At 39.7% G+C, this 72,089-nt stretch overlaps 1 protein-coding gene across 2 annotated transcripts; it reads right to left on the minus strand.

Annotated features, from left to right (window-relative positions):
- Window positions 1-20,089: 20,089 nt before the first annotated feature.
- Ubxn2b (UBX domain protein 2B) lies at window positions 20,090-48,162 on the minus strand. 2 transcript variants are annotated; one of them, XM_076924244.1, is made up of 8 exons: window positions 48,038-48,162; window positions 43,560-43,663; window positions 37,553-37,703; window positions 36,186-36,269; window positions 35,372-35,481; window positions 30,905-31,042; window positions 26,773-26,934; window positions 20,090-25,629 (listed from the first exon to the last, which is right to left on the minus strand). In XM_076924244.1, exons 1-8 carry the CDS (start codon window positions 48,119-48,121, stop codon window positions 25,467-25,469), a joined length of 996 nt encoding a protein of 331 aa, XP_076780359.1. In that variant the 5' UTR covers window positions 48,122-48,162; the 3' UTR covers window positions 20,090-25,466. The 2 variants fall into 2 exon arrangements, with proteins under 2 accessions (XP_076780359.1, XP_076780360.1); XM_076924245.1 differs by having other exon boundaries at window positions 43,560-43,724; window positions 48,038-48,138.
- Between the last annotated feature and the right edge of the window lie 23,927 nt (window positions 48,163-72,089).

Here is a 72,089-nt window from a genome sequence, read left to right on the forward strand (position 1 = left end):
TTAATCCAACTTCTTCAGAATTCAAGCATAGACTGAGGAGCAGCAGATCTCCAAAAATCCTCTAGAACTTCAGCAGCAAGTCGGGACTGCTGAGACATCCAGCCTTGTGCACTGAACAACTATTAGATTTTCAGCCTTTCTTTATGTAACAGCCATTGCTGGAATATCTGGACCACATCCTGTCAGCCTATATGTTACATATAGTTTACCAGTTTGGTTCTTTTAGAGAACCCTGATTAATGCACCAATTTTTCCTCCTCTGCTGGTAGGATATGTTTAAGAGGTTGAGGTACAGGGTCCATAGGAATGGATTAGAATGTTAATCGGTGTCACAAATAGGCAGTGACTTCTTCATGAAGCCTTCGTTGTTAAGAGTATAAGGCTTAACAGCTACGCTCCACTGGGCTATAGTATGAGATCCTGTGTCAAAAATAAATACCAACAACAGAAGGGAGGCAAAAAGTTCAGACTTCTTCCAGAAAGTGATCCCTAGAAGAGAAAAAATACAGGGCTGCCTTAGAGGCTGTCCCACTCAAGGACTGAAGGCTGGGCTACAGACTGGAGAGCCGGAAGTCACTTCTTGGTTCCTCCACTTACTAGCCTCATGATTGCCATCTCTGTGTCTGTTTCCTCATTTAGAAAGGAATAATAGGCCACTGACCACAGAGGGTTGATAGGAGAAAGAAAAGCTTGAAACCAGGCAGAGGACTAGGTAGGCCCCACAGAAGTTGTCATTGAAAGGGTTTGTCTGATGCAGCACATTTTCAAGTGTTTCAAGAGAAGACATGGCGACTTTCTGTGCTAACTCATGTCCTGGGAAATCCATGTTAAACATGTCACCTGTATGAGGCAGCACTGAAAAAAAGAAGTAAATGGTTCAATGCCAGTAATGACAGGATTATAAATGTCTGTCCAGACAGAGTAGAACGTGTTCCTTAGTGGTACAGTCCTGCTTGGAAAGGGGATGCAGGATCAGGTAGATGAGCCACCTTGAGATGTGCAACCCTACAGCAGCAGCTTTGCTCTACTACTTTTCAGGTCGCCAGCCTATTTCTGAGGACAAAATAGGGTATAAAGAACCTCTTACCTTTGCCCTTTAGAAGGACTATATTTGAGAACTGTCCATTTTAGCCCAAGGTTACAGAATTCCAATAGAACTAAAGTCAAAGTAAACATGCCACCTCAAGTCATTATTGATTTTAGGGAACAGCTCTGCCTCCACACTAGAGCCAAAGGCCCATGCAACTGCCAGTAAAGAAAACTCATGACTCAGGGAAGAGCAACCTCCTAACATTGTGATGGCCGTCACTGCACCCAGGATGTGCATGATGTCCATTGTCGTTTACGACCTATAGACTATGTAATGTCACAGACAAGGAGACTATAGTTTAAAGTTACATGATGTGTGATCAAGTAAAGCTCTGGCTCCAGGTGGTCCAAGTCTGACTTCATGTCTCATGATCTTTACTCCAATGTTACTAGCTAAGAAAAGACGAGAGTTTTCAAATTATGAGACAGTGTTTGCATGTGTATGCATGTGATATTTCTTTTCAAATTCTTGCCTACTTTCTTGACAATAACAAGGCAATACCCCATCATTGCCCTACGCCCTGCTTTTCCTAGTATATCCCAGGGTATGGCCCCACAGACAAGAGGGGAAAGATAAAAGATAGTTAATTTCAGATTTTGGGACCAGTACCTTCCTAGAAACATTTTATCTTTCTGGAGAATATAATGTTTACTTCTGCTTGTTCAGAATGTCTGTAGGGTCAGATTACGAAGGACCAGTACTAATGTGCTGAAGATATTGGGAAACCAAAAGCTACATTTAAGCTTTCAGCCAATGGAAAGATGCTGCAAATACCCGATGTGAAGAATAGTCTATGGAATACTTGGCACACAGAGGTTAAGGGAAAGGAGAGTGGTACTTTTCTTCTTGTCATGAGTCTTCCTTGAACAGAGATGAGATAAAGGCATCAAACCCAAAAAGCTTTGGAGACTAGATCATGATGAGGCCACAAGGTGGTTCTGTGTGCAGTACTCCAGCTGAGAATATGGCGAGCCAATGGATGATCACTGCCAGAAGAGCTCCTTTCAACTGGCAGAAAAAGAAGAAAACAATCTCACTTAAAATCCTGTGTAAAACTGTAACATGTAAACGGTCAACTCAAAATGGACTAAAGCTTTAGTAAAGGCCTAAAACTGAAAAACTGCTGGAAGAATAGAAAAGACTCTTGTTGACACTGGCTTTGGTAACACACACACACACACACACACACACACACACACACACACGCACACACAATCTTGGTAACACACACACACACACACACACAATCTATTTTATATATTGATTATATATATTATATATATATATTATATATATTATATATAATATATAATATATTATATATATATATATATATATATATATATATATTTAGTAAGATGTATTTGGAAAGATTTGTTGGGGTGGTTGAGACAGTGCTGAATTAAAAAGCTGTACAACAAAAGACATAAAAAGAAAATCTAAAGAATGAGAGAGAATACTTGCAAACCATACTTCTGAGAAAGGAGTTAATATATCAGTAATATGAACAACTTAGTAGGAAAAAAATTTGAAAAATTGCTGGACATGGAGGAACATGAGTGCTCAGGAGGCATAGAATCGAAATTTGAGGCTAACCTAGGCTACCTAGTACCAGACAGCATGAGCTACATAATGAGACTTTGTTTCACTAACTAACTAACTAACTAACTAACTCTGACAACAGGAACCCAAGTAGAAAATGAATAAAGTTTCTGAAATACACATTTCTCAAAAGAAGACTTATAAAAGTCCCACTCTATGGAAAAGTGCTCAGTAGCAACCTTCACCAAGAAAACAGAGATCTCTGTGAGTTCTTGCACAGCAGGGGAGTGCCACAGAGAAACCCTGACTTGAAAAATCAAAAAGAGAAAGAAAGAGAGAAAGAAAGAAAGAAAGAAAGAAAGAAAGAAAGAAAGAAGAGAAAAGAAAGAAAAGATCACAAAACTACAAGGATCTATTCTCTCATCCATGTAAGAATGGCTCTCTCCAAAAGAGAATGATAACCTTGGTGAATGTGTTGAGAAAAGGGATGGTTGTACATTGCTGGGAGGATAAGGTAAACAAAAAGAGCTGTTACAGGAGACAGGATGGAGGGTGCTTAACAATCCAGACAGTTCTGTGGTCCAGCAACGTCCCTTCATGGTATATGTCCAAAGGAAACAAGAGCATTATGTCAAGGAGACATCTGCTCTCCTATATTCATTTTACCATTGTTTGTTTGCAGTAGCAAAGACATAACGATAACACAAATGCCCACAAACAGGTGAATAGCAAAGGCATGGTGGCCCATACACACAATGGAAGACTTGGTTGACTAAACCAGGGATAGAAAGATTAACATTGCATGATCTCATTCTAGGCTAGTCCTTAACTGGGGCCCTAGCTACTCTAGAACCAACATGCTTGCCAACTGCTGACTCTTTCTGTCCTGTAGTCACCTATTCTGGGCACAAACACCAGGAGATCGCACCCACAGGGTCTGTTCTCCTTATACTTAAGTTACCCGAGTTAAGTGGCTTGATTCCAATGCTGACTCATGTTCTTGTGGAACCTGCCATCATTATCTACAAAACTTTTGACTACCAAAAGCAAATGGGATCCTAAAATCAACGGACCAACCTCTAGTTGCTGGTTTCATATTAATTGACAGAAACTATACTGAAGATGAGAATAAATATTAGTTGTATATTAACATAGATAAAGCACAACTGCCAGAAGCTGGGAGATTATTTTTAGCATTAATATTTATCTTGGGTAACTGTAGATATTATTTCCCTCTGAGCTAATTTTTTCTTCTCATTCAAATGCACATAATCTGCCATAAAATAGCTCATGCTAAACCCAGGTAGTTTGTCTAGTTTCTCTTTCTTTGCTGTCTATTCCTAACTGGGGCTTACAGTCAGTTGGCTATGCCCATGTAGTTTTTTTTTTTTTATGTAGATTCTGTGAATCCAAACTCCAGTCCTTATGTATGCATGCAAGCACTTTACCTACCAAGTAATCTCCTCAGCCTCATGTTGTTTTTAAAGTCTTATAACAAGGGGAAGAGATCCATACCAAAGGGAAATAGCATTGTGCTGATATTTCAGTACACATGATTCCAAAATAAAACAGGACAATTTCCTGCTGTGCTAGCTACCACAGTGTTTGTACCTTAGATCCAGTGTGGTAAGTCACCCTTGGAATGCATCCTGGCTTTTAGAAATGTTCACTGAGAACTGTTTAAGAGTGATGCTTCTAGGAAACCAAGTTGTGGCAGACTAGCAATGATACTTTTATGGAGGCAGAGCGGTTGTTTCATCTCTCCTTGCATGAGTATGGCTGTGATTCATTTAAACACAACTTTATAAAGCTGAGGCATCTTTATAAAATTCTAGGTTAGGCTCACCCTCACAGTGATCCCATTTTCTGAGTACATGGTCAAGCTCGCTCATATACCCAGCTGTATCCTCAAACAGTACTTGTGAAAACTAAGAAATTTGTTTACAGCTCAAAACTAAAGGTGAGAGGACACGTTTCAGACTTTCTAGAATAGAAGCGCTATACATGAAGCTAACTTAAGCTAATCACAGACAAGTAATTTAATCAAAGAAGAGACAAATTTAATTTAATTAAAGACATATGAATAAGCCAGATATATTGTCTATAGTTGTTTTTATCTCTTGCCATAGTGTCATAACTCTAATGAAACCTCAAAGCATCTCAAAACATTACAATGTTGATCTTTAAGGGGACAAATCAACATCCTTTTTGTTTGCAGAGATGTATTTAAGCTTTCTAACTTGTATACAGTAATGACTGAATATTGAGGGAAGTATTGGGAGAGGACTCTGAGATCATGGCAATTGTCAGGTGACTTTATTATTTTTTTTAACAACATTCCAAATTATTTTAAAAGGTGGATCCTTTATGAAGTAAACAAATTAGACTCCTAGCAATGAGGGATATGGAACTTAAAACTGCCATTTCCAGTAACCAGAAAAAAGTTCCAATGGAAGGAATGGGACACTAACCCAGCCACAAAACCTGTGAGCCACAATTTATCCTGCATACAAGAGGTGTAGGGATAAAGATGAAGCAGAAATTGAGGGAAAGGCTAACCAAGGACTGGCCCAGATTGAGACTTATGCCATGAGAGGGGAGCCCACCCCTCGTTATTGATGATATTATGCTATACTTGAAGATAGGAATCTAGCCTAACTGTTATCTGAGAGGCTTCACCCAGCAGCTGATGGAAACAGATGTAGAGACCCATGGCCACACATGGGGTGGAGCTTGGGGAATCCTGTGGAAAAGGGGGAGGAAGAATTGAAGGAGACAAAGAGGTCATGGGCACTACAAGAAAACCTACAAAATCGACTATCCTGGGTTCACAGGGGCTCATAGAAATGACAAACAGAGAACATGCAATGGACCTAAGCCCTCTGCATATATGTAATATAGTTTTACATCTCGGTCTTCATGTAGTATTCTTAATTGTTGCCTGCTTTTGGATCCCTTTTCTCTAACTGGGTTGTCTTGCCTAGTCACAATAGGAGAAGATGTGTCTAGTCCCACTGTAACTTGATATGCCAAAGCCAGTTGATATCCTTGGGAGGCCTCCCCTTTTCAGAGGAGAAAGGGAGGAAGGAGGTGAGAAATAGGGATCTAAGAGGAGGGGATGGAGGGGATGCTGCAATCAGGATGTAAAGTAAATAAATAAAAAATAAAGAATTTTTTTTATAAAGGAGCAAGAAAAGAGAAGCAAACAAATTGAAAAAAGAAAAGGAGGTGAAGATGGGATGGCTTGGGAAGGAGGGGGATTCGTTCAGTAGGAGGGAAGGGGGATGAGACGATAAGGGGAGAGGAACTGTTAAAGATTAAGTAAATAAAAAACAAGAGAAATGTTTTCTATTTTGCAGATAGCAGTGAGTACAGCAAAGGACCAAGTACAGTCCACCACAGACACATAGACATCATTGCACTGTTCCGGATTTCACAGCAGAAAAGGGTTTAACTGAGGACTCACTGATAGTTAATGCATGGACTTGAGTTATGGTTATACTGTCTCCAACCCAGGCCATTTATGTATACTGCATTGTTTCTATGGCAGCGTGCATGGAATACAGGCATTAAGAGGTGAATGAGTTCAACTATGTAATCTGACGAGCTCAGTTTGGGATGCTGAGCTAGTGGAATTTAGTGAGGCACTATTTTAAGCATCTGGCCAGGGGACATGCTGTTCTTCTTGCTTGCTCTACTGATTCTAGCCACAAGGAAGTTCAAGGAAGGACAATAAGAACATTTTCACACACTGCCTCCATTTCGTGTTGGTACATATTTTGTTGGTAACAGGGTAAATTCTATAGAAGGTTTGAAAAATAAATCTCAAAGGAATCATTGGCTGTACGGAGAATACTATTTTTTTCCTTTGTTCTATTCAGTTCTCAGAAATTTAAAGTTCATACAATAGGCTCAAATGAAGGCGAATTAGTGATTCACATGTAGTAGAACAAAGAAATATTATAAATAAAGTATGCATGTGTGTACTAGATAGCTTAGGCATGCCAAGAGTTCGGTAACTAAAGAACTAGCTGTATGATTTCCAAAGTCAACATAGTCTTGTGTTACATAGAGACCCAGATCCAAGATCAAGGTTGTTTACTGTCAAGAGTAGACCTTGAACTGAACTTAACAAGGTCTTTGGGGGGAGGGGCCATTGGCACCAGACTAAACTTGCATGTACTTTGATCTTTTGGGTACTTATGCTTATATTAAGGTAATTTTATATTCTTAGGCTTACAAGTTCTAGTCAGATGATATGCCAAACCAAGCAACCCAGTAATGCTATAGATACATCTTAATAAGAAATCAAACCTCTATGAACTGGTAGGCAAATGCCATTTGCTACAACTTCTGAAAAAGGCAAATTGCTTTCTACAGAATTGCTCCTGCGTTGCAATTCCTGCTGGGGACATCAATTGATTTGGTTAGGGACTCAGTTTATTATTTATTATTTAGCAAAGGTAGCTATCAAGAAAAATAAGGCGTGTGCAGTTTCTTTCCAAGGCTTTGTTTTTTTTTCAGAGACAGAGTGCATGCGAAAAACACAGAACTTCCAAGTTCAATATCTGTGTTATTGTAGTATGAGTCTGAACCATATACAAAGGACAGCAAGATGGTGGTAAATAAATCAAATTGGCCAAGGAGGCTCATGAAAATGAAGTCAGCTGGCAATGCTGGAGAATGCTGGGAAAGGCTCGATATGAAATAAGAATTAGGATCTATCTTAGACAAGAATTAGAAGGAAGGGAACTGGAGCCATATCTGCCCACCATGTATTCTTTCCTCTCTCTCCTCCTCCCTCCCTATCACCCTACTAACATTGTATCCTCAGGGCTGGGTGTGGTTAACAAATATGTAACTATTTCTGTATCACTTATTATTTCCCTAAGTTTGGAACATACTATTAGCTGTTGTTTATCTTACAAGTGAAGACAGAGTTCTGCGTCACTTTTCCCGGGACACACAAGAATAAGTAGCAGAAATAGGAATCATAGATCTTTCTCAGTCTGGGTAATCTTTACTCCGTGAAGCTACTCAGAACTGAGACAGACATTTGCACTGGGAGTGAGGGGACCCCTGGCTACTTATCCTCTAGATAGCTGATAGACACGTGTTAGTGACTCTAAATATTGATCTCTACTTTCAGATCTCTAAAGAAGTAAGTAGGAATTACTTTTGATATAGCATTTTTCTCTTAAAATTGGTTCTTTATCAGAATTAATTTTCTTCGGTGAATTTGGATATTAGTTACTTTTCTATTGCTGCTGTAAAATATCATGACTAAAGGCCACTCAGGGAAGAAAAAAATATTTTGGATTACAGCTCCAGAAGCAGAGTCCATAATGGCCAGGGAGGGATAACAGCAGGTGGCTGGAGGAGGAGGCCGAGAGGTCACATCTCAACCACATACAGGAAGCAGAGTGAGGAGATGTGGGGTACAGTTATAAACCCTTAAACCCCATCCCCAGTACTGACACTTATTCTAATAAGGCTGCACGTCCTAACGGTTCCATAACTTCCAAACAGTGCTACACACGGAGGAACCAAGTGTTCACGGACATGATCCAATCGGATAGGAAGCACTTCTTACCTAAACCATAAACTTGTTAAACAAAACAGAATGATTTTCTATTTTCCAACAGAAATTAGAGGAATCTGAAATAAATTGTAATAAAAAAATATTAACAAGTGAGGGCTAAGGCAGAGAGAATGGCAATTATGCCAGTTGCAGAGTTGAATTATTTGAAAACAAAGCCAATTAGACATCAGTTAATACAGAAGACCAGATTTTTTATTTATTTATTTTTTAACAGAAGGCAGAGTTTATTTGGGCTTATGGTAACAGGGCTAAAAAAAAAAAAAAAAAACCATCAAGGCCAGGAGGTGTAGCAGCAAGGTGAGACAATCAGATCTTAACTACAGACTACTGAAATATTTGAAGACCAGAGAGCATAATGATTTCAGATTTAATAATGATATTTTGGGGGGTGCAGAAAATACAGTTTTATCTTAGGGGGCCTTGACAAGATCTGGAAATTACTTGCAATATGCTTTTTAAGATTCAGGAAGGAAGGTGTGCTTTACACTGTTGCTTGGCAGTGTTCTCTTTAAACGTCTCTCTGCTTGTTTCTTACCTTCCACTCCTGTGTCTGGATGGACTTCACTAGCATTGGTGTTACCTAGGCAACTGGATAGATGTTCACTGGCATTGGTGTTACCTAGGCAACTGGATGGATGTTCACTGGCATTGGTGTTACCCAGGCAAGCTTGCCTGAATGAGAGGCCTATGATTTAAAACCTAATCAGAATGTTATAGTGCCCACCCTCACTTAGGGCTACATAAATTGAGAGGGTTCAGATACTCCTCAATATGTTTTATGACTGGTGCTATTCTCTTCTCAGAAACACCTCTTCCTTGTTTTATTGACTTTAATGTAGAAAGGCTTTTTTAAAAAAAGGTTTATTTATTCACCTTACATCCCAGTATCAGCCCCTCCTCTCCTCCCAGCATCCTCTCACAAAGATTCTTCCCCCATTTTCCCACCCCTTCTCCTCTGAGAAGGGGAGCACCCCTCACCCCACCCCCACTCCTAGTCCTACAGTGACTTGTGGCACATCAAGCCACAAGTCACTGTAGGACTAGGTGCATCCTTTCCCTCTGAGACCAGACAAGGCAGCCTAGACAGGGAAATGGGATCCATAGGTAGGCACCAGATTCAGAGACAGCCTATTGAGGGACCTTCATGAAGACCAAGCTGCACATCTGCTACATATGTGTGTGTGTGTGTGTGTGTGGGGGGTTGGGGTTGGCTAGGTCCAACCTGTACTTGCTCTTTGGTAGTTCAGTCTCTGGGAGCTCCCCAGGGTCTAAGTTAGTTGACCCTGTTTGTCTTCCTGTAGAGTCCCCTATCTCTTCTGGGTACCTCAACCCTTCCCTAACTCTTCCATAAGATTACCCAAGCTTCATCTAATGTTTGGCTGTTGGTCTCTGCATATCTATCCATTGGTTCCTGGGTAAAGACTCTCAGAGGACACTTACGCTAGGTTTCTGTGTGCAAGCATAGCAGAGTATCATTAGTAGTGCCAGGGATGTGTGCTTGCCCATGGGATCAGTGTCAATTTGGGTCAGTCATTGGTTGGCCATTCCCTCCATTTTTGCTCTGTCTTTGTCTCTGCACGTCTGCTAGGCAGAACAGATTTTGGGTCGAAGGTTTTGTGGGTGGGTTGCTGTCCTTATCCCTCTACTGGGAGTCCTGCCTAGCTATGGGTGTGGCCACTTCATAATCCCCACTGCTAAAAGTCTCAACTAGAACACCCCCATAAGACACCCTGGGGCTTCCCCCCCCCAGTCCAGTCTCCGGCATGTCCCAGACACTGCTCCCTACCCCCCAATAATGATATTTATAAAAGATGTTACTATAGATGTTTCTAGAAATTGATGGTGACAGGGAATGGAACCCAAGTGGTTCCACTTGATAGCTGAAGCAATCCACACGTTTATACTAAACACCTTCAAAGGAAATTTTCGCCCAGAAGCAATATAAAGAAAACATAAAGCCATCTTTATGTGTTAAGTGTTAAGTCATCTTTATGACTTTAGTGTTAAGACGTCAAAAGCTAGGGAATTAGGAAGAATCAGTAAAGAAAAAAATATATTGTTTCAAAGTGAGAAAGTATTAGGGGTCATTGAATTGCTTAATGCATATGGGAAATGAACAATTATATAATAGGAATTTTGTAATAGGAATATTTAATACCACACAGACAACAAAGGATAATTTTGTAGTTTTACAGAGAGGGAGAGAGAATGAGTGAGAATGACCATAAGAACCAAAAGTGGAAATAAAAATGAAACTTAAAATAACCGGAGACGAGTTAGGAGAACTGAGAAAGAAGAGCAAACACAGGCAAATCCCCACGGTGGGAGAGGGAAAGGCCAGCATTGTTAAAACAACCCTCAGTTCTCAGAAGCCCCAGCTTACTGCAAGGTAAGGGAGGTGAGGCATCGAAGAGGACAGATAAGTCCTGACAGAAAGTCACCAGGTATAAGTGACTCAGCTGTCAAGTCCACACCTGTGTGCCTAGACTCAATTCAAACCATTTCACCATTTCTTGTGTTAGTAACAGTTTTTTTCTTTTCTTTTTTCTTTTCTTTCTTTTCTCTCCTTCCTTCCTTCCTTCCTTCCTTCCTTCCTTCCTTCCTTCCTTCCTTCCTTTCTTTCTTTCTTTCTTTTTTTGAGACAAGGTTTCTCTGTGTAGCCCTGGCTGTGCTGGAACTCACTCTGTAGACCAGGTTGATCTCCAACTTGAAGATTTACCTGCCCCCCACCTCCCAAGTGCTGGGATTAAAGGTGTGTGCCACCACTGTCTGACAACAGTTAATATTTTAAGAAGCAGTTTACTTGAAATTTTTGGTTACATTTATTTCTTTGTGTATGTTGAGATGGAGTGTGGCATACAGGTGGCAGTCTGAGGATAACTTGTAGAATCACCTCTCTCCTCACACCATGTGTCAGGCTTGGTGGCAGGAGCTTTTACCCACTGAGCCTTCTCTGAACTTTATACTGTGCAGTTAAAAGAAACACATCTTGGGGTGCTGGAGCTATGTCTCAGCAGTTAAGAGCACTTGGGTTTCAGTTCAGCCTCCACAGAAAATGGCTCAGAACTGCCTGTAACTCTAGCTCCAAGAATTCACCACCATTTTCTGGCTTTTGGGGCACTGCACACACACACACACACACACGAATGATATTTTTAAAAACTTTATGCATAGTCAAAATATCACTTTGCAAAATTACTTGTGGTTTTCAACATACCTTGTACATATATAAATTGCAGAAAAGTTTAAGCCAGAAGGTAAACAGCTCAAAATATCTTGAGAAAATCCCCGAAATTGACCATTTTACTAGGCTCCTCCCTCCCAAGAGTAAATGGTAAAAGCTGCAGAGAGTCACTCTGAGACAAGCCAACATGCAAAGATTCTGAGACCAGACCAGCTAGCAGCCTGGAAGAAGCAGAAACCAGATGGGTTGCATGGGTTTCTAACCTCAGATGGGTTAGACCAACTGAGGCACCAGGAAAGGACACTCTACTCTCCAACCTGTTGAGCTGCCTGCAGGCTGTGCAGTGTGTGTTAGGATTCCAGTGACTGGTAGCTGCCACCCATGCTGGGGTGGGCTTTGGTGAAGTAGCTGTCTTTGAGTCATTTCTGTTTCCAGAAGGAACCCCAATAAACTCATCAGTTCACCAAGTTGGACTTTGAGGATGTCTCGCTATAGATGTGTGAGTTGTGTTTCACGTAAGTGTACATATATAAGGTAGAGGAGGGAGATGTTCTCCTATTTGGAATAGGTCATATTCTAAAGTCCAAAAAGTAAAAATAAAAAGACGTTTTTAAAGATTTTTCTGGTGCAAAGGCATTTTGGTGGTCTGGAATTCTACAAAGTCACACCACATGACAAACCTCACCCAAAAGATTTATTGGGAAGAAGAAAAGGATGGTGCTGCATCTGAATAGAAAGAGACGTCAGAGGCCTGGAGGAGGAGATGCTTTTATAAGATCTTCAGGGACATGAGCTTAGTGGGAAAGTATCTTATGATAGGAAACATTGTTTGGTCCTTGACACTGAGTCAAAGGGTGGGATTTCCAAGTCTCTAAGCTTAGGGTCAAAACAGGGGTAGAGTGATTTTCCTTTGTTCGAAGTCTCAGGCTTGGGGTCAAGTTGGGGTCAGGGCGTTCTTTTCCTAGCCTCTTTACAATACAACTTTTGGTAGAAAGCATTTCAGACCAGTGCTATTCAGTCTGTATTTGAAAACTGAGGACTGAAGGAATAGACTGGTTCATACCGGAACTGCATGGCCGCTGGCCTCCTTGCATCTAGGTCGCTGCTGCAGGAATGTTTTAGCCGTGGTGAAGGGTAATGAATGAGCAGATAGCAACAAGCCTTGAGAGTCCTGATGTATAAGGTGCTGGGTACAGGCACTCCCTGATGGTTTCTGTTATTTCCAGATGAGGATGTTGATTCAAGGACGTTTAGTAACTTGGGTGTAGTCTAACAGGAGTCTCAATCTATGCTCTTTTTCACAAAGTTGTACTTTGTGCACTGAGTCTTACTGACGAGTGGGATAGAGTGGAATATAATATATATAACATATATAAATATTACATGTTTATATATATTATATTTATTAATATATTATAATTATTATATATTATGTATTATATATTATTAATGGAATCATTAATAATATATAAAATGTATATATGTAATATATATTAGGTTTACAAAAATAGTAGATTTTGTGACATTTTATATGTATATATGTGTGTAACTTACTCATCTCCATTCATATATATGACACATATGGACATATATGCTTATATAAATGTAGATTCCACATATGAGGAAGAACATGAGAACGTTTTCTTTTCCCTATGACCATTCTTGTTCCACTGTCCCTCTCCCCATCCCTTTGGCCACTTTTCCCTCACACAGTCTTTCTTCCATTTTCACATCTTATTTGTATATATTTTTACAATTTACATTCTGCATATGAAAGAGAACACATGACATTTGTCTTTCTGAATGTGTTAAATATTATTTTCTGGCAGATGATGTCATTTCATTCCTCTTTAAGGCTGGAAATTTTCAGGGAAGGCTTGCTAGATTTTAAGTTGAACTCAATAGTAGCAACGATGAGTTAAGTGTGGAGGCACAGAGCTGGGATCCCAGGGCTGCATAGCAAGATTTTACACAAAGCAAGCAAACAAGCAAGAAAAAAAAAACCCAGGAGATGTATACATACTACAGGTTGTATGTGCATATTCATACATAGAGTGCAGTAGGAGGTAGGTATCAATAGTCAGTCATCACCCCATTAGATTTGGTATCTCCATGTTCTCAACCGATGCCAAAGTAAGCTGTAGGGAGCGGATCGACCCGATGCTGTGCTCTTAAGATGTGACTCTGTTGGTCTTGGAAAGTCTCCATACTTCTGGTGACAAGATAATCTGAGCTTATATTGTGTTTCCTCTCTCAAGCCTGTAATCAATGGTTTATTCAAAATTCTATGCTCAGTTTTGGTGAGGAGTGATAACTAAGATCAAAATTTGGTTTAAAACAGTGAACACACAAACCCACCAAACTAAAATAAACTGTATTCCTAAGGGAAGTTTCTTTGTTTTTATCATGAATTCCTTATGTTCTATAAGACACTCTAAAATCACTGAACATCGTGCTTTAGGGAGATCATATTAGAGTTAAAAAAAACTGTAGTGGTCCTGAAATTTTTTCATTGACTATATTTGTGAATGTTATTCTTCACCAGATACCCCACCCATGTAACTAGACTCTGTGTGTGTGTGTGTGTGTGTGTGTTTCTTGCTACGATTGGACCCAGGACTTTGTATGCGCTAGACAGGCACTTGAACAGTAAGATACACTTCCCCTTAAAATGTTTCCAGTAAGACTTGTCAAAATTTCTTACCAGAAAACTAACAAGGAAGAGAATACAAGCAATATTTTCCTAAATTCACTTATTACTTCTTAACGACTTCCATCATTTGTCTATTTAAAATCCATCCGAGCATCTTCAGGCACATATTAAGTACCTACTTTGGTGAAATAGAAGCAGAACTGAAGGACTGTGTTTCCATCTTCCAGCTTTACTGAAAATTGTATGTGTTTGAGGTGCACAGTGTGACATATTGACAGACACACATGACTGTAGTGATTACCACAGCGAAAGAAATTCATGTATCATGTTACCCACACCTTATGGTGAACACTTGAGATCTGCTCAGAAATTTTCAAGCATACATTTAGTGTTCTATTGTTCTTCGGAGCTTATTCATCTTACAATTCAGCCTGTGGAGATGAGTCAGGATCCCACTCTGTAATGACATTTACATCCCAACGTGTAATAACAGTTGTTGTTACAATGAGCTCATGTTTTCCCTTCCCACACATATAACACCATGTAGGATTTGTCTTTGGCCTTAGGCTTATTTCCTTTAGCACAGCATCACCCAGACTTGACCATGTTATTACAAATGGCAAGGGTTCCATCTTTATAAAGGCTAAAAGTCGTATTAAACCCATGCATCAGTCTATCTGCTAATCTCTTGTAGGCACTTAGGTTGATACTATATCCTGTTTATTGTAAACGTGCTGCATTAAACACAGGGATGAACATACTTCAAGGCAGGGATGCTATTCCCTTTGGCTATAAACTGAGTAACAGTGGCTGCGGAGCTGGACTTTTTTCTATAGTGGCTGTACAAACTAAGTGTCTGATAGCTGCATTCTGCAGAGTAGAGAGCTGGCACTTCAACATTGATGGGAATGATTTATCTTGGTTATCGCCGTCACCAGGAAGAGATGTCCAGGGAACTGGTAAAGAACACTCCTGAGTATGTCTGTGAGTATGTAGAGACAACTGGTATGTGGGTCAATGAAGTGACCCACAGTAAGGATGAGGCAGCCTCCAATAAGCTAGAAGACTGGAATAAAAAGTTGCCTACTGCCTTCTGAGTAGGCATGTTCTCTCTACTGCTGTTGCCCATAGGCAGCCAAGTTCAGACTCATTCTTTGACTCCTCAGGAAGCATTGTACTATGGCTCAATCACTGATTTCTCCTGTTGTCAGAATTCCTGTCTCCATGAATGAGCAGTTACCTTGTTCACCAGCTTTCCAGGCTACAGAAAACCCCAGTAGTACTATTTAGCTTATGGGTTATTAGCTTTAGGGTTATTAGCCAGTTTAATAACCCCAAGTGAGTATGTGCACACATGTGCATTTCCTGTTAGTCCTCTTTCTCTGACAGACCCTAATACATTCATGGTATGAGGAATTTAGGATGTTCAACTCCTATGCTAATCCCCATTCAATTTGGAATTCTGCTCCTCAAGTCTCTGTTACTGGACATGGTAATTATACTTTTGCGTCATTAGTTTTGAAAGACACAGATCAAAGTAATTGGCTTTGGTATGAATTAATAATTGCAAAGGTATAAGAAAACCAAGAACTGAGATCCAAGAAACAGAATATAGGCAAATAGGAAGAGATGTGATGTGAATTTTTAAAAAGGAAATAATAGTCAATTTTATGCCAGTGCATTTAAATGGATAATGTATCTACTTAATGGATAAACACAGTGAGGCAAGCCACATGATTCACAGTGAGAAAGCTTTGTATGTAATTCACTCAAGTGGTGTTCCCACTGAAAAGAACCCAGGGCCTACTGAGGTGATAGCACAATGTGTTTATAAACTATTATTACATTATTGAAATGTTAATCACAATAGGCTATCATATCAGTAGGGAGAACAGACAATGCAGGTCACAAATGGCATTGATAAATGATTATTTGTGACTGGGTTAATCCTAGTAACTAACAAGTACTTTTGATCCCATTAGAGCAAATGCAATGATACTGATGAAATTCTTTCCTAGTGTCTACACACCCCCTGGTGGAGAAAATAAATAACCACATACTCACAATGCTTTACCGTCAGCAGTACCTGAACAAGGGCTGAGAATACCGGGATGTTTGGCCCTCAGGATTCATTTCCAGATGATGTTGAAAACCATGACCATTGGCTCACTAATTGTTACCTCATGTAGCCTCTCCCCTACACATATCAACAGTAGAGATGCAGGTTTTTTTGCCTATTGTCACATGTTGCTTTTTTGAAAGAGGTAAAATATTGTAAACAAACTTAAAAAAAATGTGCATGTATGTGCTGGCATGTTTGAATATGGAGACCAGAGGACAAGCCCAATGCTGGTCTCATCTTGCTTGAGACAGGGTCTCTTTGTTGTCTGCGGCTATGTAACCCAGGCTAGCTGTCCTATGAGCTTCAGGAATTCTCCATCTTAGCCCTCCAATTTCAGGAGAGAAGCTGCAAGATCAGACCCAAGAGACCTTGTCCAGCTTTAAGCAGGTGAGTTTTGGAGATTTGAGAGAAACAAATTACAGTGAATTGAGTGAGCACTTACCATATTTGCTCAAACAGAATATAAGCTACAAAATAAAAGTCTGGGCAACTTCAGCCACACAGTGAGCTCAAGCCTGGACTGGGCTATATTCACATACATGTACACATCTTTTGGCCCTAAAAATTCACTTTCAGATGATGTTGAAAACCATGACCATTGCTTCACTAATTGCTACCTCATGTAGCCCCTCCCCTACACATATAGACCGTAGAGACACAAAAGATGGGGGCTCCGAACATAAAACACAGCACTTTGGTATGTAAAGAACTTCAAAAGGAACTGTAAGGTCCAAGGAATGTCCTCAAGCTAAGTCTCTAGCTTCTCTAGATGTGACTACTAAAACCGGAAGTCCTCTTCCTCAAAATGATGAGACTTGAAGTCTCCAGAATGAAAGCAGCACTCAGTCTCTTCTTTGTCCTTCCAGCTCGGGTTCCAGACGCCCCTGGATTATGCAGGGAGAATCCCCTGAACTCTCAGGCCTTGTTGGATCTCCAGCTTCTGTTATGACCATTTGTCCAATTACAGCTGTCCATTCCTCAAGGGACCTAAGCATAAAGCTTTCCATGGGGGGGTTGGGTCTTCGTATCTATAGGCAACTGTTAACATAAAACGTGCAGTAAACTGGCTCGCATCTTTGTCTTTGGCCTTAGGCGACAGCTGTGTGCCTTGTGTGTGGGGTAATTCATTGTTCCATCTCCAACTACCCTAAATGATAGAGCAATGGAAGGCAAACCACGGCTACAATGAAGGGGATGCTGACATCACTACTTAGTGCTTCTAGAAAGAAGGTAGTTAGCATTTCTCCCATGAAAATCTTCTTTGTTCCTCTCACCTTTCAGTGATCTCAGAATGGCTATATGAAATAATGCATGGAGAGAGGATTTTAAGTTAGTATTATTTATAGAGACATCTCATTTAAAATTTCGATGTCCTTTGTGCTTTTAGCATGAACTGATCTGCATAATTGAGCCATTCAGAATATACTTAATGATAATGTCTAGAGATTCATCCAATTAACGTGTATTTGGCAGCTGAACTGGCTCCAGTGAGTCTAATTTTGTATGTGAAACGTTCTTGACAGAGGGCATGTTTGTACCACATATTTGTAACCCTCAGTGAGAGCTTATCACCAACTATGCCCTGCCTTGTCTCTGTTGTTGGCACAGATCTGACCACACCTGGCTCCTCTCCCTATACCCTTTAGAATGGAGATCTTACTGTTCCAAGCAAAATTCCCAGGAATCTAAAAGCCCAGGGAAGCCATATTTAGAAATATATGAAGGGCGCGTGATACAATCAGTCACAGAGCACATACCCAGCATGTACCACGCTCGAGTTTAATTCCCAGTTCTGAAAACAGTGGACAACACGGCACCCAAAATGCTTTAAATAGGCAGAACAATGAATGGAAGTGAAGGTTTCTAAGTTGGAGATGTGATCAAAACAAAACAGAACTTGTGCATGTTTGGTCATGTACAGAGTAAACGAAGGCATCAACTATGATTTACAGTAGAAAAAATGAATAAGCATGCTTTTCAATATATCTAAATGCCATTATTCAAGGAAAACAGCTTTCCATAATCAATCATAAAAATGAAATTGAGTTTTATTTGCACATATGAAATAAAAATGAATATACTTCTCATTTTAAAGAGAAATGTAAACATCATTATTTTCACTAATAGATAAAGATGGGTCCTCTTTATTAAAAAAAAAAACTACCATCTTAGGAGAAGTGAAAAATAATTTGTGACTTGTCTGATGGCCCTTTACAACTGGGTGCAAGTTAAATTTATCTCCTAGCAAACACCATCAAGGAATGGGCACAGCCCGGAATGGCATCAGTATGCTGCCGTCTTCCTTACGCCAAAACCAGATTAAACAAAAGTACAGACAGAAAGAGATCCAGATGCCTGTGAAAGAATACAGCTGTATTAAAAGTGATTGATTCCAAGTACTGTACAGAGACTGTTTCTTGCTATTAGGAGCTTTAGTGCTAGTTTTTTATCAAATATAATTAAAATGCATGTTTGTAAGTAAAAATGAATCAGTTGAGTTTATATGTATAACCGTGTTGGGATATCAAAATGGAGACTTTCACCACATCATCTTTCTCAAAAGAATTCCAAGAACACTGAAACACATGCATGTTTGCAGACTTTCTTATCTGGTTATAAAGGTTATTTGGAAATCCGTAACTACAGGTCATTTCTGCTGCCTCTGCTTGCGTGGGAGATTGCACAATGGTTAAGTCAGAGAACAAGAACAATATATAATGAAAGTCAGACATCTTTATAGGTGCAGCCAATTTAGAGTCGGGCCAAAGTCAACAGCTCCTCAAGCTGGATTATATAAGACGTCTGAGTGCCACGTGATTAAAGTCTGTTATCATTTGATTTTCTGCAGCTTTTTAATATGAAAGATTATTAAATATATTTTAGGGCACGCTCAATTTACTACAGTTATATTTTCTGAGCTGCTCTTTCACATTTTAGGGGCAGCAGTCGTCATGTGAAATTAAGGAAAAGTGAAGAGATATTTTAGCACCGAGGTCTGTATAAAGATAGGAATGTATATCAGACTACATGACTGTGACTAGTGACTGTATGGTTGCTTTTGAGTAAACAAGTAGAAACCATTAGGCAGGTGGAGGCCTTACCACTGGATCTGGCTGTAGAGAGCAGAGCTCAGTTCATCAGCAGAAGTTTTAATTAGCAGATCGCCAAGGAGAACAGACATAAGGTAGTACAGATGGAAAATTCTATGGGACATCACAGTTGCACATCATTCCTCTATCCTTGAAGGTGGATGTCTGTTGTACAGGCCATTTTCTTCCCCCTCTCAGTGTATCCTAGGTCAGAGTTACTCTTAGACACAGAATGTGTCTTTCAGACAAGGATGTTGGCAGGATCTCCCTTATCGCCACACTTCTGGAATCAGCACACACTGACTGGGACTCAGAAACACCCTGGCATCTTAATGCTGTTAGTTCCTGGGAAGGCGTTTCTTGGGTGTTTCCAGCCATTATCAAAGAGAGCCACTGGGCACTTTACTTTTACTATGCTACACATGCAACTAGTCCTGGAAATGAACCAAGATGGCATTTCCAGAATCTTTTCTCCTTTCCAAACCCAATATAATTACAAACATTTGCTATTACTTGTATCAGCTCTTGGTATCATTCTGAACCTCTGTTTAGAAACATAAATGCATACATTACCCAGCGTCCAGAGGCTACTATGACTACTATTTTCTCACTAACTACTTGGCCATTCAGAGAAACTCTGAATGGTACGGCCAAGCGATCTAGGCATCTAGTGGACCAGAGTCCTCACCCTTTCTGAGATGCTGGGGAATGAGAAGTGTTAGCAGGTGAGAAGCTAAGTTACTAGACTAGGAGCAGCTCCTAGGGTAAGGGGGGCTATGGAGACAGGGATGTTACACCGAGGCATGAAAGGAGGCTTCTCTGAGCAAAGTGTTTATTAAGCTAAGATCAGGACAAGCTATACAATACAGTGACATTAACTATAACATGGCTGTAGAGAATGCAGATCTCAGTAAGGCCTCAATAAGAAATAAACCCACACATCTCTAAGATATGTACACTTCATCAAAAAGGAATGGCAAAATCACTTAATAGTACAGAATAAAAAGAAAAATAGCTTGAATTGCTATAAAGTACTTATGTGCACAATATTTCAAACACTTCCATTATAAATATTTATATGTTTTAAAGGGGGCATTCCTAGACTCATTATTATGCATTTTTATAAACATAAAAAACATGGTATTTGCATACAACTTTATTACATGAATAAAAATAAATACTCATGCCTGGGAATAGTAAACTTAACACTATATCCATTTACAGAAAACAAGAACATTTAAGACATTACTTCGCTTACAGCTTTAAACCTCAGTACAAATTCCAGGCTACTGAAAGCAGGTTTGTCCATTTGCTCTCAACTATGCTCACAATATGATTTTCAAAGCTTCCATTTCCTAAAAGTATGTGTTATTTACATTTGCTACTTTTAAATGAACACAAATAGGCACATAACACTAAAAATGAGTTATCATTCTTGACCCTAAAGTAAAAGTGGCAAAGTTAGGAAGGAAATAAGACTTTGTCATATAGGTAAATAATCAAAATAAGATGGGGAAGACATTAAATATGAAAACCACATCAAAGAACCCTTTATAATTGTGTTCTGAAAGACAATATCCAAATGTACATGGCGTAGAGGAGAGCACAAAGTCAGAGGCACGAGGTAAAAAGGGCATTTAATAGTCTTTTTGAATGTTCCAGTACCCAGACACAGGACCAAGCTAATGCAGACTGCAGAGGGAAAGGCAGGGTGGCAAAGACTTTAACACAGGGGCAGTCACCACTCCCTCCTTGGCCTTTTTGTGTTGCAATTAGACAATACCCTAATTTGTCAACAGAAAAAGTATTGTGTTGCTAATTTTATACAAGGTCATTAAGTCCACCCTACTGTGTTACTAGTCATTTATTTGGTCCTGCAACAAAAGGGAGTGTTATGATCCAGCCAGTGTTGACTCATTAATGTTCTTTCTTGATGTCTTTCCTTTAAGGAGTTTTATCTGAAATCAACTGCAGCATTCAAGGGAACTCTTAAGGTAGCTGTAGATTCAAGTGATTCTGAATCTGCTTAACATAACATAAACATTCATCTAAAGGAAAAGGGGCCACCAAATCCAAACCTTCTAAAGAGCATCCCCATGGCCCCAGATCCTGGCCTTTAAGAGGCAAAACTGTTAAGTTACATGGTATTATCTGTAAGCTACAGAGGTTATTGTTCTGGACTACGTAAACACAAACACACATACACAAACACACACACACACACTCTTACATATGCATCAGGACTTCTTTTATAAACTCTTTAACTAAAATTAGATTTTCAGAGTATAAAAACGTCCTTAGCTTTTGGCAATATTGGCCAAATATGTATTGTGAACATGGATAAAAAATCTTAAGGGGAAGCTGAATGTACCTTATACTAATATACTTTATGCCAATGTTTTCGGAACTTCACAGGGGCAGACAGTCAAAAAGTAACTGAATCTATTTGTGTGGTAAAACAGAAATAGCAAAGGCAAACTCAGCCTAGGAGTTAATGAAGTCATACGAAAACACTCAAGTCAATCTACACATCATGGATAATTTGACAATCATATTCAATGAGTTTCAATGAAAACATTATTTGTAAGCAGATACTGCAAACTTTTTATTACATAAGGATTTAAAAAAAGTGTCCTCAGACACTTTTCTAACTGCTTATTGTGGCCACTGTGTCTTGTGAGAGTCATACATTTTAAAAGTGATGGTGGCTAGAACGTAAATGGATTCTCAAAGCCTACACTGTAGTCGCTGTGAAGGTACTCGTCATCTACGTGGGCATTCGAGTCTCTGTCCTAACACACACTTCTGTCTTTTGGAAGCCAATTATACACAGAAATGGCAGTCATTCTTTTTGTATATGCATTTGTAGGCATTTTCATCCACATAATGGATGAAAAGGCTACAAGAAAAATTCAAATTATTTTACAAGGTTTAAATATTTTTTTCCTGTTTTTAAAACAGGTAATGGCCATTTGTTTATACTGATTAAGGTATTCTTTCTTCTTTTTTTGCACATGTATGTATGTGTGTTGGGGAGGAGGCAGACCCATGAGTATGCAAGCCCATGTGTGTGTCCAGAGGTCTGAAGCTGACCATGTTTTCCTGATTGTTCTTTATTGAAGAAGGACCTCTTGTGGAATCTGGAACTATCCCATCTGTCTAGTCCGCAGCTGGCTTTGGTAATCTTTTGAACTACAACTGTTACCCACACTGTATTTAACACAGGGAAAGGTGCTGTACAGTTGAGGGAAACGATTCTCAAGTCTTTGTTTTCTATAAGATTGAGAAAGATTCTCCACAGAGATCTTGTTGTAACAAACCCAATTATTCAAAATCTTAGCTCTCAGATGACAAAGAACTTTAACCCTAGTAGTCAGGAGGTAGAGGCAAGCATCTGAGTTTGAGGTCAGCATGGTCTACCTAATGAATCCCAGAGAAGCTGGGGCTTATGCAGCAAGACCCTATATCAAAAAGACCACAAAACAAAATCCCAGCTCATTTCTAATCCCTAGGTCCTCTACAGCACATTCTGGCCAACCACGAGGGAGTGGGCTCTGCTGCTGGGACAATCCCAAAAGGTAAATGTTGCTTCGGATTCCATATAGTCTCAGTGTGCAGCTAGACAGATATGTGCAAAACAGAACCTGTATAGAATGTGTTTAAGACTAAGCTGAAATTTTCAAGTAAACTTTAACCTGTGTTCTCTTTGCTGGTTGTAATAGAGTTTGACAGTAAATAGAAACACTGTGTGGAGAGATGATTTATAAAAAGAAAGCAGGGCTTGGTGAAATACTTAAGTCTACCAAACAACTACTAACACTTATAAAAGGTATTTAAAAAAAATGACAGTACTGTCAGGAAAACCTGATGTATAGAAAGACATGAGAAGTGACTGTATAACCTTTAGAGAATGGGGGCGGGGGTGGCAAGCAGAGGAAATGGCTCAGTAGCTAAAGTGCTTGGCTTGCTGGGTAGGTAGGACGGTTGCCTACAATTCCAGCACTCAGAAGGTGGAGAAAGGGAATCCCCAGGGCAGGCTGGCCAGACTAGGTGCAACGGTGAGCTCGGGGTTTAACTGAGAGACCCTGCCTGAATAAGGTGGAAAGAGACTGAGGGAGATTTCCAACATCAACATCAGGCTTCTCCCAAACACACACATCTAATAAAAAGAAGACAGACACACATCTAATAAAAAGGTTTGTACATTCAGTCAGACAAAGGGCTCTCTGAGGAGATTATGTATATGACACAGTTCTGTTTTCTCTGAAAAAGTACAAATTAGAGATGGGATTATTTATGTTACATAGAAAGATTCTTGGAAGAGCATCCTATGTAACGGGCCTCATCTCCATGGCACACAGGAGATCTTCAAGTTTCTTGACAGACCTTTGCTATTTTAGCACTAAGGGTACACAATACAACAGAAGGAAGAACCCAGCTCTGTGGCTTTTGTGAAAGGAAGGTGACGGGGGCAGTCACAAGTTATTAACTGAGTTAAGGATACACACATTATCCTTGGGCCTTAGACGGTGAATGGTGTTTCTGGCTGACTCTGTGTTCCTTGGTACCAGTGACTCTGCTCTTCATTGCTTCCTGCCCCTTTACAGGCCAATGTTTATAGCATATATTATAACTGTCTGGCCATTTACTTGTGAGCAGATAATTCACTTTGACTGTCATAGGTAGAAAGGATACCCCCACTTAATTTAGATAATCTTAATGAGATTTGGGCCTTCTGAGTCAATAAAATCCAGATAAGGATTTTTGGACCCTATTTTGGACCCTGAATCAATGCAACAGGTTGGGGTATCTGAGCACCTGTGAATGGGATAACTTTATTTGGCAAGTGAATCTTTGAGATAATATAGACTGGGGTAAGAAAGCATGTCAGTCCCTCCAACCACATGGACATGTAACTGAAACAGAAAAGAGCAACTCTGAGGAATGGTTATAGTGACTATAAAGTCCACAGTGACTATAAACTTGGCAGTGACAATGGATTGCCCTGTGCTCCTCCTATCTCATCATTGTCAGGAGCATGAACCACAGGTCAGAGAGATGCAGCACTGGCTGTTAGATGAAGGAGAGCACCATGGGAAAGGGGCACAGTGGCCTCTGGAGGCTCAGCAGCCAGGGAGGGATTCTATAAGAGCCCCCAAGCATTCCCAGCAACACCTAGATTCTAGCACAGAGAAACCTATGTTCAATTTTCAACTTACATAGTACTAAAATAATAAATCTGTGCTATTTCAGTAACAAATTCTGTATTTTCTTATGTCAACAACAGGAACTGACACAGAAATGGTGACCAAGGATAGAATGGAGGCCAGGGGCAAACAAGCTTTTCTGTCATTCTTGGTATTACCCATGCTATCCAAGAAATGTCTGGATTAGGGAAACACAAATATCTTGCTGGTAATTTTTACTTCAGCCTCTCAGACTGAATTCATACACTGAGGAATATATTACATGTTGGGCACATACACACATCTGTGTTGGACACCTGCAACAGTGTTTCTATGTGTAATAGAGTCCCTATAAAAATGCTGATTGACTGTGATCCAGACAGGCTCTGGAAGGAACTATAATTTTCTGATTTTAAAGTGCTGTTTATCACGTGTCAAGAGCTGATGACTTTTCTATTAAAATTTAGTTTATGACAGTTGTAATTCTATAAAACACAAGGTTAAGATATATTTTGTGGTGCTAACATAGTTTAAACAGTATGCAAAAAGAATAGGCAAAATCTTAATTGTATGAACAAAGAACCTTGGACTCACAGGAGACACTATGGCATATGTTACAAAAAAGGATCCTTTCTGGCTACTGGTCACTGCTACATTAAGAAACTTGAGTTCAAATTTTATCAAATGCATTTACCAAAAAGGGGTTCTTTTCATTTCATCTGAAAATGTTATTACATTAGCACTGAACATGTAATAAGTTGATTGGTCTAAACATTTACAAGCTATCAATATAAGCCAGTCCTACAACTAAAAATTCAAACATCAAGATCTACTAAAGATCTAAAGTTATCTAGACAAAGACTGAAAGACAGAAGAGCAGCAAAACAAGAATTTATCTGAATAGAAAAAATAACTTGGTTGTTTGCTGCTGGAAGTATTTTTTGTAATATATACAACATTACCTACTCCTATTTGTGACTACACAGGTGGAAGCAATCCTATTTCAGCTGTTGAAGTATCACAGTGTTAAGAATATCCGCTTCTTGTAGTGTCACGCTTTCATCTGTTAGCTCTTTACTTGGAAATGAAGTCACAAGAATAAAGTCAGTAGTTGCAAACTCAGGACGTGACTGTACTATAAAGTCTCGTACATCCAGAATCCTGAAGGAATAAGTAAAAATGGTTTATTGTAAAAAAAAGGGCATTTTTAGTGAAAATTATTCTCACAACAAAAATTATATAATCCCAACTTTTGTTTAAAGGTGCTATAACTTTCTTTAATATACATTATTTTGATGGGAAAGTTCAGATTTAAAAAAAATAACTTTGGAGAATACATTTATAATGAAAAAAATAATCTTAAAGTGAATTATGTACAAAATAAAGTATTAACAATATTGCTATCTTAAAAGTATAAGTCTTACTGTTTTCAGAGTAAGAACTGTTAGTAGCCTAAGTGTCTAAGTCATCTGTGGACACTGGTCTGTCTAACATTACCAAAAGGATTTTACACGCACCCATCCATACATATAAAAGCTATGTGTGGTGGTACATGTCTGAGTTTGTGGCTTACCTAGGCTACACAGTCACACAGTGAAATCCTATCATTAAAAAATAGTAACAAAAAAGAATTTAAAAAATTATTCTCACATATACCCAGTAACTTAACTAAGACCATGAATGCACATTAGGGTCTTATAACCAGTGAGAAACAAAAGCACTCTTATGTTCGGAGAAATATTTATATTCAAGTGAGTATCAGAGACAATGAAACAGTCTATTAGAGATTCTGTACCAACAAAATAAACTACATGCACCACACATTTACATCATGAAGTTGCTATACAGAAAGGTCTGATTAGAACTTCACTAACCTTTTGAGATAATGTCTTGTCATGTACTTCAGACTTCCTTCAAACTTCTAATTGTTTTGAGTTTCCAAATGATGAGATGACAGGTGAGTACAACTGTGCCTAGCTTACAATGGCCACCATTTTAACTGAGAAAGTTCCGATAGAATCTTATTATCTTAAATCAGAGTCCATTTGATGCAGTTTTAGTCACAATGCAAAACTACTGCTTTTACCTTTGAGTTCTCTAAACTTGGATGGATTGGATAATTTACAAACATTATGGCCACCTATTTCATTTATGGGAGGTAGTGGCTATCCTATTAAGTATTCTTCTGTCAAAAGCATACTTTAAAAAATGTAATACCTTCATCTATTCAGTAAGCTTCATACAGTTTTCTGTGGATGAAACAGGATACGAACACAAAGACCCCCAGCTGGCAGAGCAGCTTACCGGTGAGTGCTGTTAAATCTCTGTATGAGACGACTTCCATCTGCCAACCTGATCTGAATTTTTGTGGTGGGCATTGAATCATCAATAAGAACAGCAGCATTCAGTATTGATTTGTCCTCTTCTTCTGGGGAGGAGGGAGTACTGACGATTTCAGGTGTAAGGCTAAGAAAGAAGAGTTTAGGAATCTGAGCACAGAGTACGTAAGGCCACTCAAGGTAGCAAAGCCTCAGCTCTCCAGTCAACTGTGCTGCGATCCCTCAGAGGACTTCCAAAAAAATAAGACTCAGCTTCCTTCCAGCTTCCTCTACTTTCTTAAATTTTTTTGTTTTAGATTTTATTTATTTATATATATGAGTGCTTTCTTTGCATGTATGACAGAAGTGGGCATCAGATAGAAGAGAGCATCAAATACCATTGTAGACAGTTGTGAGCCACTATGTGGTTGCTGGGATTAAACTCAGGACCTCTAGGAAGAGCAGCCAGTGCTCTTAACCACGGAGCCATCTCTCCAGCCCCACTTCCTCTACTTCTTTTGGCTTCTTTAATATATTAAAATTAGTCGGGAGCCTTGATTCCTACTTATTAATTCCAGATCTCTTAGAAGACTAGCTCTAGTTCTTCAACTTTATCTCTGAGTTTTCCTCACACTTTTACCTTACAGTTTACAGAGAAATCAGAAATCAGAGAGTTAATATCAGCATACCTAGGAGCATAAATAAAACAGATTTCGAATCCCAGCTACACTATAACTGGGTAGACTAGAGGAAGTCCATCAGCCTCATCCAATTCTCTAAGCTGTATTCTGTAGCGCATTATTATCCCAGAAAGTCCTTTGGGATAATGCCTAGAACACAGAGTTCAAAAAGCTACTTTTGCTTATAAAATCAGAATTGAACTGCTGCTTTAAACACTGTTAATACTACTTTATAACACTTGATTTAAATAGATACTGCTTTGCAAAAGAAAAATAACTCTAAGCTATTAGAGAGAAATTTTATTCATGATGACAAAGTCATATCGAAGCTTACTAGACAAAATACCTTACCACTTGATCTTGATTACTAGTGATGTTAATGGTTTAATAGCTTGTAATGATGATCAGACATAAACTAAAAGTTACTGTGAAATGAGAACTCTTTCAAGATTAAAACAAGTTTCATTAAAATTCTAACAACCCCTTAGCATCTTAATGGAGTTTTTACATCTCTGTTTATTCTCTCAAATACTAAGATTTCAGGGTCCCCCACGTATTTTACTTTATACAGCTCCTGCTATGAGCAGTAGGCACCGACTCTTACTCCTAGTTTCTCCCAAACTATTAACTGATAGTAAAGTTAACTGAACTTTACTGCCAACACCTGCCCGCCCCCCTCCAGATTTAAAACCAATCTGAGAAAACATGTGATAAAAATAAGCAACAGAAGAAAACAGCAAATTACTAAATACTTATGGAAATTCTTCAAGTTCCAAATTGAAGACTTAAGCAATTACGTTGTCATGCTACTGCCCAGGGGAGAGAGAGATGGAGGTCAGGAAAGAGGTACAAAATGGCCCAGGATGCCTTCCTCATCAATAACTATGATCAGCAGCATCGGCAGTGGCAGCGGCACTGCACAATCCTCTCCCTTACTCGTCCTGTGTGACCCTGACGCGTCAGCCGTTCACACTGGCTGAGTCTGTCTGGTAGAGACGACTGCTCTGCTGTCCAGACTATCTTCATCAGGAACAAGAACACTTCAAGGTAAGTCTTGACTCTGCCTAGAGGTGGGACCTACTGAGGAACAGAAAGCTGAAGCAGCTCTTTTCTACAACATAAAGCTACTTCGTAATGCTGTTTCCATCACCTAAAGGTTTTGCTTGGAGAAACATTTTAAGCAGGCAAGCTTTTTCTGAAACAAAAATGAAGTACAAAGCAGGAAAAAAAAAAATCTAGGTAGAGCTGGGCAGTGGTGGCGCACGCCTTTAATCCCAGCACTTGGGAGGCAGGCGGATTTCTGAGTTTGAGGCCAGCCTGATCTACAAAGTGAGTTCTAGGACAGCCAGGGCTACACAGAAACCCTGTCTCAAAAAACCAAAAAACCAAAAAACCAAAAAAAAAAAAAAAAAAAAAAAAAAAAAAAAAAAAAAAAAAAAATCTAGGTAGAAAGCATCTTGATGTGTCTCCTTGTAAAAAGCAGGTATGTGAAAATGGATTATTTACAAACTGAAATGGACTTTCAGAATAGGTAGGGTACCATGTCAGTGGAAAACTCAGAGTCAGAGGTAGACCAGAACTCTGTTCAATGCCAAGTTCAGTACTGGTAAGTAGGCATTCTGGTTATATCGTTAAATTCTTTGAATCCAAAGCAAAAAAATGTGCTTAAGCATGTGATGTGGGAATGGAACTGGGGCTGAGGGAAGGAAGCAGGGAGCATCTGGGAGCAGCCATGTGAGGTCCAGGAGGCAGCACTTCCTGCTCTGCAGGGCTCACACTGTAAGCAGTCCCAGCTGCATGAGGCAGAAGTTCTGATGACTGAAACCTTCAAAGGTTGTCCAAGCAGCGGGACTAGCAGGAAACAGAGGCAGGCCAGCTCTAGATAAGAGCGTCCCTGAGGACTAGGGACATGGGTAAGACTGAACCTCAGAGTCAGTGCCCGACGACTGTGTGGCAAGCAGGATCTTCTCACGAAGCATTCGGACGGACAGAGAGTGCCTTCAGACACAAATCACCCATCACTGCCCACCATGGTTACAAACCCAGGGAGAATGTCACCTCTAGCCTTCCTGCCAACGTAAGACTCCAGCTCAACTCAGGTTATCCTACCATTTGTCTCTCATGCCTTTCTTATTCCTATTATATAACTGGATAACATTTTTACTCTGTGATTACCCCATAATGTCTTGTGTATCACAAAACATGGCTAGTCTATTTACAAAGACAATACAGACAGAAGCTAGCCATGTTCAACATAAAATGTTATGTATAATTCTTCACTTTAAAAATGTAGTAATTGATTAAATATGAGCTTATGAGTACTGGGTAACATTACATTAATATTCTAGAGTTAATTTTCTGTATAATAAAACTGAACAAATTTCTTTTTCCATTTTGAGGCAAGGTCAGGCTCTGGCAGCCCAGGCCAGCAAGACTGGGTAAACAGAGGATACTGGACACAGCCTGGCAAGACACTGATGACGACCTTGAAATTCTGTTCTTCCTGCCTCTACATCCTTAGCGCTAGGATGTGGACCACCAGGGTAGGTTTGCAGTGCTGAAGACAGAGCTTAAGGGCTCCTTAATAAGTCACAGGAAACTACCAACTGAAGCACGATGTTCCTGCTGCAGCATCACAGTGTTTATTCATGGCAGATACAGCCACTTAAAAGTGGGAGGTAAAAATAGATCCACTGCATTCTCCAAGTAGCAATACTTTACAGTTTCTCTTCTGAAGCCATGTGATTGGAAACAGAAATGAAACTGGACACACACACACACACACACACACACAGAGAGACATACACAGAAAGTGGAGAGGGGGAGGGGGCAGTGTGTGCAGGGGGGCTGTGCTCAAAGCATTATGCATTATATACTTACAGGAAAATGACCTTATGCAACCCTACAAAACAAACAAACAAACTGAACCAGAGAACATGGTACAGCAGTGAAAAGCACATTTCCCCGGAGTGCTTGGTTGAACCTAGTTCTAAAAATTCTCTAGCTCCATCATATGTTGGGCAAATTACTGTTATTTCAAAATGGAGTAATAAGTATCCATACATTGAATTTACTTTTAATTATATGTATGTGTGCCCATGTGGCTATGTGTGCACATGTGTAGATGCCCATGGATGCCTGAACTGGAGTTACAGGTAGCTGTGAGCTGCATGGCATGAGTGTGTGGAAGCACAGTCAGGCCCTCTGTAAGAGCAGTGTGTGTTAAGGAGCTGCTTGTATCAAGAGAGTTTAATGCATGTAAGAAGTACTGATCCCTGGTACTTGTACTGGGATTATGGAAGCTGCACAACTACATACAGCAGGAAGATCTTCATAACTCAGACTGCACTTCTTACTTTACAAGTCATTTTGCTTTCTTATTCTCAAGGAAATGTCATTTTGAGCCGAGAAATGTTTTTAACACTAGAGGAATTTTACCTTCCAAGTTTTTGCCCTTCTCCACTGAAGGCCTTGAATCGCAATCTGGGTTTTATGTATTCTTGGTCTTGATGATCCTCCATATCCAGGTTCACTTGGCTGCCATGGACCAGACGCTGAAGCTCCAGGGGAATCTCTCTTAAAAGGAGGGAGAAAAGGTTTTAGTTAACCTTGTTAAAAAGTGTACTACTCCACTGAGATTACTGTAATTAAACCACGAGCTACATGCTAATATAAATTTTTTCATGGTGATTTTGGGGTTCACATAGATTACATCATACTTTTCTAACTTCGAGAATTTATTTGTATGAGTGTTTTCTCTGTTTGTCTATGCACCACATACATACGTGGTGCCACTGAGGGATAAAGCTCCCGGAACTGGAGTTAGAAGGCTATTAAGCATCATGTGAATGCTAGGAAGGAAATGGATTTCATGATGGCTCTGCATACACACGTCATGGTACGCCGTTCCTCCTGGTGTCCCTCCCCCACACCCCCAGTCCCCGCTCTGCTGCTCCATGACCTTCTGTTTTACTGCCATAGACGGCCTCCCTTCTTTCATCTCACATGTACTGATTAAACTCTCTCTTCCTACATTAATCGCTTTTCTTCCCTTATCACGGTCCCGTCTAGTTTCCTAATCTATGTAGTCATATATAAACACAAACATGTATATATCTACTCATATACAAAATCATAAATTTAGATGTGGAATGAGAGAAAACACATGGTATGTGAGCCTGGCTGACACTCTCTAACAGTTCATAGAGTTGAATTACGTATATTTACCACATTTTCTTAATGCATACATACATCTGTTAATGAACATCTAGGCTAGTCCAATCTGTGGGCTATTGTGAACAGCGTACCAACAAACATGGATGTACAAGCACTTCTATGGTATCTTGCCTTAGAGTTCTTTAAGAAAATATTCAGGAATCATATGTGTCATATATTATGTAGGTGTATTTTCAGTCTTTGGAAAAATCTTGTAAATTTTCCTTGGTAGCTACATAGATTTACATTCCCACCAAAAGTGAGTAAGAAAGGGTTCTTCATTTTTTACATCTTTGCACTACAGGACAGTGAAAAGATTCTGCACTGCCAAGACATCTTGTCTTATACAAGGACTTGTCATGGGGTCCATAGAATCACCATACCTAGCTGCAAATATTTATTTCTAACTGCATCCTGGAGGGAACTAGAAACTGATAAAGGTATGTTTGATTATCAGTAACAGGTAACACCACTATGCTTCAGAGTCAAGGGCAGAGGCCGGGAAGCTATGGAAGACTGATCTTATCCACTGAGGACAGTATCACAGCTACACCAGTCAGCATGTGCCGGAGAGTCACTTGGGGAACAACTCTCTTCTTTATAATGTCTGAGCCTAAGTCTGTTTCTGTCGGACAAATAAGCAGAAGGCACTAAGCACTTTTGGGGGTTTCATTTTACTTTTTAACATTGCAATTCAGAATATTTACCACCTAAACTACCAACTCCTAGAATGAGCACCACTAATAGTAATGAAGCTCCACACACTTCATTATGGTAATTTTCTGCTTGTTACATTACACAGAAAGTACTAGATTGATGAATCAGGCACATGTATGTTAGAATATGAATTTATATTAAAAAATAATGTAAATATCATTGACAGACAGTTATGTAAGGTAGAATATATCAATTTTTGGAGAAGTGATGTGTATATATTACCTAATTGTATATATGTGTGTGTGTGTGTGTGTGTATATATATATACACATACATACATATATATAATTGTATATATAGGTGTATAATATATACACCTATGTATATATTACCTAATTGCTCTTGAAGACCAGTAAAGACAGTATTCCAGAGAGAACCTCAAACTGATATTCTTCCCAGAAAGGAGACTTTGCTCACTGTTTGTACTTGATAATATTGTGTAAGCTCAATGAATGTCCTACTTGCCTGAAAATTAACTCTAGTAAATAATTAATATGTTCTTCTATCACCTTGAAGCTAGAGCATGAATTTAAACATCAACATTGGTTTTCATAGATTACTTGAATATCTATTACCTAGTTACTCTTAGTTTTCAACTGTATAGCACTGTCTAACTGCTACATCCAAGTACTTGCCACCAATGACTTCAGCACTCCACTGACAGCATTTCATGCTTGTGTTTGGTATCCTTATAGATGTATGCAAATTTAAGTTAAAAATTAAATTTATACACTAACTTGCTCTCTGCAATGTCTTTCTTTCAGAGCTCCTTTGTTTCAAAGAATTTTTATCCCCAGCCCATTTTAGCCACTGTCCTTGGTCAGGTTTCAAAAGCGGCTCTACCTTCAGTTTCTTTATGGAATGCTGGAGTCTTGGTTTGTGCTGAAAGAGATAAAGAGAAAAGGAAAAAAGGGAGTGGTGCCCTCAGGGTGACTCCATCCAGCTAATCCTGCAAGTGCTGGAAAGAAAAGGCCTAAGGAATGATCTGTGCCCAAAGAGCAACAATAAATCAAAGCTTATGCAAATGTAATTCCAGGAGGGGCCAAGGTTCTATTCCAAGCTGGCAGAATTTGAGAGCTCTGGCCACAGGGTTCTGAGTTTACAGTAAAAAGGATACAGGAGTAAAGATGTTAAGGGAAGCTGCTGAGGATAGGTGCTTGGCAGGGGATTCCCTGAATGGGGAGACCCAGAGAGGATACTATGTGAGACTGTGAAAGTGATGCTTGGATTATTTTGAAGACCCCCAAGATGTTGGAGATGGCAGAACCATGGAATATCTGTCAAAGAATATTATATATACAGGTAGGGGAACAAGGCAAGAGAGAGAAGTGTGCTGTAGTCAACAAAGCTGGAAGGCATTGGACTTCTAAAGAGCCAATCCAAGCCCGCTGATGTCAGACATAGGAGTACAGGATTTGCCCTGCTAGATTCTGGTCTTGTTTTGGTTCAGTATTTCCTCACTGTGTTCTGATTCCTCCTTTTTGAAATGGTCATTGGTATCCTATACCACTGTAGGTGAGAAGTATATAATTTGCCTTTTGCTTTTGATTTTACAGAGTTGCAATGAAGAGACTTTAGGCTTTGAAACAGTGCTGAGACTGCTAATGACTATGAGGACTTTTTTGTTTGTTTGTTTTATTTTTGTTTTGTTTTTTCGAGATAGGGTTTCTCTGTATAGCCCTGGCTGTCCTGGAGCTCACTCTGTAGACCAGGCTGGCCTCGAACTCAAAAATCCGCCTGCCTCTGCCTCCCAAGTGCTGGGATTAAAGGCATGCGCCACCACTGCCCGGCGACTATGAGGACTTTTAGTTGTACTAAATGCATTCTACATTACTATAAGGCTACAAGCCTATGACAGCCAGGGAGTAGAATTTGGTGGTTTTGAGTGAGAATAACTTCCACTGGCTCATATATATGAATACTTGGTCACTGTCCACAGTTGCTGGAACTACTTGTGAAGGATTAGAACGCCTGGCTTTGGAGGAGCTGTGTCACACACAGGGGCTGGGCTTTGAGGTTTTATAGCCCACACCACTTCTGCTTGGCTCTGTCTTTCTCTGCCTTATGTCTGTTGCTCAGATGTAAGTTCTCAGCTACTGCCTGTGTGCTATGCCTATCTGCCTACAGCCATAATGATCATGGCCTCACCCTCTGAAATTGTGTGCCCCCATTAAATACTATTTTTTACAAGTTACCTTAGTCATGCTGTGTTGTCATGGCGCCCTGTGAACAGGAAGCAGGGCAGAAGCTTAATAGCTAGCTAGGGAGGTAAGCATTCACTTTATTGATTTATTATATTAAGATATTTCTTGGAGGGGGCTCGAGAGGCAGCTCAGTGCTTAAGAGCACTAACTGCTCTTCCAGAGGTTCTGAGTTCAACTCCCAGCAACCACATCTTACAACCATCTGTAATGGAATCTGATGCCCTCTTCTGGTGTATCTAAAGAGAGCAACAGTGGACTCACATACATAAAATAAATATTTCTTTAAAAAATATTTTCTTACATATCACAAGTGTCATCATAGTTAAAAGTTCAATCACCTAATGTCCTTTTTCCACAAAGATCCATCTCCCTAAAATCACTTATGTAATATGTCGTAGTAATTAACTCTTGAAAGCTAGTAGTATATACATAACAGCTTAAAAAAAGAAATAGTGCCGGGAGATAAGTTATTTTGTCAAACAGCTGCTACACAAGCATGACAGCTTAAGCTCAACCTCCTGCACATAGATAAAAAGGCTGGATGTGGTGGTATGCACTTGTATCCCAGCACTGGGGTCACAGTACCTGGAACGCAGCGACCAACCAGCCTGGCCTATTTGGTGAACTCTCGGCAAGTGAGAAAACCACTGAGGTTGACCTATGATCTCCGAATGCACTTGCACACATATATAGGCACAGGAACATACGTACACATACTCAAAATAGTTCCACTCAGAATGACAAACAGATCACAAATAATTCATTTTACCCTCTCTTAACAGATTCCAAAAACTGAGCATTTGTTGGATCATTGTAAGGTCTCAATTCTCCATCATCTAAACTGAAACCATTGCTCCACAGCTTCAGTAAAATCTGAACCTTAGGAGATAAAGAACAAAAAGCGTTTACTTCCCAATAATTTTAAGTTTCAACATGGCATCTCCAAAATTACTATCTGGTTAATTTATCTTAAAATATTGAGATATTTGCTTTATTCAAAGCTAAACATGTGTGTTCATGTGTTTACTTAGCAGGTTTATTTTTAGCTTAAAACACTGATAATAGCTGCAAATATCAAAGTCCTACAAATGGAGCCTGGCTTCTGTGCAATCACTCATCGGTCACAGAGGAAGCACAGTGAGGAGACAGACTCACTCATGAGGCACCTGTGACTCATACCCCTCATCCACCCAAACTCTCCTTAGCTCCATAGCTTAAACATCAGACCACAGCGCAGGGCAGACCTTCTAAAAATCTAAAAAAAATATATTATTTTAACATTCCCAAGTCAACAGAAATAATGTTTCCATATGTTTTTAAAAATTGAATTCACTCTGTATTATGAAGGTCTACAATTTTAAGGAAAAATTACAAGAATTATATATTCCTTCCACAAACAGTTATACATCTCTAAATGTAAGACATAGCAGATAGAAACACTGGAGTTGGAAGCACACAGGTTCTTTAACCCATGCTTCAAAAATGAATAGGAGAGACTATATTTATAGTGTCAACTGTTAATTCAGAAGGAAAAAAGTGGCAACTAGAGGCAAATGCTTAAACATTTCAGTGACTGTACCTACATCTTGCAGCTGATTTTCTCCATAGATATACTCTGATCGCTTGTAGAAGGAATTGCCCAATCTGTATCCTCCACCTGTGAATGACTGAAACACACGATAAATGGGTATAAATAGGTTAAGAGTTCTCCATGGCTTACACTCAAAATGTTATTCTTATACTCGATATGCTAGACAAATAATAATTGGCCAGATTCATATTGACTAGGAAAATATATTGAAATGAAGACCCTGAGTTATAAAGAAGTATGAGAGGTGAGATGTCTTTTCATAAAAACTTTAGTAACTCAAAATATGAAATAACTTAAGTTTGATTGCCAGAAGTCACATGGTAGGAGAACTGACTCTTGCAAGTTGTCCTCTGTCTGCCACATGTGGGTTATGGATATGTGCACACATAAGCACATACATGCAAATAAATAATTGTTACAACAAAGAATTCTATATGTATTTAATAGGCTTTAAAAAAATTTTAAATTGTATTACTTCCCCCTCCAGCTTCTCCCACACACCCCATTCTCATATTAATAACACGTGTGTGTGTGTGTGTGTGTGTGTACACTGAATGTTTTTGTTGGTGGTATGTATATGGTTTAAAGGGTAATCACTGTATTGGACAACCGATGAAGGGTTCATCCCTGAGAGAGGTTAATTTCCTTCTCCAGCAGTCATTCGTTGCCTGTAGTTCTTAGGGCATATGAGTCAATGAATATCCCCTTTCCATATAAATGTGTCCATTGAAACTGCCATTGCTCCAGTCTTGGTGAAGCAACCATTTCTAGGAGAGACTTTGTCACAGCAGACTTCCTGGTCCTCTGGCTCTCACAATCTTTTGGTCCCCTCTTCCCTGATGTTCCCTGAGCCACGCGTGCTGTAGCTCTGATACAGATGCATTTTTTTGGGGTTTGGCTCACCACAACATATTGATCTCAGCATTTGTGCTCATTTGTTTTCTGTGATAGCTTCCATTTTAAGCCACTTTCTTAGCTACAGTAAGTTGGCTATGGTCACAATCTTAACTACGCAAACTGGCTATAATCACACTTAGGATAATCTGAGGAGAAATGGCTATTCTTTTAATTACCATTTACATCACAAATGCAATTTTAATTAAAATCTACATTTTACATACTAAATCAAACCCATACTTTTCTAATAGAATTGGAGAACTTAGAGATGTTAAAACAGTCTCAAGGCTTGATAGAAGGAAGTTTTCCAGCTGCTGCCCATTAAAGACTAAAACTCAAATCTCATGGAGAACAGCCAATCTCAACGGTGGGTACCAAAAAGGTCAGGAGGGCTGTGTTCAGACACACGTCCAGGTACCTCTTAACTTCCCAGAAACAGTGTAGGTTTAAGACAGCACTGACCTTAGTTTTGTCTTCGCTTGAAGATCTTGTGGCTTCGTTTAGAGGGACAGCCCCATGTTCCCTTGCCTCTTTGAAAAGTTCATTCACAATTTTCCCAGTTGGAGGTTGGACTATATGTAATCCACCATATTCCTGATCACCTGAATGAAGCCTTTAAACATCAGAGCTCATAAATAAAAACTCACAATAGATATAAACTATTTTAAAATAAGAAGCTACATAGTCTTATGAAATAGCTTTCATTTATAAAGACGTACACCTGAGTTCTTCACATGTAATCTTAAAATGAAACTCAGGCAAATGGAGAGTTTGTATCCCTTCTGAGTTTGTGGAGACTCTGACAACTTTAGCAACATGGTAATGGGGTCCTTGCCTCCTCCCTCCACCCTGGTGACTGCCTATAAAGTTCTGTTTTCACAGACCACGACCTTCTACTGCTGTGGGAAGCAGTCAACTGCGGGGGGCCAGTCACCAGCCACTTATGATTACACAGGAAGCTTTATTCTTTGGAGATTCTTAGATTAAAAAAGACCTTGAATTAAGATTCTTAAATTAAAACATTGCATGACAATTCCCAGTGTAAATACTTTCATATATTCTCTATGTAGTAACTAAGATCTGCCCTGACTCTAACTTAAGTGCTATGAAACATAAATTTATATTCACCAAAGATTAATATTCTTTCAAGACTACTTTTTCTGCCCAGGATACTGAGAAAATTTAATCAGTGAAGAAACACAGAGAGACTTCCAGTATCAGGTGCAGAGTTCCCTTTTTGTTTTTCCTCACCTTCTATCCAACTCCCAATTTACAGCAATAGTGGAAACTACAGCAGCCCTGCAGAAGGACCAGAGGTTCTTTTCCAAGATTTTCTCCTAAACTGGCAAATGAGATACAGAGGAACTGGCTGTTCTCATCTCCTGCAACTGAAAGAAAATCCACCTGGACACAAGTGTGTACACCAGCAGCATCTCACTCCTGCTGTGGGAGAGGCTGCCATCTTGTCAGTGTCATCGAATACAGCAGACCCCATAAGGCTTTCCTCCCAGGCTTATACTGCATACTTGGGAAGGAGAAGTGCAGCAAGCAGGGGAGAAACAGCCTGCCTGTCTGGGATAGGTAGTGTGAGAGAGGTGGCATTGGACAGCACATGGCCTCAGGCAATTGGGACAAACAGAAAAGCAGAGCAAGGGTTCCTGCTACGTTTGCGAGCGCGCGCACACACACACACACCAATTATAGCTTTCCCCTCTGACCTCTGTCTGCAACCTGGCAAAGTAACTGATCCTGCCCCCCTTTTTTTTTTTGGTGAGAAAGACCTGAGAAAACTGACCATAGGAAACCATTTACTAGTTTGTTATGGCCTCCCCTCCCCTGTGATCATGCAAATACTGTATTTTCTTCAAGCAGCTTCTTTATTTGAATTTCAATATTCAGATCCACAATCCACCTGGAATTGATGGCTGTATATAGCATAATATATACCAATTTCTTCCTTTTGTTGCATAGTTGCAACAAAATTCTCTTCTTGTTACTCTGCAGTGGCATCTCTGTCACAAGCCAAACAGCCATCTCCAAAGGTCTAAGACTCTGAGTTTGGGTCTTGACTCACTGGTCAGTCTCTGTCAGTCCTCTCAAGTTTTGGTATGCTTCACAGCCTGTATTTTAAGTCCTGAACTTGATGGGTTCCTCATGAATTCTGCAGCTGTTCTTGTGGAGACAGGCACCAACATTATTTACAATTGGTGCAGCAACAGCATTTCCCTGTTTCTTTCCCTCATTTCACATCTGAACTTGTCCTTCTCTGACTTTCCCAGGAGCAAAACTGTTTGTTTGTTCCTCTGTGCAGTGGATTCCAGCCATGATTTAACTATTACATTGCCTTTCTTCCCCTTTCCACAATAAGATGGCGATACCCTTGCCTTCTGTTCTCCTCTTATTTGATCAACAAAATATTTATCTTCTCAGATTGCAACTTCGCTAACATACCTTGAAGGTATGATTCCCCCAACCCCTTTTCTTCCATTTTCTCAGCACGCAGCCCAAGCACACTTCAAACTTTGGATTGTCTAGCCTTGGTCACGCAAGCACTGGCATTATAAACATACGGTATCATGCTATTATAATTAATAGTAATTATAATTAATAGTAAGCTATTTCTTACTTTGTTTGGCTGGGCGCTTGGGGCAGGCACGAGACAGCGTCTCATGTGCGTGAGTACTTGAGGCTGGTTTCGAACTTAGTGCATAGACGACCCTGACCTTCAGCTCCTGAAGCTTTCAGTTCCTGAACTTTCTTCATTTACCTTCCAAGTGTTAGCAGTAGAGACATGTGCCACCATGCCTGGTTTCCTCCTTTTAACTTAGTGACATTTAAAAGTTTATAAAGATCTTAAAACCAAACCAAAACCAAAACAAAGCACCTGCTCAATAATTCTGCATGAATGAAGCCCATTAACTCCAAGGTGACCATGCTGCATGCTTAATCTCTCTCATCAGCAAGCACAGCTCTTCTACCACAGATCCCAAAGCTGTGTCTTTCCCACTCTTGCCGTGCACTGCTTGTCAAAGTTTCTATAATTAATTTTTAAGAATTACTAGAGCAATTCCATCCTCTCTCCTTCATTCCAGTGTAATCACATCTAAGATTTTACCATCCTTTGTAGTCTAAGATTACAAACTGTCATCTTCTTGAGTTGCCTCTTTCATTTCTCCTACTGCTGTAATTTTACACTTATTTTTCCAAAATGATTTACCTTTTGTACTTCCTAAAAGGGTTAATAGTTAATATGACCAAAGGGCAAATATATGTTTATTTAATTCTTATAACTAAACTATCCTCATTTTTCAGATGAGAAAACAGAAGCTATGGGAGGTTACTGAAAAAGATACACCAACACACACGCACGCACGCATACACATACACACACACGCATGCACGCACGCACGCACACAACACATACACATGGGGGCCGAGAGGCATCTATTTTTAGAGCCAAGTCTTGTCCCTATAGCTCTGTATCACTGAATGAACTTTATTGCACACAAGTATTTCCAAACTAATGCAACATAGTAATGGGAGCCAACTGCAAAATAAACATGTAAATACCCTCACTCAAAATTCACTAAGGAGTCAAGTGTTAAATCACAGGCCCTCAGAAGTACAGACCTGTGTGACAGCACAGGTGACATTGCATTGAGGCTCTACCTGTCTGCACCTCCACTTAACCAACACGGCGTATTTGCCAGAGTCTGCAACATTCTGCAGCTCCTCTTTCTGTCCTCTCCTATCCTTTCGTCACATTTTCTTCTATGACTGTGTCCCTGATTTTTGGTGCTTAGATTGTAGTAATTGTTTAAGCCCCATGTTCAGCATATTACACAGTCCGTCTCATTTAATTCTCAAAACAATGCTACATAAATAATGACCTGTCGAGGTCATGTCCAACATTTTTCTGTGGTCTACTGCCTCTCATGAGTGAACTGGCTAAAGAAGTTGTCAGATTGTCCTGCAACTTCTACAGATTACATACCTCTTCTTGTAGGCTAAACACACAGACCACATTATGTCTAGTATTTTAGATAATGGAACTATGCTGGGCCTTTTATTTAGCTTTTATCAGCATATAAAACACCGACCAAAAGCAAACTGGAGGAGAAAAGGGTTTATTACATTATACAGGTTACCTACTACTGAGGGAGTAATGGCAGGAACCTGGAAGGAGCTGAAGCGCAGACATGGGAAATGCTGCTTGCCTGCTTGCTTGCTAAGGTTTGCTCAACATACTTTCTTGTACATGCTAGAACCACCTGCCCAGCGATGGCACTTCCCAGGAGCTGGGTCATCCCACATAATTCATTAATCAAGAAAATGCCCTACAGACATGCCCACAGGCCAGTCAGATGGAAGTCATGTCTCAAATCCGAGTCTTCTTCCCACAGGACACTGGCTTGTGTCAAGTTGACAGAAACATGACTGGTTTAGAGGTACAGTTCAGCAGCAGAAGTATGTGGCTAATATGTGTGGGATACTAAACTATCCCAGCCCCAAACAAAGCATTGTGAAACTAAAGCTACCAACAACAACAACTTTCAGGCTGCATAAGTATGTTCATCTGAAGAAAGAGCTCTAGGGGTTGAACCCAGGGCCTTGCATATGCTAGGCAAAACTCTACAGACACCAAGCCATATTCACAGACCTTAGTATTATGTGGCAGTTCAAACTGGCTTGAACTTGCTTGGCAGCTTAGGGAGACCCTGAACTCAGGATCATAGAGTTAACATGTGAAGAGCAAGGAAAATATTTACACATCAATCTTACAAGAATTCAAATATTGGATGTACTGCACTAAAAGCAATATTAAGTCACTCTGCATGTGCTCAAACCCGGAGGCCAGAAGTTAAACATGGCGATACCGGATGAGTAAACATAGGTGTAGTAACACATTAAATACTAAAAAATATGGCGGAATATACACATTAAGGAGTCAGTTAACATATTATACATATCTAGATATGCCCAGTTATCTAACAAGTAAGAAGTAAATCAAAGGATAGTATATTCAAACCATGCCGAGATACCAACCTGCTGATTACAAAGACAAACTGTACCTGACAATGGAGTGATGTGGTGGTCAGCACCTTAATCAAGTGAGCATGTCACCAATAGTGGAAAAACTTGGAATTATATGGCTCCTGATGTGATATAATAAAAAGCAGACAGTATCACTTATCTAGTACTCTTGACAAAAATGTTTAACAAGAATCTAATTATGAGGAAACAGTGATCTAGAATGTGGGACATTTTGAGACACCTGGTGCATACTTTTAAAAAGTGAATGTAATACATATTAGATTATTTAGGTGAGCTAAAAACAGAAAAAAGGAAAGGATGCCCTGCATTAAAACTCAACACAGGGAAAATCAGATGCAATGAGTAGTCTCTAACTGGGGCCCAAAATCCCCAAAGGTAGCTGGGAGAAATGGCTGACTACAGGCTATATGTTAAATGACATCACGGCACCGCTGTTAGCTGTTAACCTATACTTTCACATTTTAGGTTATACACTTTATTCTTAGGGATGCACACTTCTAGGAGGGATCCTCATAGTGGCTAGAACGTGCTTTCAGTTGACTAAAACAGAAAGTGAGCATGTGAGAGTACACGTTATGCTGACATGTTAACAACTGAGGAAGAAGGAAATGGTTAGTGTTTACTCATTTTACTAGTCTTTAAGTTTTCTATGGGCTTTAAAAACTGTAAAAGAAAATGTGTGAGAGAAATTAGAAAGATTTTTATTTTCCTTCAAGTACAGAAAAAAATGTGTCATTTTTGTCTCCCCTACCAAAAAAAAATGTGAAGTGGCTAAAACCTAATGTTCAGTGAACTTTTCTACTTCTGATAACATAGTATTTTTTCAGAATGATAATCAGAAAATTCAAGTTTGCATTCTTAATACTAGAAAAATCAATAAAAATACTCACAATACAATATTCATGATTCTTCTAACTCTCTAGTCTGTTCTTTTTATAGTTTAGAGGTTTTAATGACAACAAACACATCCCAGGAAATCTGTTAGACTAGGCATCACCCAACAGGATCACACAGAGAAACTTGAGACCCTTTAATGGGGGACCAAAGACTTATCATGGTCCCAAGAAGAGTGGTGAGGAACCTGCTGGCCTTCAACTGTAAGACTGACTGTGAATGCAGCTTTGTAAGGAGAGGCCTGAACATTCCATGAGAGCTCAATGGGGCTATGACAAAACTGTTAAAGAGCCACTGGGCCTGAGAAAACAGGATTCAAAACAGAATTTCATATGGTGCCTATGAGAATATTATATACTAAGGTAATTGTTCTGAAATTTCTTTTAGCTGATTATAAAAAATTTAAGAATAGTACTTCCATATCTATTTTAAAAACTTTAATTTAAAAAGTCCCAAGGTCACTTAAAATAGTTTATGCTTAGTGAGCTAAGCAGGGTAGATGTCGGGAGGAAACACTCACCGATGTGGCGGTGTTCGTGGGCTCTTAAGGACTGTAGCTGCAGATCTGTCAGGCTTGGAAGATTTGCATTTCATTTCATCTTCACATAATTCTGCCAAGGCCAACTACACAGAACAACAGGCTTGTTACACAGTTGACACTGGAATCAGACTTCTAGACAAATATCTGAGGAACAGATATTGGTTTGAAATTGAGCAATAGCGATTTCCTATGAGAAAATGAAGGTTGTTGCCCCAAAAGATGTCTTCCCAAGGCTAACTCACCAGGTCTCAGACTATTCAACTAATTAAACTGCCTATGTCAGAAAAAAATGTTATAATAATTCTTTTAATTAACTATTCAACAGTTTCAAAAACTAAGCTTGGCAATGTACTACTGTTGCTCTGGACCTGTGTAACTTTCTTCCAGGTTTTAAAGAATTTTTGAAGACAGTTCAAGCTATTGCCAATTTCTTTAGTTCAATCTCACAATATAATTTCACTTAGTTGTTTTCAAAACCTAAAACAAGTTCAAAAGTATTGCTTAAAGGTCTATATACAACACAAATTTCATCAAGTTTTGGGAGAGGAGATTCTAAAAAAATAAGACAATGAATTAAATATAGGTTTTAGACATTTATAAAGTAATACTGCAAAATTATGTATTGTAGGTATATAGCTGGATACCTTCTAAATAAAGTCAAAATACATTTGTCCTTGAAATATAATTTTAAATAATAATTATCAATTATTATAGGTTTTTTTCCTCCTTCTTTTGCTATTTTTGGCAATAATTTAAAATTTTTCAGCCAGGCACAGTAGTAAATGCCTTCGGAAAGTAGTAAATACTTGGGAAGGAGAAGCAGGAGGATCTCTGTAAATTTGAGGCCAGACTAGTCTACAAAGTGAGTTCTTGGACAATCAAACCTGTGTAAGAGACACCCTGTCTCGAAAAACAAACAACAAAACAACGTTCCTTAATGCTGCTAGTCGGTATTCAGTTGGTATGACTGTAATCTTTGGGCTCCCACTCCAAGGTCAGACACTGAACCTAGGCAGGCAGTCCTCATCCATGGTAGACAAGCACTCTAACACCCAACTATATCCTGGGCCTTTGAAGATTCCATGGCCTTTAGATAAACACATTTAAAGTATATCCCCAAGATACATAGAAGACAATTTTCCCCTCCCCTAATTGTTTTTATTCCTATTCCTCCCTCCCTCTCACAGATGCATCAACTTGTGAATTTCTAAAGAAGCTATTTCCCTAGATGCAAATCAATTGCTCTGACCTCTTAAGAACTGAACTCAAAAATTCTACAGGGCTGTAAGTTTTTGAAATTAAAATATAATCCTATCATTTTTCTCTCTTCATTTTCCTCCCTCCAGTCCCCTCTCCCCCATGTTCACACATGTTGTTCTCTCTCAACTAGATCCAAATCTTGACTCAGGCACACACTGTGTAACAGTTGGTGGCTTACTGAACATCCTTGAGCACTGATACGTCTTTAAATGCCTATCCAAATTCTTCTGACAATCAGCTGAAAGATAACTGTATGCAGAGCACAAGCCCCGTCTGTCCCATCAATACAAGGTCTTATTTTAAACTGTGATACTGCTGTGTCTGTGTCCCTGTTTTCACTTTCTATGTCTCTCACTGTCATGCTTTGCAACTCCTATCCTCCAAAATCCCAAACAAAACCAAAGGCAGGCTAGGGGAGGGGCCGTGACTACAGCAAGCATCCATCTTACCCTCCAGAAGGCTCTTTAAAAGGCTCCTTTGATGGCTTTCCTCCTGAGCCAATTGTATTACTTCAGATCTATGAATGACTTATATGCTCGATGTATCTCATACAATGTTATCTGTATTCTAAACCCTGTTTTAGGTGACCTATGTAAATATGGCTTCGAATTTTCTTAAATATCCTTTTCTAAATCCATATACCATACGTTATCCTCCTAATGACATTTTACTTTAGGTACCAATTGTGATGGGTAGTTGTCAGTGACAACTGGACAAGGAGCCTCCTTGGAGATCCACCCTTGGGTGTGTTTTGGGCATTATTTCTAAAGAGAAAAGCCCTACCCTGAGCATTCTGGGCTAGGGTCTTGGGCTGAGTAAAAAGGCAAAAGCAGCTACATTTCAGCTTTCCCCACTCTGCTTTCTTGATCCACAAAGATATGAGAAACCCAGCTGTATATGTGGAGAACACAGTGAAGTTAACTGTACAGACTAGCCACACCTGGGAACTTTGGGGAACACAGAATGCTCAAGCCCCACTCTATACCTAGTGGATTAAATGCTGGTGTGAGGGCTAGTGTCTGCTTTAACAAGCCTTTCCAGGGACATTATTTCACTGAGAACAAGTGTCCTGGGGAATGATAGTCAACAGGACCAGGTATAATGGCAACTATTTAGAGACAATGCTATTAGGTACAGTGGCTTCAGACAAGTTTATTCCCCCCCAAATGCTGATCTGGATGGAAGCACAGAACTAAGAATAGCAATCCTGTTGATATTATTCTGGAGGAACATTGGGAAGCATACAATTAAATACCTTAAACAACTTAAAACCCTATGGTGGATTGCCTGAAGGACACTAAACAACAGCCTTAGAAATAGTCCAGAAGTCACAACATAGGATACTTTAGGAGCTAACTCTGTAGCCCTCTTCTGGTGGCTCCTAAAACACTCCTCCCTGATTCAGAAGCTCACAGACTGTTCTGCATGGCAGCAGAGATGTTCTGCTCAGCTGGTACTTCACTATCGGGTGTTTATCTCCCACCTGATGCTGATCTCTGCATTCTCCAAGTTCATCTTCTGAACTGCCATTTTTGGCATTCAGTGATGCTTCAGCTTGAAACTGTGCTTAGTTCTCCAAAAAGTTATGAAGGTGTCAAAAAGTTAATACGTGGTTAAAATAGAGACTGTTTAGGTCAATTAAACCGAGATTACTCATAAACAACAACAACAACAAAAAAATAGAATTCCAGAATGGGGTGGCCCCCAGGACCAGAGCAGGTTGGGAAAACTCAAACAGGCAATGACATGTGACTTTATGGAAACTAGCAAGCCAGACACAGAAAATACTTTATCAACAGTTTGGTCAACCAGTCAAATGGGTACTGCCTCCCTAGTGTGCTGGCTAGTTTTACATCAACTTGACAAAAGGGGTAGGGGGCTCAACTGAAAAAAAAAAAAAAATGCCTTCATAAGGCTGTAGGCAAGCCTTTGGGACATTTTTTTTTTAATTAGTAATAGATGCTGTTGGGCCACGCCCATTATGGGTGGTGCCATACCTGAGCTCTGAATCCTGGGTTCTATAAGAAAGCAGGCTTTAGAAGCCATGGGAGAACAAACCAGTAAGTAGCACCCCCCCCACCCCCACCCCATGGCTTCTGCATCACCTCCTGCCTCCAGGTTCCTGCCCTGACTTCCTGTTTGATGATGAGAGTGATGTGGAAGCATGAGTCTTTCTTCCCCAAGTTGCTTTGGTCATGGTGTTTCATCACAGTGATAGCAACACTAAGACAACTAGCTAACTGGCTTCAGGGTCACTTGGAACCAACCAGTGCTCAATTAACATCATTATAACTTTACATTGGTTTGGTCTGTAAGGCTACTTTACAAGTGTTTCAAATCTGTGACCTTTCAAAAAATTTAATAGCATACAACAGTATCCACTACTACTTTGATGTCCTATTTAAATCCAAATTCCCCAAAGCTTCAGCACAAAGTTATAAAGGCAAGTGGTCAGTACATCTGGTTAAAGAATGAAGACCAGCTATTAAAAATGCTGTCAAGGTTTGTGAATTCAGTCTCATTTATTCTGAATTATAACCCCTAATATGCATATAATTGTTGAATTTTATCAATGATTTCATGGGGAGATAGAAAAAGGGCTAAGATGAGTAAATAGTATTAGCATCTCATAAAACAGCATTCGGTGGACAGTGTTCAGCTGACTAACGTCATCATCATAACATTGTTGAGTTTTATTTCTGTTGTTTTGTGGACTATACCTCTTACGAGTGGACTGTTACCAAAGCCTGAACTGTTTTAAGCTCTCTGCTGCAAAAACGCAAGCTTTTTTTGATAGGTAAGTTCTTTTAATGTATAAAGTCATCAAATGTGAAAGTGCATCCCAGAGAACAAACCAGCATTCGTTATTTTAAAGTTACTTTTTAAGTGATGGATGATTTCTCACCGGCCACAGTAACTCTCCAGATGCAGGCAAGCAACAACTGGGAGCCACCCAGATGGCTCCGCAAAATGACAGTTTGCTTTGTGCATCCTGCGCGAAGGGAAACCCTGTATCGCTGCCTGAGGCTTGGGCACTGGTTCCTACACGCACCACCCCGCAATGCGCCTCCGGGAGAGACCCTCTAGTTCTCTGGAGACAGGGTCAGGACAAGGCTCAGGCGAGGTACAAGTGGCTCTGGCCCGCGCCCACCATGCCCACGCCCTCCCGCCTGCCGCCGCGCTCCGTGCCTCCGCACCTGTAAGTCCCGCGCACTCGGGGGCCGCGGCCTCGAGGACCCCCGCTCCTGCTCCTCCGGCTCCGCTCGGCCACCCTCCGCCATCTTCCACACGCTTTGGGCTCCCGCCCCGGACCCGCGACTTCCGGGGCTGGTTGCTTAGCGACTGCGGGAGGGGCGGAGTCACTCGGTGACTCCCACCCTCTTCGGGAGGGGGCGGAGCCATGTCGTGTTCGCAATTTTCCTCTTGCTCCTGCCCCACCAGCCTGTTCGCTCTCCTAGGTTTCCGGCCCTGTAGGGCTCCTCGGTTTTTCCCCTTTTGAGATCTGTCTGTGCAGTCACCGTGCCACTCCCTGGGGGAGGCTGTAGGTTGCCCTAGAGCGCAGCGTTGTCTTCCAAATTGATTTAACTCAACAGTGTAATATCTTAAGGGATGAACGTTGCAACCTCACCTTTCATTTCCCCTTATCACTCATTTTCTCTTATCCAGAATTGGATGGTAAATTAGCCCTTCTGAGTGGATCCTTATTGAGGACAGGAAGCACTGTAAAGCTTTTGGCAATGAGAATGGTGACTCTTAAGCCATCTTCTTTTCCGCTGAGATTGACTTAACTCTTGTTTTAAATCCCAGACACTTACACCTCCAAGAATTGCCTCCCGAGAAAAAAAGAAGTCTTGGCCTTTATGAAATTTATAAGCTAGTGAGGGAAAGAAAGACATAAACAGGTAGCAGTGTACAATTTGTAAATAAGCTTTGTAAAGAATCCTGTATGTGAATGGAGAATACTCTCTAGGTGCCTGCTGTATGCATCATGCTAGGTGGGAGCCTATAGCCTACTGCTGCCTTGGCTGTTCTATGAGTTCCAAGCACTTAAAAATGGAGGAGTTAGGGAAAGGACTGAAGGAGCTAAAGGGGTTTTCAACCCCATAGAAAGAATAACAATATCAACCAACCAGACACCACAGAGTTCCCACGGACTAAACCACCAGCCAGAGTACACATGGAGAGACCCATGGCTCCAGCTGCGTATGTAGCAGAGGATGGCCTTGTCTGGCATCAATGGGGGGAGAGGCCCTTGGTCCTGTGAAGGGTCGATGCCCCAGTGTAGGGGAATGCCAGGGTGGGTAGGCAGGTGGGTGAGCATCCTCATAGAAGCAGGGGGAAGGGGGATGGGATAGGGGGGTTCCAGAGGGGAAACCAGGAAAGAGATAACATTTGAAATCTAAACAAATAAAATATCCAATACAAATTTTTTTTAGGAGCTAGAGAAGATGAAACTGAGAGGTCTGTAACAGACCTTTTAGAATTAAACCCACATGTTAGCTACTTTTCTTGGTTGCCACTGGCATGTAGATACAGTCTCATAGGCTTCCAGGCTCCTATGAAGACACTAATCATGTGATTTTTTTTTTTTTAATTAAAGTTGTGCACTTTTCTCCTATGAGTGTATTTTAGCTCATTTTCATTCTCAGGCCCAGCTTGAGACTCAGAGCCTCTCCTCAGTTTAGAGTATTCCACTTGTATTACGGAGTAGGTAATGCTGCACTTGAGCAAGGCCAATGATAAATAAACTAGAAACTACAAATTTCCAAACCTTGCACTGCTGTCTTGATACACAGTCTGTCTTAAAAAATCCCATCACTTTTTTGACAAGCAATGACCCCAGAGAGCCAATACCTTTCAATGTTGGGCCTTGAAGGAGAAGTACTTTCCACAGTTGTTGAGCCAGGAAGGACCACAAATAAAAAGTCACAGATATGTTCTAAGACAGATAGTGGAAATATCTTACTCATGTCAGAAAAATACTACATGGTTGTTTAGAAATGATTTGTTTAGAAGCGATTATGAGGTGGTCAGACAGAGACCTAGACTAGAGATATAGGCTTAAGTTAGATTCTAAAAATGTAAGCAACCATGCTTACTTACTGGGCCAAGGTCTTCAGAAGTGGCCTTGAGTAATAAAAATCAGTCCAGTTGGAGGGGCCACAGCAACACTGAGACTGTGAGAATTTTATTGAGAGCAATCAGACTTTTATACCTTTACCAGAAATAGAATAGAATGGCGGTTGTCGAGATCAATACAGTTGTAGTTGCCAGGATACAACAACCTTTGCAAGCTCTATGGGTACACAAGATGAATGTCTAAGACCAGTTATCCTGTTAAGCTTCCATGCTTCCTTGATGTCTGAGAGAACATACAAAGAAACATAAAGCAGCTGGAATGCGTCACTGCCCAAGGGAGCGTATTGGTCTCTCAACAACTGGAAAGCACTTTGTGTTCCAGGAGCCATGGACTCTTATCTGAAAAACCAATGACACATGCCTTTCAAGACATCTAGGCTAGGCCAACTTCCCCTCACTAAAGGAATGTATTTTTTCCGGTCTGTATGAGGGAATCCATGAATAAAAATAGCGGAGATCCATAGCCAGGACTGGGACTGCCTGTCTTCAGAGCAACTTTTCCACTCTTGGTTGAGAGGTTAAAATAAAACCCCAAGCAGACTAACAGACAGAGTGGAACCAACGAACCAACGAACTCCTCTGCCCCTGTGTGGGTTACAGGTCTCAACCTCAGCGCGCTGATCCTGAAATATACCTCTTGCTGTTTGCAACAAGATTGGTGTCTTATGAGTTATTGGGTGGCTGTAAATTCCCGAGGCTTGAGTGAGGTACTCCCTTCTCGGGGGTCTTTCATTGGTAAGTCATGGACCACAATAGTCAGATGAATCAGTGCAGAGCCTCATCAGGCACAGACAACTCTAACCTCATAACCTACATAAAATTCACATTTGTGTAATTGCTGTTATGCTGAACATCCCTGAGGTGAGGTTCAGAACTGGCTTTCATCTGTTGTTTTGTCTGTTGAAACATTTTTACCTTAGTTCTAGAACATTTGACAGAATAGAGTATGTTTACAACTGGTAATTTTTATGGTTTGCATATACCATTGATGCCCTCTACAATAACATCTGGCTTAGGTATTGTCTTTATATTTTAGAAGTGGGGGGGGGGTAGAGAAATAAGATGAAGTTTCTTGGGTCGCTCAGCTAATAAGCACCAGAACTAAGTTTTAAATCCAGGTGCATCATACTCCAAAGATCATACTTTTTGTTTGACTCTGTCTCTGCTTCCTGGGAGCTGTTTTGTGGCTCCTGGCAAGACTGCACAGTATTATTGCCTAAGAACCTCTCACTACCTTTTGTTCCTTTTTGTTTTTCATCCCTCAACAACATCCAGCCCTTAATTAATGATATTCCCTTGGGTTCTGCTTTAGCATTTTATTCTCTGGCTGTATGCAACTTCACTATTCAGTGTCATCTGTTCTTATACCTATCACTTATGTACAACTGATTCTCCTTATTTACAGTTGTGTTCCATGGACTTGCCTGGAGTATTAAGTTAGTAAATACAGAATTATTGCTGTTGAGATACAAGGTTATGTCCTGGAAGCCTCTATTTATGTTTACCAGGTGATTGGAGCATAGTCTTGTTCTATGTCTGTTTCTGTATAAAGACACTTTATGTGATATATACTCTGGCTTCATTAACATTGAACTTACAGTCCCAGTGCTGTAATTCCTTCTTGAAGGAAGTTTGCCTAACTTATTCTCCTCAAGGCACATCCACTTAGGCTCCCTAGACAACACATCAGCGCTGCACTAGCAGGCAGTTTTAAATAGATCCAAAAGGAGAAGCACAGAATATGAAGGATGTGACATTAAGTAGACTGCCAAAAGGGTTCCTTCTTTACAGTGTAAGAGCTGATAAAGGCATAGTGTCACCTTGTTTGACCTCCCTTAGAAATAAGCTGATCCAGTGGTTCAAATGCTTGCTTCTCAATGCATGTCTCTGTTTGGGGGCAAGCAACAACAGTATGTAGCTAGTTGGAACAAGTATGTAATTTTCATTTATACACTTTGCAAATAATGTAGATTGAGTGTATATAATATTTTCCAGTCTATTTCTTCAGTACCCATCCGGTTCCTTCCATTACTCCAGATCTGCATTTCTAATTGCTTTTTAAAATTGTATTTCCATTTTAAATTTTTATTTAAAATTAGTCTCAAAAAACATTGCTGCCTCAACTCCAAACTCTCCCTTTTCTTCTCTAAACTGCTGCTTTTTTCATTGTGTCCCTGACAGTATCACCATTGTCTTAGTTAGGGTTTCCATTGCTGTGAAGAGATAACATGACCAAGGCAATTCTTATAAAGGACAACATTTAATTGGGGCTGGCTTACAGGTTCAGAGGTTCAGTCCATTATCATCATGGCAGGAAGCATGGTAGCATCCAGGCAGGCATGGAGCTGAAGGGGCTGACAGTTCTATATCTTTTCCTCAAGGCAAAAAGGAGAAGACTGACTTCCACGTGCCTAAAAGGAGGGTCTCAAAGTTCACCCTCACAGTGACATACTTCCTCCAACAAGGCTGTAGCCATACAAGTGGAACTCATACAACTCAGCAATACAAGTGGAAGACTCCTAATAGTGCCACTCCCTGGGCCAAGCATATTCAAATCACTACAATCATCTAATATCTATTGAAAATTAGTAACTTGGATGTCACTGAGGTTTTTCCAGTGCTGATATGGGCTGCAGCCATTATGACTAGAAAGAACAAAGGCTCTTGAAGTAGACATTGTGGCCAACAGCTGACATTTCAGTATTTTTCCTAGCTGAAGTGTAGCTCCAGACACTCAACATGTTGTAAGCAGTAGAATTGTATGTGTGTGTGTGTGGGGGGGGGCTGTAGAATTGAGCTTCCCACCCATGGAAAAGTCTGACAGGTGTCAGTCAGAAGGGCAGTTTCAAAGAAAAATATATTATATATAGGCATGATTTAAAAAGCATGTGGTATGGCTTGAATAGAAGACCCAAGGAGTGAAGAGATGGCTTGAAATTGACAAGGAAAGACCAATGCTAAGGAATTTGGTTCTTATTTCTACAAATATACTTACAAAAATCAAAGGGTTTGGCAGGCAAATTCTGACCTTCCTGTGTTTTAGCAATAAAACATGGTTGGCCAGATCAGCTGAGGGCAAGGCTGGAAGTCAGAGGAGCGGCAGAAGCTCTTTGAGGCATCTTTTGGGTGGAGGCAGTAAGACTGTAAATCAAATCAGTTCGTGGGAGGATGGAGGTGAGACATGGCCTTCAGCTGAGGCGGGCCAGGTTTATTCCTAAAACATTGTTTGTGAAGATAGTGTAAGTCTTTAGCATTGTGACTATTTAAACCTTAAGTTTGATGAATTTTTAAATTTTTTTTTATTTTTATTTATTACTATCATTTTTTTTTTTTTTTTTTACAAACCAGTCATTGCCAATCTCCCAGTTTGCCCTCCCACAGTTCCTCATCCCCTGACGCCTTCCCCTCTGCCCAGTCTCCAAGAGGATGTTGTCCCCTCCCCCTGCCAGTCATCTCCACTTCCTGGGGCCTCAGGTCTTTAGAGGGTTAGGCACATCTTTTCCCATTGAGGCCAGAATAGGCAGTCCTTTGCTGTACATGCATTGGAGGCCTCAGAGCAGCTCATGTGTGCTACCTAGTTGGTGACTCAGTGTCTGAGAGATCTCAGGGGTCCAGGTTAGATGAGACTGCTGGTCATCCTATGGGGTGGCCCTCCTCCTCAGCTTTTTCCAGCCTTTCCCCAATTTAACCACATAGGTCCTCAATGTCAGTCCAATAGTTGGGTGTAAGTATCTGCATCTGTCTCAGTCAGCTGCTTGTTGGCCACTCAGAGAACAGCCATGCTAGGCTCCTGTCTTTTAGAGGTTTATAATCTATGACCACTTGACCCTGTTGCTTTGGGCTGTGGCCGTACTTTGTAGCTGGAGAATGCCATGGAACAAAATTATTCTCGGCATGACCAGGAGGCAAATGAGAGAAAGAGCAGGGTCCCTCCTTTTGGTTCAATTCCTGTTGTTCCCACACCTCAAGAGCTTGAACACACGGGCTTGGGGTCATTCTAGATAAACCTATCGCAAGTGGGCAGCTTGCCTTATAGTCATATATTATAGAGAAAAACTATATTTATTGGTCCTCTTTTCATTTGCTGATTCTGCTTAATTCTCCCTCCCTCACCCCCTGTATTAGCTTTCTCAGGTTAGCCTCTGCCTTTCTCCATACAGAAGGCTGGCCTCGAACTCATCCTGCTCACTCTCCAAAGTTCCTTCATTAGGTGTGTACCACAATGTCCGAGTTACCCATGGTGTCAAACATCTCATTTGTTTTCAGAGGACTATCTTTTGACACTATCTTCTCTATAGCTTGTTTATATATATTTTTTTCATACTTAGAGGTGTTATTTAAAAATCTCGCCCGGTTCATTGTCAACGATACAAGATTGTTTGTATACCAAGAGACTGATTGTAAACAGGAAAGTTTCATTAAGATTGGTTTACTGTAATTTGCTCTCTTACAAATAATTGCTGCAAGTGATTCATAACACAATTTCTCTTTTCCTTTCTGAAGTCTCATTTTCTTGACAATTCAGCCAATGTTTCCACTCTTTTGACCAAGGTTGAACCACAGTTGCCTTGAGAAACACTCCACTTACCTGCTAATCAGAAACACAAACTGTGCACATGTTTCCATTTTCTTCAAGCACAGACTTCAGCTGCATTGTATTTCACAAGAAGGCAGAGGCTCATGGTGGGCCAGCTGAGGTTTTCCTTTCTCAGCTGGGCGTTAACGATGTGTAGCACAGCAAAGCAGTAGATGTGCAGTCATCTCTCAAGTGGTGTTGCTCAATCTCTCAAGGACTCTTCCTCTTTGACTTGCAGCAGCCATGTGTTTCTGTTGCCTCCACCAAACCTGACAGAAGCTACAGTGCGTGGTGCTCCGGTAAGTCCTGCCTCAGGTGATTCCATTCGGAACAGGTACCAGCAATGTGTTGGTGGAGAAACAATACAAGAATGTCGAGAATTGTCTGTGCACCTCAGGTATTCACTCGGCCACTGCAGAGTGGTTTCCAACACTGGCTCACTTCTGTGAATCACTTGATTCTTTCCTTTCCTCCATCATTAGGAGCGACTGTGAAAAGATCGGACTTCTTTGAAGAGATTTCCTAATGACTGTCTGTCTGCAGACATTAGGAACATTTAAAACAGCTTCCAAATGCAAGGTCATTCAGCCATAGTCTGATATATTTGAAACAGGATATAATAAAATCCATTTTCTTCTGCAGGATATTTTATGTTTCTAGTTGATGACCCCAAACTGGTTAAATCTGTCTGGTGTGTTGGCAGTGGTAATTCATAGAGATGCTGAGGTGTGCAGCATGGAACGTGGAATGGCTCTGTAGCATTTAGTGAGTGTCTCTTCATTTTGTATGTGCTATGGTCACATATTTCCCTCTGGGAATGCAGCAGCTTCAAATTTAATATGAAAGAGAAATACGATTGGATTTTATTTAAGCCATTTTTTTCATGTTAAATACAGCAAACTTATATTCTAAAAATCTGGGGTTAGACTCAATGCGAGTGAATGAGCGGAGACAAGCTACTCCATGGAGAGTGGAGATTAGAGCTTCCAGCCAAGTGCAACCATGAAAACATGTCCGCTCTGCACCAGGTGTTCTGAAAGTCTAGAGAAGTTCGTTTGACTTTCCAGAGGCGATCCTGTCATTTAGAATCTCTTCTATGAGACCTTTTGCGGTCAGGAGACTGAGGCATTTGGTACCCTTTGCCGAGGCTATCTTCTTCTCAGGATCGATCTTCTCATTCTGTCCTGAGTGCCCACATGAAACGTTCAGGACCAGGGCTGCAGCTGCCGTCACTTCCATGCTGGCAGCCTTAGCAGGCCTCATTTCTGGTTGGCAAATAACAGTACGGGAAGCGAGAGGGGTCAAATGTTCTCTCCAGGTGCAGACGGGATGGGAATGTCCTGGGTCTTTGCTCTAATCATTGGGATGAAACTAATTTCTCTGATGGCCACATAAATCCGTATGCCTCTCGTGTGACTTATAGATGTCACCAGCGTCCTCAAAACACAAATATATCCCCAGAGTCTCTCTCTCTCTCTCTCTCTCTCTCTCTCTCTCTCTCTCTCTCTCTCTCTCTCTCTCTCTCTCCCATTGTTGAAACTTTTGAACCAGAAATCAAAACATTTGTCAAAATTCACTCAGAGAGCCTCAGGTCTGTAAAAATGTAAAAATGCGTCCCTCCCCCCAACATCCAAATTTAAAAAAAAAAATGTTACTCTCGTATATAATTAAGGTCTCACCTTTGGCCCATTACTTGTCCAAAAGTTTATTTTAAAAAATGTATTTTTAAGTCATTTGAATTGCTATCCACTTTTATTCCATGAATCTAATATTTTATTCTATTAGTATGTATCTCCAATAAGCATAAACAACCATTTATATATGCTAAATCTAAATTTTTGTTATTGACGTAAAATAATACAAGAGTAAAACTATTTCAGCTAGGATTTTAGGGGTTTTATGGTTCAATACATTCATGGTGAAGTCATGGATACCTTCACAGTCAGTCAGCTCAGTGATTTTATTGGATAATAAATAGCCTTCACTCTTATCGATGGGAATGCGTGCCCAAGGACACCAGTCAATTCCCACAACTGAAGATGGAGTAAACCTAGTTTACAAATTTGTAAGATACTAAATATAAAATTAAGAACTATTAATGTACTATAAGAAAACTTATGTGCATGGAGTCTCAAAAAAAAAAAAAATCCTGCTTACCTTCACCCTTTTACCGAAGGAAGCATGCTGCAGCTTCTCTTTGGCATGTCCAGATGGTCAGTGTTATTACTCTTGAACACCAGAACCCTTGTGTAAATCAAAAGTGACATGAACACCAGCATTGTGACACCAGGACAGATACTCTGAGAACTGAGATGGCTACGCAGTGGGTAACAGGTGCTGAAGTGTGCACGGTGCGGTCTGAATAAGTTGGAAAAAGGACTGATACAGATCCCAGGCAGAACGAAGCGGAACAGCCTGAAGTCTTATGCTGTACAGAGACGTCTGCAGTTTCACAGCGGTAAATTATTTCTGAAAACTTCCTCTTAGTATTGTAGGCTACAGTTGGCTGAAGGTAATTAAGGCACTGACATCCTGATGAGGTGCAACTGTAACCTCCCCCATTGATATAACTGCCTTTGTTTCTGCTTGTTATACCCCTTTTGGCTTTCTGCTATTCCTTTAACAAGCAATGTATTAGTAGATTCACATGAAGAAGCAACAATTAAATTTGCTGTAATTAGGTCATCTGAGTTTTTATGACCATGTATAAGAAAAAAAGTCCACTGAAGATCAATGTTAGATTCATTTCCATACAGAATATATATATATATATATATATATATATATATATATATATATATATATATATCAGGGTGTGTAGGCTACTGTAATATATCATTTGAAGAACTTAGTGGCTGAGAGGGTGACATGACTGGAGGCTCTCCCATGTTATTCTTATTTTAAGATGAGAGTAATGCCATGTTTATCCTCTGGAACAGCAGAGGAATGAGTAATTGTGGTGGTTTGAATACACCTGGCCCATGTGAAGTGGCACTATTCGGAGGTGTGGTCTAGTTGAAGTAAGTGTGGCCTTGTTGGAGGAAGTGTATCACTGTGGGGGGTGGACTTTAAGGTTTCAATACTCAGGCTCCACCGAAGTGTGGAAGAAACCTTCTTCCTGGCTTCCTGGAGAAGACAGTGTTCTCCATTGGATTAAAGTGTATAGCTCTCAGCTCCGCTAGCACCATGTCTGCCTCTGTGCTGCCATGCTTCCCACCATGATGAAAATGAATTGAACCAGCTGGGCAGTGGTGGCGCACGCCTTTAATCCCAGCACTTGGGAGGCAGAGGCAGGCAGATCTCTGAGTTTGAGGCCATCCTGGTCTACAGAGTGAGTTCCAGGACAACCAGGGCTACACAGAAAAACCCTGTCTCAAAAAAAAAAAAAAAAAAAAAAACCCAAAACCCAAAACAAAGAGAGAGAGAGAGAGAGAGAGAGGACTGAACCTCGGAAACTGTAAGCTAGTCCTTGATAAGAGTTGCTTTGGTCATGGTGTCTCTTCACAGCAATGACACCCTAAGACATAGATCCAACTCAGGGCTGAGAATTACAGCCTGTAAGTGATGTGGAATAGCACCATCCCCATTTCCTTGAGCAAAACACAACCTTTATGCTGCTTAGTAACTGAATTGTGGACCAAAATATTTAATGAGAGTAGGACCAAAGAAATTTAACAAGAGTAAAAGTTTTTAGATACATAACAACAAAAATTAATTCAAAACCAAACACAGAATGAGTCTGAGGTGTTTCTGGCAGTTCTGTCCCATGTTGAGTCATGTAGTATCACTGCAGCCTTGACTCTGATCACAAATGTGCCTGTTGCCATGCCATGTCATACCAAACAATGCTGTCTGCAGTAATTTGACCCTGAGTTGAAACTGTTGTCTCAAGCATTATGAATTAGTCTAATTACTATACATACAAAATTTCCTGCCTTCATCAAACATAGTGATATAAACATGGAACATAAAGGCTTTGCATTTTCTGGTTATTATTCATCAATGTGGAATATGTGATTACTATATCTTTGGATTGTATTGTGTCATTATTGACTTAAAAAACTGCTGTTTGAGTTACTGACTTGAAAAGCATGAAAAAATTGTCAATCAGGACAGAATTTCCAACAACTTCTGAAGGAGTCATAAAGACACTTCTAAATATTATACTACATATTTGTATAAAATAGTATTCTCAGTATTGATAATGATAAAATCAAAATAATGATCAAGTTTTAAAAAATTTGATGATGTTAAGTGCTATCTAATATTAAATATTTAATAAAATTTATTTTTATATAAAAAGTGTATTCATCTTCTTAGTATATGAATTTGCTTTCCTTTTTAATTAGTGATAAAATTATATGTACACCAGATAATTGCTTCAAAATAAATTTCTAATTTATTATTAAGAACATTTTTTATTTGTATACCTATTTTATATACCTATTCCCTGGGATTGTGTAAAAATTTTGAGGTGTAATGGTTATGAACAGTAAAAGTTTAAGACTAGCAAACTCCATGTTCTAAGAGGTTTCCCTCTGTCAGGCTGGAGACAGAAGTCAGAACTGTTATCAGCAGTTTCAGAACTGTGTAAGCATCCTGTCAATCATACACAGGGACTTTGTATCATCTGTTTTGGTTGTTTCCAAGGCATACCCTCTTGTGCACAATGGCCCTGAGAGATGTGTTTTAGAAAAGAGTCTATAGGGTTTCTGTTGCTCCTTTTGATCAAAAGATTCTGCCATCTTTTGAGCTTACACAGACTCCCAACCACAGAATTTCCCTGGCATCCACAGAGTAGACTGAGGTTGGGCCAAACCTCTGAAGTTTTCAGCTCTAGTGAAGCAGTGTGGTATGTGGAGGTACAAGCCTTGAAACTCTGTGACCTTCATGTCCTGTGTGGATTTTGCTCTGAGAAGGGTTGGGGAACATCCACCTGGAGCACCACTTTCATCTTTTCCCAACCCTCACACAGTATGGGACAGTGGTAATGGAGCTTCACTGACTTACAGATCACCCCAGTGAAGGACCATGGCATTTCATGTGGTAACTCTGGGCTTCTCTAGACTCTGGGGCTGCCTTAACAGAGCAATACACACGTGGGCTTAAAGCACTGATGTTTATTGTCTCATAGTTCTAGAAACTGAAAAGCCAAGACAGCCACTGGGTTCTGGCAAAGGCTTTGTTCCTGAAATTTTGATGGCTGCTTTCTTGCTATGTCCTCGAACTGTGGTGTCGGGGAAGAGATGCATGTGATATTATAGTTTCTATCCGAACAAGGATACCAATGTTGTGAACAGGATAGAACTACCTCCCATATTTCTACTACCTAAAGTTATCTTTGGGACTAGAGCTTCATGTTTTCAATTTATGAATTAGTAGTACAACACCGAGCAGTCAGTCCATAGCAGCTCCCCAAATCCTGTGAGATACAGAATTCAGACTCTACATCTTCGCATCTTCAGTGTTTTCTCTACTGAATCTCTGCAAGCACTCAGGTAAGCCTCAGCAGCCAGGCTCCCAGTGTGAGCATTTTGACATGCATTTTCTCCCTGGTATCTACCATACTAGGCTGTCCCAGGGTGAGGTTGGAATTTTTCTCCCCGTAAGTCTCAAACTCAAGTTCCCCATCTGTTAGCATTGAATCAAGAGTTCTCTCTGTAAGTCCATGCATTTCCAACTGGTTACACTGTATATTTTATAAACACTTTTCCTGGAGACTTCATGTGTAATAAAAGATTAGAAGTTTGCATTCAAGGCTGTGCGTTGATGCTGGTGCGCCCTCTGGTGGCAATGTGTCACACTGCAGAAGCTTTTGCTTTTTTTTTTTTTTTTTTTTTTTTTCTTTTCTGAGAGCTAGAACTTTTGTGTTATCAGGCCTAGCTTAGGCCAGTAGGGCTAGATTCTGAGCACTGTTGCTTAACTTTAATCTGGTCCTTTTTTCTGCTTCTTGATCTGCTAACATGAACAATCTACATCTCAAACTCTCACTACTAACAGCTGCCTCTCTCCTGCTACCATACCTTGCTCTCCATGGACCCATTCCCTCCTGAAACCGAGCCACAGAGTTCTTCCACAAGTTGCTTCTCTTTTATTTATTTATTTATTTATTTTGCACAAGAAAACTAGTACACCATTTCTTGTTAATCAGAACGAACATTTAAGAACACTAACTGATGAGTTACCTCTGGGGCTTCCTTTTCTGTTGCAGGCTGTTTTTACTTAACTATGTTGTTCAGAAAAGCCTTGGACCCAGTTGTGTCAGGCTTGGCTGTCTCTCTTTAACAAAATCTGCAGAGGAGTTTATGGTGAATACAACTCAGTCAGTTGAGTGTGTGTATGAAAAGATTTTGCAAGATACTTCTTAATTGTTTAAGTGTCCCTTGGCTTCTGATTGTGCTCCCACATTTAAAAAAACAAAAACCAAAACAAAGCAAAAGCTTCTGCAGTGTGACACATTGCCACCAGAGGGCGCACCAGCATCAACGCACAGCCTTGAGCGCCAACTTGAGCCTCAGCACCAAACTTCTAGTCTTTTATTACACATGAAGTCTCCAGGAAAACAGTGTTTATAAAATATACAGTAAGAGGTGATCGACGACGACTATCTTCCTGTGATTAGTGAAACGTGTAGAACTCCAAAGAGGAGTTTGATTAACAAAAGGATGAACTGCTAATGTGAAATTTGCCGCTGTTGTTTATTCATAATACCTTCAGATTTAAAAAGCATTTTTGAAGCAGCCAGTAGAACTGCATTTTTTATTTCACCTAATGATTTAGTGAAAAATGTTAATCAGAGATTCCTTGAGTCTCTATCTGTTTCTAGGTACCTTTGTTTCCCCTCTCTTCTGGCTCCTCCCTTTCCCTTGCCTTCTGCCTAACACTAGCGTGTTGCCCACCACAGTCAGGGCTCTGGAGTCTCTGCCTCTGCCATTGCTCTCCCTCATATGCATAATAAAAGCCTCAACCCCTTAGGAGCACTCAAGTCTTCTCTTTGTTTGTTTCTTTTTTTCTTTCAGTAGGTGGTAGATTACTGAGAACAGTTATTGTAAAGCAAGTTACTTTAAATAAAGGAATAGTAAAAAGATACTTTGAAACCTGTTTTGTGAGTCTATTTTTATTAGCGTGAAGACCCCCAGCAAGGTAAACTGTGTCTGCCTTTCTTAGCAGGAGACCTAGAGGCTCTGGAAAGTGGGGCCTGAGAACTGATTTGAATTAATTAACAAGGCAACCGCAGCCTCAGGGAAGGAGCTGATCAATGTTTGCCGCTACTGAAGTATACAGTCAGTTAATATCATCCTATATCCGAGAATTTGATTTATTAATTATAGCAGGAAGTATAATTCAAATGGCCTATCACCTAAAATGAGTGACTTACCTGGGTGGTAACCCTAGGTTCCCACGGTTTCCATGACTTCATTGAGGGTAGAGGTAGCTGGTCTTCAGCTGTCATGCAGGGCAGCATTTAATCTTCAACACAGAGCAGCACTGGCCTTCGGCTTCCAGACCCAGAAGATCTGAGAACTTTTTCTGTGGTGAAGGGACCTGGGAAAACTGACCTCGCTTTCATCAGGCAGATTATGGCAACCAACCCAATAGTGTCCACGGTTTGGGTAGAGCTCTGGTGGCATGTGAAGCTGGGGCAGTTTCTTCTAGTAGATAACATTATCACAATTCAGGTGATATCGTTGGTGCCTCTTTGTCTTCTTTGGAGACTTTAGGATTGCTGCTAGGACTGGCATTTTTGTCTATCACAGCAACCCCTCCCCCACCCTAATTTTATACTACCTTTTGTTTTAAATTTATCTTTTTATATCCCATTCACTGTCACCCCCCACCCCCAACAGAGTCCCTTCCCCCATCCTCCCTCCTCTTCTCCTCTGAGAAGGTAGGCCCCTCCTGGGTATCCACCCAGCCTTGCTCATCAAGTCTCTGCAAGATACAGCGTATTCTCTCCCACTGAGGCCAGACAAGGCAGCCTTCTTAGGGAAGGATTCCACAGTCAGGCAACAGCTTTAGAGAAAGGCTCTGGTCCAGTTGTTGAGGGATCCACAAGGGGACTGAGCTGCACACCTGTTACATATGTGCCCAAGGCCTTGGTCCAGCCCTTTGGTTGGTCCAGCCCTTTGATCTTTGGTTGGTAGCTCAGTCTGTGAGAGCTCCCGAGGGTCCAGGTTCATTGACTCCATTGGTCTTGCTGTAGAGTTCCTATCTCCTTCAGTGCCATCAATTCTCCCACAAAACTTTCAACTCAAAATCGACCTGTCTAAAAGAAATGCAGGAACAAAGATAAAACGGAGACTGAAGGAATGGCCAATCAATAACCAGCTCAATTTGGGACCCATCCCACGGTAAGCACCAGTTCCTGACATTATTAATGATACTCTGTTATGCTTGTAGACAAGAACCTAGCTGTTTGAGAGACACTACCCAGTAGCTGACTGCAACAGATATGGATATTCACAGCCAAACATTGAACGGAGGTGGGGGGGACTCTTATTGAACAGTTGGGGGAAGGATTGAAGGCATGGCAAAGTTTTTAAAAAATAATTTTTTTTATGTATATAAGTGCTCTATCTGCATGTATGCCTGAATGCCAGAAGAAGGCATCAGATCCTATTATAGATGGTTGTGAACCAACAAGTGGTTGCTGGGAATTGAACTCAGGGGCCTCTGGAAGAGCAGCCAGTGCTCTTAAGTGTTGAGCCATCCCTCCAGCCCCCTGCAAACTTGTGGGGCTGTAGCTCACGTGTGATTGTGGGTCCTGTTGGGCTGTGTTGTGGTTCCCGTGTGTCTGCCTCCCCAGGTGGCTGGAACCACGGCTCAGGGAGGCAGAAGAATGGGAATTTGGCTGAGTTTACTCCACGAGGTGACCGAGGTGACTGGCAGATGCTGGGCTGACTGGCTGGACCAGCTCGAGGGAGAGGGATTAGAGGGAGAGAAGCTCCAGCAGTGCCCCGAGGGTAGGAGACTCTTGGTTATGGCACTCGCTTGGCTGGGTAGGCTAGTTTGTTTGAGTTGGCGACCTCTATGGCAGGACTGTAGAGAAGTCTTCTAGTGGGAGATTAAGCAGTGGCTTGGTAGTCAGGTAGTCAAAGGCTTTCTCCACAGTTTCCCATGGTGGGGCCCCAAAGACACGAGGAAGTCCATGGTTTTAAAAGGTTTATTGTCATGGCGGAAAGTGAATGTGGCTGTACTCTCCCCTTCCCGGTTTCTCAAGGCAGACCTGAGTTAAATAGGGAGGGAGGAGGGTCTGGGAAGAAATGCTTAATTGGCAACACCCTCTGGCCTTTAAGTATCTCATTAATATAGGCATCTCTTGAGGCTTTCAGGCCTGTAGTCATGCCCTCTACCTGTGCTAGGTGACACAAACCTTTCTTTGGGAGGGATTGTAGGGGCATTACCCTATGTGACTGAAAGATGCAGATCAATGAAGGTCTTCTGCCTCATGTCAGGAGCCTGGAGTCTGGGAGCGAGGCCAAACACCTACCATCCCATTAGGGTCCAGGATTTGAGGCCTGTGCTTGACCAGGAACCAAGCTATCCTTTCATGGTCCCACACAAACTTTTTAATTAAACATTTTGTTTTTGTTGTTCTTGTTTTGACATAGGGTTTCTCTGTGTGGCTCTGGCTGTCCTGGAAGTTGCTTTGTAGATCAGGCTGGCCTCAAACTCAGAGATCCACATGCCTCTTCTTCCCAAAGTCATGCATCTCCATTGCTCTGGCTATTAAATATTTTAAATATCATATCTAGCAAATCTCTGAAGAGTTAGAGGATCATCTATTACATATGTCTGATTTTAAATAAACGTTACTTGTTTTAGACGTATCCTTGAAAACAGAAACAGGAGGTTAGCCTGTTAACCATTAAATGAGTTACACAACAGTTTACATGTTGGTGACCTTTATAAAATTAGGAATTCTACAACTTTATCTCTGTTAAATTTGAGCCTTAGAAATTGGAGTGGATGTAAAAACATAACCAAGTTTTTCTCCCAGCCCCTGCTACCAGAATTATGACCCTGAGACTAATTATTTATTAATAAATGCCTAGGCCATAAGTTTGGCTTTTTCTTTTATTATCTCTTTTGTTCTAACTTGGGTTCAGCTCTGTGGATGTTTTCCTCTCCTTGTTATTTTATAGTCTGTTTCCTTAGAGTCCCTGGGGCAAATCTCCCCTTTAATTCTACCCTCAGTTAAGCTACCTGCTGGTTTATGTGTGTCTCCTCCATGTTTCAGCTCAAATCTGTCATGTCTCTGACTATTTCCCACAATTCTCTCTACCTGCAGGATGTCCCACCTCCTATCTTCTGCCTCAACTCATTGGCTATAATAAGCTTTTTAAATTGACAGGTGGTGCTTACAAGAGGTTTTCTGTACAAGTTCAAGATTTAATTAAAGATCCTTTAGCATCAAAATAAAACTTTAAATCATAAATGTAGTAAACTTTAAACCATAAATACAGTTCACAGAGAGAATAAACGCTTTATAAACCATAAATATAGTCCATAGATAGACTGGGAACTTAATCATTTTATAGAGCACAATTTTAGAGTATCAAAGTTTCTTGTTTGAGTCAGTTTATACAAGTAGCTAAAGCTTAACCAAGTTAGCAAAGACAAAGAGGTTAGGCATGTACATTTAAGTCAGTGTTAACCTGAGTAGAACTTATGAATTTATAAACTTTATCAAACATACCTTATTCAAACATGTTGTTTTTAATTTAAGCTTTCTAGAAGCCTGGTGTGAAGCAGTTAGCAATGATATAAATGGTTAAGCAATTATCTCTAAGCCAGTTTTTGTTAACCTGACTCCATCTTGATAACCTTAGGAATTTATAAACCTTAGAAAATTCATACTAATATAAACTACTTTGGAGACTTGTGTTGTCTCCTTAAACTGAAAAGCAAACGCAACCATACACAGAAGGTTCTGTAGGACCAAGGAGCTTCATAGGTGCTGCCTTAGTTTGACTTGACCATGTGGTTATCTTAAGATGTTAGTGAAGTTACTTTGGCATGTACCATTTATCCTTAGTAAAGATAGCAGTCAGCCATGTGGCTGCTATTTAAAATATCTATTTTTCTTGAGGTCTATTTTTTAAACAAGATTTGGATCTAAGTTACATATACAGTTTATTCTTAACAAAAGTTGAAATCAATTTATCTATCCATCATCTATCTATCTATCTATCTATCTATCTATCATCTATCTCAACTCTTATTTAGAATATGTATACTAAGAATATAAGAATACTTGTTTATAATATATATATTAATTTATATATGTAAAGTTGTAACAAATTTACGTTATCAATATATGGAGTTACCTATATGGAGTTTATAAACCTTTTGCTATAACTTTTAAGCCAGATTTTTTTGTTATAGATTTTATAGTGTTTTTTTTTAAAACCATACCCAATGAACTTTCAAATCCTGAGATAGAGTTTACAATATCCTCTTAAGTGATTATTTTTAAAGAGCAGAGCACAGAGAAATCATAGACATAAAAGATTTTTAAAGGTGGAAAGTAGAAAAATCTTAGAGATAAAAGACTTACAAGTGTGTTCTTTCTAAAAGTACTTTTGGAAGTATTGTAATTAAAGGCATAAGAGATTTATTTAGATATGAGAGATATAAAACATTTGTTTGTACAGTGGTGGAAGTTATTACCTTATGAGAGAATTTGAAAATCAAGTATGCCTATCTTTGGCCATTGATCTATCTGTACTTAGGCCAAGCTGTTTGTAATAACACAGCAAGGCTTTAATAAAATCTGAGTCCATGGAGGAAAAGAGAAACAGTTAGAAAATGGAACAGTAATGGGGAGGATTCTTTTAAGTTCCAAGAAGGAGCTGAGAGACAGCTTAGATGGGCTTAGAGAAGCTCTGAGATTGCAGGAGGAGGCTGAAAGAAGGGCTTAAAACAGAGCTAGGGCAGGCAGCTCTTAAGGGGAGGAGAGAACACTTCAGGAGGGAGCATCCTTGATTGTTGGAGCTTGCTTTTCTCCATTGTGTAATTTAGGCTTCTTTATCAGGTGTCTATGTGTATGTAGATTTACGTCTGAGTTTTCAGTTCAGTTCGTTGATTAAATTGTCTGTTTTTATGCCAATATCATACAGGGTTTTTGTTTGTTTGTTTGTTTGTTTTTTACTGCAACTCTGTAGTAAAGCTTGAAATCAGAGATTGTTATTCCTTCAGACTTTTTTTTTTTTTTTTTTTTTTTTTTTTTTTTTTTCTGTTCAAGATTCTTTTAGCTATCCTGGGCTTTTTGCTTTTCCGTATGAAGTTGTGTATTGTTCTTTCTTTTAAGGTCTGTAAAGAATTGTGTTGGAATTTTGATGGGGAATTTCGTTTGGTAAGACGGTCATCTTTACTATGTTAAGCCTATGAATCCACGAGCATGGTAGATCTTTCCATCTACTGATACCTGCTTCAATTTCTCCCTTCAAAGACTCGAAATTATTTTTGTACAAGTCTTTTACTTGCTTGGTTAGAGTTTCACCAAGATATTTTATATTATTTGTGGCTATTGTGAAGGGTGATTTTTCCCTGATTGTAGGGGGAATACTGATTGTTTTGAGTTAGTCTTGTATCTAGTTACTTCACTGAAGGTGATTATCAGATGTAGGAGTTCCCGGTAGGATTTGTGGAGTCACTTATGTATACTATCGTATTATCTGCAAATAATAAAAGTTTGACTTCTTCTTTTCCAATTTGTATACACTTGATCTCCTTTAGTTGTCTTACTGCTCTAGCTAGAACTTCAAGTACTATACTGAATAGATATGGAGAGAGTGGACAGCTTAGTCTTGGTTCTGATTTTAGTGGAATTGCTTTGAGTTTCTCTCCATTTAATTTGATGTTGGTATAGGCTTGCTGTGTATTGCTTTTATTACGTTTAGCTATGTGCCTTGTATTCCTGATCTCTCCCAGACTTCTATCGTGAGGTGTGTTGGATTCTTGTCAAAGGCTTTTTCAGCATCTAATGAGATGATAATTTTTTTTTTTTTTTTTTTTTTTTTTTTTTTTTTTTTTTTTTTTGGTTTTTCGAGACAGGGTTTCTCTGTGTAGCCCTGGCTGTCCTGGAACTAATTCTGTAGACCAGGCTGGCCTCGAACTCAGAAATCCACCTGCCTCTGCCTCCCAAGTGCTGGGATTAAAGTCACGCCACCACTGCCCAGCTTATGAATTTTTATATGTTGAACTATTTCTGCATCTATGGCCTGAAGCCTACTTGATTATGGTGGATGATCTTTTTTGATGTGTTCTGGGATATGGTTTGCAAATATTTTATTGACATCCTTATATGAATGTTTATAAGAGAAATTGGTTTGAAATTCTCTTTCTTTGTGTGGTTTGGGTATCAGGATGACTGTGGCCTCATAGAATGAATTTGGCAATGTTCTTTCTGTTTCTATTTTATAGAATAATTTGAGGTGTATTGGTATTAGTTCTTCTTTGAATTCTGGTAGAATTCTGCACTAAAATTGCCTGGCCCTTTTTATTTAGTTATTTACTTTGGGTAGTGAGACTTTTGATGAATGCTTCTATTGTTTATCTAATCTTGATTTACCTTTAGTTAATGGTATCTATAGAGAAAATTGTCCATTTCTTTTAGATTTTCCAATTTTGTGAAGTACCGGTTTCTGAAGTATGACCTGAAGTATACCAAAGTATGATTCTTTGGATTTTCTTAGTGTGTCCGAAGTCCTCCTTTTCATTTCTAATTTTGGTAATTTGGATATTCTCTTTTTGTCATTTAGTAAGTTTGGATAATTATTTGTCTATCTTGCTGATTTTCACAAAGAACCAAACCTTTGTTTCATTGATTCTGTTATTGTTCTCTTTGTTTCTATTTTATTGATTACAGCCCCCAGTTTGACTAATTTTTGTAGACTACTTCTTTTGGGTGCATTTTCTTCTTTTTGTTCTGGAGCTTCCAGGTATGATGTTAGTTGCTAGTACGAGATCTCTCTGTGCTTCATTCTTTCTTCTTCTTTTAAAAAATGAAGCTACTTAGTGCTATGAACTTTCCTCTTACCATAGCTTTCATTGCTCCCAAATATTTGAGTATATTGTGCATTCACTTTTGATGAATTCTAAGAAAACTTTAATTTCATTCTTTATTTTTGCTTTGACCTGATGGGAGCCTGCCTGAGCACCAGTTCTCTCTGGAAGGTAGTGATGTGGGCATCATTGATGATTTTTTTGGGGGGGGGAGGGCAAAACTAAATTTTACAAGGGCTAAAATGTTTTTTATTTTATAATTTTTATGTTTTTTAACTTCTTTATTCTGGGGCCAGAAACCACTGGATTTTGGCAATTAGCTCCTGCTGTTCAGAGCAGGGGATTAAGGAAAGGACTAATTACTCTGACTTCTTATTCTTATCTTGCAGGTCTCTCTGCTGATCCTGCAAGAGGCTCAGAGTTTATCAATTTCTTGTGAGAAAGGAAAAGAAAGTTATACATGCAGAAAGAAAATCTTTTACATAGGCAATATGTACAGACACATACACATTCTGGTTGAACCTGATCACCTGTCTCATCAACTCCACCAGTGTTCGTGGATAATTATATACATACATTTACACCAACACAAATGTGTATGTACAAACAGACATATACATATATGCATTTGGTGGATAGATGGAGCAGGGCCCCAGATGCCATAGTTTATTCCTTTTCTCTGTCTTTTCTATACTTTTTTAGACAAAAGTTCTTTAGAAACTTACCTCATAGATAAAATGTTACACAGAAGGGGAGTTACAGAAGGATGTTGATATTAATGCAGTGATATTGTTGATCAATGCAGTGTTTCACTATAAGTTCAACAGTTTCACATGACCTTGCTTTATCATAGTGCACACCTGTGGTTTCATCCCCTTGGATCTAACCTAGAAAGTATGTTTTTCCTTGATCATAAATCTGTTCGAAGCCTATCTCTCTTTTTAGTATAATTATGAGAGCTCATTGTGTTCCTTATTATGCAGCCTTTACTTACTATTTTATGAGGAGTGGGCACAAAACAACTAAAACCATCTCTTAAAACTTTCTTGCCAAAATTATTTCAGTCAAATTAGGAATTCTATAAAATCACTAATTCATCTAATTAATTCATAAAAGTTCGTCTTTATGTTGAGCTGCAGGAAATCTGCCCAATAGGATAGGCTAATGCCCAGGAATCATTAGACTATGTAACAGTGATAGGAAAAGGCATATCAGCTGCAAGAAGCAATACTGAGGTGAAATCTCTTGTAACCTTGCATCTCAGAGCTCATACATCATAAGCAATACAAAAAAAAAAAAAAAAAAGGTGGGCTATCTCCAGGTAAGTCAGCTTCTAGCCTTAGCCTCTCCTAGGTGGCTCCTGACATCGACCCAGTAGTCATTCAGTATGGAGATGTTCAGTTTCCATGAGTTTGTAGGCTTTCTGTTGATTCTGTCATTGTTGAAATTCAAGTTTAATCTGTGGTTGTCTGATGGGATGTAGGAGATTATTTCTATTTTCTTGTATCTGTTGAGACTTGCTTTGTGACCAAGTCTGTGGTCAATTTTAGAAACCATTCTATGAGGTGCTGAGAAGGTATATTCTTTTGATTTTGAGTAAAATGTTCTGTAGATATCTATTGGGTCTATTTGTTTCATAATATATGGGTTTCATCATTTCTCTGTGTAGTTTTGTCTGGGTGACATGTTCATTGGTGAGAGTGGGCTATTGAAGGCTCCCTCTATCAATATATGAGGGTTGATGTGTGACTTAAGCTTTAGTAATGTTTCTTTTACAAATTTGTGTACCCTTACACTTGGGGCATAGATACTTAGAATTGAGACATTATCTTGGTGGATTTTTCCTTTGATGAGTATAAAGTGTCCTTCCTCATCTCTTTTGATTCATTTTGGTTTGAAGTCTATTTTGTTACATATTAGAATGGTTACATACAACAGCTTGCTTCTTGGGTTCATTTACTTGGGCAATCTTTTTCCAAGTCTTTCCTATGAGGTAATGTCTATCCTTGATGCTGAGGTATGTTTCTTGTATGCAGCTGAAGGATGAACATTGTTCTTGCATCTATTCTCTTAGACTGTGTCTTCTTATTGGGGAATTGAATCCATTGATATTAAGAAATATTAATGACCAATGATTATTAATTCCTGTTATTTTCAAAAATGATGACAATGAAGATAATGACACTACCACCATCATTACTACTATTAGTGGATAGATACTGTTTAAATTTGACGTTGTCATTGAATATCTTGTTTCTCCATTTATGGTGATTGTAAGTTTTGCTGGGTATAGTAGTCTAGGCTTGCAACTGTGGACTCTTACTCTACAAGACATCTTTCCATGCGATTCTTGCTTTTAGAGTCTTCATTGAGAATTTGGATGTGATTCTAATAGGTCTGCCTTTATTTGTTACTTGTTTTTTTCTCTTTGCGGCTTTCAAAATTCTTTCTTTGTTCTGCATAATTAATGTTTTGATTATTATGTGGCAGGAGACTTTCTTTCCTCATCCAATCAATTTGGTGTCTGGAATCTTTATATCATTACTTTTGTTTGTTTGTTTGTTTGTTTTTTTCAAAGTGTCCCAGGTTTTCCTGGGTGTTTTGTGTCAGAAATTTTTTGGATTTAACCTTTTTTTGATTGATGTATCAGTTTCTTCTATCATATCTTCTATGCATGAGATTCTCTCTCCATACCTTGTATTCTGTTGGTGATGTTTATATCTGTAGTTTTTGTTTGTTTACCTAGATTTTCCTTCTTCAGGATTCTCTCAGTTTGTGTTTTCTTTTTTTGCTTCTATTTCCATTTTCAGGTCTTGAACATCTTTATTCATTTCCTTTACCAGTTTTTCTTTCTTGTTTTTCTTTAAGAAATTTAATTAATTTCCTCCCACAATTTATGTGTTTCTGGATTTTTTTAAAAAAATATTTATTTCTTCTCATTGTTTCTATTTACCTGGATTTCTTTGAGGGATTTATTTGTTTTCTCCTTAAGGACCTCTATCAACTTATAAAGTTGGCTTTAAGGTCATTTTCTTGTGCTTCAGCTGTGTTGGAATATTTAGGAATTGTTGTAGTGGAATAGCTGGGCTCTAGTGGTGCTGTATTGCTCTGATAGTTGTTGATTGTGTTCTTACACTGGTGTCTAGGCATTTAGGTTTGGGATGATTATAGGTTAAGATGCTGATTTCTGAGTTTGTCTTTGTTGAATGGATACTTTCTTGTTGGTTTCTGTTTCCCATCTGGTCTTCTAACCTGTGTTTCTGGTAACCCAGGAACTCTTCCATGAGTGTTATAAATAAAATTTTATTATAATGTTCATATATACTTACAATAATTGATATATACATATTTTAAGGAATACAACTAGTATATAAGAAATATAACTAAATAATGTTGCATTATTAATATAACATTCTTTTGATTTACTTCTTTATTGCTTGGTGCTGTGGATAGGCTATAGCTTGCACATTCCGTGTGAAACACATGCCACACTGTGAGGCTATACCCCCAGCAATCTCAGAACT

This window comes from Arvicanthis niloticus, chromosome 25, assembly GCF_011762505.2.
Source record: "Arvicanthis niloticus isolate mArvNil1 chromosome 25, mArvNil1.pat.X, whole genome shotgun sequence".
Classification (NCBI taxonomy): Eukaryota; Metazoa; Chordata; class Mammalia; order Rodentia; family Muridae; genus Arvicanthis; species Arvicanthis niloticus.

What these genes read in the sequence shown, in the direction of transcription:
- Ubxn2b (XM_076924244.1), bottom strand. Translation starts at nt 48,121, where the DNA reads ATGGCGGAGGGTGGCCGAGCGGAGCCGGAGGAGCAGGAGCGGGGGTCC. An exon ending in GAGAAAATCAGCTGCAAGAT is followed by an intron (nt 35,482 to 36,185) that starts GTAGGTACAGTC and finishes TTATCTCCTAAG; the next exon opens with GTTCAGATTTTACTGAAGCT. An exon ending in GAAGGGCAAAAACTTGGAAG is followed by an intron (nt 26,935 to 30,904) that starts GTAAAATTCCTC and finishes CTTCTTTCTTAG; the next exon opens with CCTTACACCTGAAATCGTCA.